This window comes from Homarus americanus, unplaced genomic scaffold, assembly GCF_018991925.1.
Source record: "Homarus americanus isolate GMGI-L3 unplaced genomic scaffold, GMGI_Hamer_2.0 scaffold48220, whole genome shotgun sequence".
Taxonomy (NCBI): Eukaryota; Metazoa; Arthropoda; class Malacostraca; order Decapoda; family Nephropidae; genus Homarus; species Homarus americanus.
The window spans coordinates 978,577-1,036,155 of NW_024755060.1; the positions used below are offsets into that span (position 1 = coordinate 978,577).

Sequence of the window (57,579 nt, forward strand, 5' to 3'; positions counted from 1 at the left end):
TTGAAGGTATACAAAGATAAACCAGTCAGACTGTTTTATTAAGGCTCTCTCACATAAGTGTTTTAATACAGTACTACTGACACTAAATACAGGAACATAATATTCTTCAAGTATAGAAATGACTTAATTGTTATTTACTGAACATATTTTTTGTCTATCTCTTTTATATCTTCATCTATATATATATATATATATATATATATATATATATATATATATATATATATATATATATATATATATATATATATATATATATATATAATGTGTACCTTCACCTTTTGTAATAAGTATGGTATATTATCACCTATGTAATATAACTCTGTATTGTCATGGAACTATATAGGCCAGTCAGAAATGGAGTACTTACTTATCACTGTCATGCTTCATTTTGGGGTAGACCCACTATCTTATTTGATGTTTCTTGTCGCTCATACTTGGGATAGAGTGTCGCCTTCACACTAGGACTACCTGGTCTCACACTATGACTACCTGGTCACCGTCATACTAGGACTACCTGGTCACTGTCACACTAGGACTACCTGGTCACTGTCACACTATGACTACACCCTTGCCGTCACACTAGGACTACCTGGTTACCGTCATACTTGTAGTAGGCCTCGTCGGGACACTTGGAACAGGTCATATTACACGCGCGTCCACCGGCGGCCTGACATGACAAGGCAGTGTTGCAGCTGAGGTTCTCTATGTACTCCATGTATACCTGCCGGGGGAAGTGTCTTGTTAGTATCACACACACACGCACACACACAACACACACACACACACACGAAATATAAACACCTGGGCACACCTGACTTACGCACTATTTTTCTCTTAATTATTTACGTTCGTTTTGTATTCTTTCATTGCCTCTGTCTTGGTCTCAAATGCTTGTGTCTCCTCATTCAACATAGGACAGGACAAACTCTCAGCCTCGTCGTCCAATCTCGTGGTTATTTAGTCGTTAAATTTTGGCAAATCACCCAGTCACTTCATCCTATCTCTGCTTGTTGATTTCTACCATCACCCAAACCATCTTTGTATGTTAGTATCCACGCCATCTATGTTAGTATCCACACCATCTATGTTAGTATCCACACCATTTATGTTAGTATCCACACCATCTATGTTAGTATCCACACCATTTATGTTAGTATCTACACCAACTATGTTAGCATCCACACCAACTATATTAGTATCCACACCAATCACGTTAGTATCCACAACAATTATGTTAGTATCCACACCACCTTTGTTAATACCCACTCCACCTATATTAATATCCACACCACCTACACCACTTTCACCATCACCCACACACCTGTACCATCACACCACACCACCTGCACCATCATCCATACCACCTACACCATCACCCCACACCAACACTCACCATTGGGCCGGCTCGTACACCATCACTATCAACACAGAAGGCATATTTCCCTCTGGGTTGGATTGGCTCATAAGTGCCTGTGTTGACTTTACACTTGATCTCCAGTTGTATTTTGTTCTCTAAGTACAACTGCCTGTCCCGAGCACACCCTGTAACACACACACACACCGATATGTCTGTGTTAGTAGAGAGTAGATAACATGCTGGCTTATACTGTAGTTATGTGGGGCTTAGAATTGGTTTACTGTAGTTATGTGGGGCTTAGAATTGGTTTACTGTAGTTATGTGGGGCTTAGAATTGGTTTACATTTTTTTTTCTCGTTGAGATGTGGTTCAGGTAGTTACTAAGAAGTGTGGGTAGTAAATGAATGGTTTGGTTAATAAACACAGATATTCTTAGTATGGATAAGGTTGTTAGTACACAAAGAAAGTTGTTAGTACACATAAGAAATTAACATGTTGAAAATTAACCTTCTGAGTTATGAAAGGAGTTTAACATAGAGTTGTGGAGGTTGTGAGAAAACAGTGCAAGAGGTTGTAATAGTGAAGATTCTGAGCTAAAATTCCATATTAATTGTGCATTTTGTGATAAAAGCACCAACTTTGGTGGATAAGTTTGGGAGGCATTTGAAATTATGTTTCTGGTTACAATATTATTTTTAAAGGGTTAAAGTTGTCAACATCATACTGGCAATTACGCACCTTTAAACCTTTGCTATATAATATTTCACTTAACTGTCAGTGAATGAGTCGTCTCTCGGTCATTAATATTACCTAATTTTATGCTAAGTGTATGGATGAAATCCTTGTTTCATAGAATCCAACTACGTATCAAGGCAGATGAAGGTGCTGTAGGTATCACTGGTATCCAAGTGCCCACATCGGTGGAGGATCTCTGGTCCAGAGATTGCTTGGTTGGTTACTGGGTTCGAGGAATACCAGCCACAGTACAGTACACAAGAACACCAACGTCTTTATGACCAGAATGCATTTACAAAGGATGTACCGTATCCTACAGTGACCATTGAGGAACTTGGCAATCCTTTTCTAGAGGAGCGTACAATACAGACCTGCTGGTGCTGGTCACTAAGGGGATGAATCGCTGACCAATCTGCTGTGAAAACGGTGCAGGAGGCACATATTACTGGTAGTGTATATGCCAAAAACAGTTGAGGTCTTCACGAAGGAATGTTTTATTGAAACAAGTAATCTATCGATGATAGAATCTCGCGGAACAAGCTGCCATTGATTGTTACGTCCACTTCTAAGGTGTCGGCAGCAGGCACGCAGCATCATTGAAAGTAGTCCTGGAGCTCTAATTATTTATGTACATTGCATATCAGATGCAGGATGAATGGCTTGATGAATTTTTCTGCTACGATAATCAAGCATGGCCACCATCTTTGTCACAGTCTGGAGCACTGTACCTGGGTACTAAGAGTTATCTGATAGACTATTTTGAAGGCCTAACTGGGGCACACCCCTATGCACCTGATGTGAGCTGCATAGTCATTGATGGAGTTGTTGCAATGCAGATGTTGAAACCACCAACTGCAAAAACATTTGATGAGTATGCTCAGCAAGTGTTCATTCCCAACACCAAGGCACAATTTCAGAATGTGGAATGCTTTAACCTTGTACGGGACAGGTACAGTATGTCTGACACCCTTAAGGGTACTGCTAGGGCTAAACATAGGAAAGGAATCCCCAGGCTTGTGACTGGCTCTATATCCTTACTTAGAAAATGGCAGATTTTCCTGTCAAGATTAGTCGTCAATGCACGGGATGAGGAAGTCATAGTCACAGATAGGGAACAGCCCATGCTACACATGCATCCCAAAGCCAGCACCAGAAGTTACTGTAGACACAGATGTAGTGGTCCTTGCGTGTGTGCTAACATGAACATTCTCCCATTACTATCGCATGAATCAATTATCAAAAGTCAGCTCATCCTCGTGTTTATACTTTTACTTTTATCCTCTTCGCCACTGATCGGCTTGTTAGCCGCTTGGGCGATCGGTCACGTCTCTACTTTTCCTTTTCATTTATCTTTTTTACCAAAAGATCGGCTCTCTAGCCGCCTGAGCGATCGGTCACGTCTCTGTCACACACTGTTGGCAAATACTGGGCAGGCACCGGCTCCTGAATGTACCTGAACCCGCTCCAATGTTGGTCAAGTCTTTTCTCGAAAGAGCTCACACTCGGTGCCGCCACAACACACACTGGTAGATTGTTCCAAGAGCTTGCAACCCTCACTCCGAAAGAGTTTGCCCTCACGGTTTTCTGGACTTGCGGCTTCTTCAAGTTTAACTCATTCTGAGTGTAGGCTGTACGACTCAGTATCACAGACACTCATAGTACCAAAATATGTGACAGTATTATAGTTTTGTGTTCGTTTGTTGCCTTTTTAAAGATTCTACAGTAGTTTCCATAATTTTCCAGGGATTCTCTTGTACAATACTTTGTTGGAATGTTTGTGTTATCTTGTGTGACTGATGATAATACAAAGTCATTAAAGGTGATTTTAACAAAATTTTTATCCTCAACTGCCCATCCCCACATGTGAGGGAATTCTATGTGCCTCCTATCTCAAAAGAACTACCCTAATTTGTAGTTAATATTTGCCAAGGTTGGTACTTTTATCACCAGATGGTTAGCTGCTTCACTATAAGAAGTTAAAAGGTTGTAAGAAGTTGTGAGAATCCTGGAGGTTGTAAGAATTTATGGCAATACAGTACAGGAGGTTGTGTAGCACAGTACTCACTACAGCCGTCTCCTGAGGGGTAGGAGAGAGCTTGGTCCATGTACTTATCATAGCACCGACACCTGAAACATTATCACACTGTTACTTGTGTTGTTTTTACATCTTGTTCATTATTATTCAGTCATTTGTGTCATTATTATTACTTATTCATTATTATTACTTATTAGATCTCTACTACTACAACAAACTATTCAGTAATACTGTACTTTTGTTAGCCAAAATCCCTCTTAACCGGAACTCTCCAATAACCAGAAAATTTTCCCAGTATGTACTTAGAAAATTCTTGAAAATTCTGGGGATGGGGGATTTTTTCTGGCTTTGAGAAATGAAATAATGCGTCATTCTTGAAACTCCGAAAAAATCCGGGAATGGGGAATTTTTTTCCGGCTTTGAGAGAGTTCTCTCCTTTTCTTTTTTGGCCTCTAACCTCTCCTTACAGGCAAACCTTCTCCACACATTTTATCACGTAACTATCCTAACAAAAATATCTATCCTAGGTGAATTAATTAAGCCACACGTCCATGCAGCACCCTGTGAACGACGTCTTGTAGTCCATGTCTGTGACTGTTGTTTGTTTAGGGACTGAGGATCAGGTTAGGGTAAGTGGTACTCAAGTCAAGATCAGTGGCACCGAGTCATTGTCACTCAAGATCACCTACAGTATTACTGAACGTCACTTGCACTTACATTTGGGTATCACACTGTTTGCTATTGTAGGAGCCATCAGGGTCACACTTGAGGAGGGTACTCGGGCCTTGTACACCCTTGAAGGCCATGAGGTCTACCAGTTCAGCGTAGGCCTCGTATTGGCTCTCACAGCGTCTCAGGTACTTCTCGCCCATTTCTGTCTTGTTGTCTGTGGAGGTTAGGTTAGGTGTGAAGGATAGGTTAGGTGTGAGGGTTAGGTTAGATTTGGTGGTTAGGTTTGGTGTGAGTATGTGAAATGCTCTGGTAACATAAATATCTTCTAAGAGAACATGAAAATGATGAACAAGTTCAGCGACGTAAACGCCTCTTTGCTGTGTGACGTCGGACAGTGTGGTGGCCAAAAAGGGTGAGGATGTTACTGATTTTTTTAAATTTTGTTCTCTTTATGGTATTTATCCTACCAGAGTGTTTCACGAGCTAATTTTTATTTCCCTAAGTGCGAAAATTATCAGAGATCATCGTAGAAAAGTTATAATCCCTTAAAATATCACAATTTAAATACAATAGAATAAATAGTAACAAACTGTAGTAAATATTCACGTGTCCGTCCACCAGCCAATCAGCTGCCTTATTAAAAACTGACCGTAGGACTCACAGTTTTAAAGGTCGAGTAAACAGAATAAAGATGTTGAGATATTATATTACTTATTATATTACTTTATGGTGAGGTATATTATTTTATGGTTATTTATTTTTTACTTGATGGTCAGATGTATTTCTTATGGTGAAATATATACATGTACAGAACTATGTTACTTTTACCATAACAGAAGAGAGGAAACACTTACAACAAGGCAAAAGGCGAGTAGCTTTTTCAGGTAGCCGAGAGCCATAAGGTTGGGCAGTGTCGGGGTCCATACAGTAACACCATTCGTCCTCACACTGCAAGGGCTCGTAGTTACCGTTTTCCTGACAGTGTAGAGTTACCGACGTCACTCCTTGCTGCTGTAACTCCCACACTCTCCTGGAACACACTTTTATCCCCCCACGAGTGCCCCCATGTCATTACACTTGTCTCAATGTTATAAGTACTGATTATTAGTAATATTTTTTCAGTATGTAGATATGTCTGAATTTGAGAGACAGACAGACATAGAGAGAGATATTCGACGAAAACCTTAATGAATTTGCATGATTACACTTAGGCGTCTGGGTCTGGTCCAATATACTCACTACAGTTCATTGACTTGAAAAGATCCATCTGCAAGGGGAAGGCCGCCCCATACAGTGAGTTACCATCAGGGTCCACACACACACACCTGTTAGGGGCGGGGAGAGACACACACACATAGTACTTTGCACGACAGGTAAAAAATTTTGACCGTGTTAGTAGGGATTATAACATTCACTTGTTCTATGGGTAACTTCCACAATGCCTCACCTTTGCTCTCCAATGGGTCCCTTACACTGCTTGGGCGCAAAATCACCTTCAACAGTACACTGAGGTCGCCAGCGGTAGTCGTCTCGGAAATGTACATATGTCTCCCCGTTGATGCCTGCCACCGCCTCGTCGTACAACATCTGGGTGTTGAGGCAGGATGATTTTTCCCAATCTGTTGAGGGGTTAGTTTGTTAACTCCTGATAAGCCAAGATGATGAGCAAAATATGAATTCCTGTTTGTGAGTTTGTGAGGTGTTTGTTTTGATGTAGATGGGATGGAAGTTTGCAGTAGTTGAGATAATGAAAAGATGGATGGATAAGTTAGGTGAGGTTAGATGGGATGGAGTATGTAGATGAAGGTGAGGTGAGACGAGAGGTGATATGGATTAAGTTCCCAATTTTAAAAGCAGCTGTAGAGAAAATGAACAAGGGTTTAAAAGGCTAGTGAGGTTGATTAGCTTTGAGCAGAATTTCCAAAATGTGTGTCTGAATCTTTTAAAGTTAATACCTAGACAGCCGGGAGTTTCTGTGTTGGACTACTGTACAGTATATGACGCCACGGACGAAGGATTTTGATAACCCTACCTAGACAACAGGAGTCGCTGTTTTCATTTTGAAATTCACCGAACCTCTCCGTGAAGATAATTTGTGGATAGCTTCATAAAACATGCATGTAAAATTTTATTAAGCACCATTTTAATAGAATTGTGAGAGAGAGAGAGAGAGAGAGAGAGAGAGAGAGAGAGAGAGAGAGAGAGAGATCTTACCCAGCTGACACATGTTGGACTTGCAGTAGAGGTGGTAGTTACACCAGGAGGAAGCCACCACATTTCTGTCTGAGGGCTTCGTTATACTGCCACCCACGTCGTTGGTATATCCTCCGCCGTACTCTGGGTCGATGCTGCCTGTACACTTTTCACCTATCTCTGTGTGGTTGTAGGGGGGGCAGGACAGGTATTGGGTGATTTACAAAGCTTGTGTTAGCGTGGAGGAACATAGAGCTGTGAGGGCCGGGCCTATAGTTAAATGACCCCAGTACATAATTCAGATATATACCTGTGCTGTCTAGTGCTGAGTGGATGATGTGTTAAAACTTAAACCCATATAGTTTATACCTAACCTAACCTAGTTAAACTAAGTCCTGATTTAACCTATCATTTCCTTACCTATTGTACCCTATCTATTTAACTAAAGCTAACACTTCTTACCTAACCTAACCATTTTAACCGTTCATTTTAGTCGACCTTCTCTCAGACACTACCTGCCCCCTCACACACACTTACGTCTGAACTGGACACAGGCTCCACAACAGCCAAATTGGGCGACACCTTCCATATAAATTGTATCTTCAGGACAGTCATCAGCATGCAGTGGCTCCTGGCAGCTGATGTAGAGGCACAGCTGTTGGTCATACACGTCTATATGTATTTAAATATAACATCGATATATATGGATTCTATGCAAATTTATAAACAAGAATTTAGCTATACAAAAAGATATACGGTTTGTGTTTGTAGAGGCCCTTGATGTTGGTGTTTATGGAGTCCCTTGGTGTTTGTGTTTACAGAGTCCCTTGGTGTTTGTGTTTACGGAGTCTCTTGATGTTGGTGTTTATGGAGTCCCTTGGTGTTTGTGTTTGCAGAGTTCCTTAATGTTTGTGTTTACGGAGTCTCTTGATGTTTGTGTTTATGGAGTCCCTTGGTGTTTGTGTTTACGGAGTCTCTTGATGTTTGTGTTTACGGAGTCTCTTGATGTTTGTGTTTATAGAGTTCCTTAATGTTTGTGTTTATGGAGTCACTTGGTGTTTGTGTTTACAGAGTCTCTTGATATTCGTGTTTACTTACCGACTGATCGTCTCTACGGATTAATTCGTTGAGTTTGGCAATACCAAAGTCCACTGGTGCTGAAACCGTTCTGACGTCCGCCATCCCCAGAAGTCCAACCACTTGCATCACTATCAGCGCCATTACCACACTGGATTGCTGTTTAGCCATTGTGCATTTCTTTACTATGGTCGTTTTTATTTGCGCTTTTCACTTCACTATTTTCTGTCTCAAATAATGTATCTTTTTGTGTTGTTTCTTCTTTTATTTTTCTTTCTATGCTTTTATTTCTTATAATATTTTTCCTTTTATGATTTGGTCTTTTAATATTTTTCTCTCTATGCCTTTATTTCTCTTATTTATTTTTGCCGTCTTTTGCCACCTACTTCTTCCCCTCTCCTCAGTATTTTGGATTTTTCCGCTTTTCCTGTTCTTGAGGTTTGTTTTCCCGCACTTTTACCGTTTCCTGCGCTTTTCTGCTTTGAGGTTCTATTTCCTGCGTTTGTTGTTCGGAGGTTTTATTTCCCGTCCTGTCTCCCGCGTTCTTCCAACATCTGTTCCTTAATGCGAAAGTTTCCCTCCTGTACCCCCACACTCAACCTTAAATTGTACCCACATTACCTTAAGTTGTACATTACCTTAAGTTGTACCCACATTACCTTAAGTTGTATCCACATTACTTTAAGTTCTACCCACATAATAGGTAACTTAAATCTGATGTAATGAGGTAAAAACAGTGCTAAAGGTATTTGTGTTATCAGTGCATTATCAAAGGTGTTAATGATAAGTTATCTTGTGGATAACTCGCGTGACGTTATCGTTAAGTAACTAAGAATCTTGATAAAAACTATATTGACTTAGAAAAACAACAACATTGCTCCAAGAATTGATAGCTATGGTGTATCTTAAGTTAGCGAATCTGCCAATCAGAGGCCTTCTTTATTGTTGTTCATACCACTTGTGTTTATGTATGGCAACAAGGGAACCAGATCTAGGGGAGTTTTATGTATATAGACATTATCAAGTTTATGTAGTTGATTTTTTGTAATCGGATTTTTAGCGAGTCAGAGGAATTACTGTACTTGTCATCGTGTTTTATCACCACCACTACTTCCACCACCACTACCACTACTTCCACCACTGTTTCACCACTACAACTACTATTACTACTAGCATCACCACTATTTCATTACTACTACTATTACTACCACCGTCGTGTTTCATTACTGCAACATAGTACTACAACAAACTACTACTGTGCTACTTTTTTCATATACTGTATATGGCCTCCAACCTCCCTTTATAGGCACACCTTCACCATTTTCTTACCCAACTCTCCTAATACAAAGGTGCTGTATCTACCCTAGCTGAGTTAGTTAAGCTGCAGATCTATGTGGCATTTGGTGACTGTTGCCTCATAGTCCATATTTGCGACTGTTGTTGGCTTAGGGGCCGAAGATCTTGTTTCTCTGTGTCTGTTTGTCTGGTGAAAATTATAATATGGGTCAGTTTTCCTCTTTTTTTCCCACATTAATTAGTGTCTCAATAATGGAGTGAGTATTGCATGGAAAATGATGCCATGAGGATAACTTTTGTCTTCTTCCTGAACTGACTTACCCTGACCTGAACTGACCTACCCTTACCTGCCTTAACCTACTCTGACCTACCTTGACCTGAGCTACCCTGCCCTGACCTTGTTACACTGGCACTGCGTTAAAGGGATCACGTGCAGTACACTCCTCGGGGTTTTCACCTGTACTGAGCTCCTCAAGGGGTGTTGGTGGGTGCTGGATTCCTGTGTGTTAATCCTTCCTGTGTTATCTGGTGTCTGCTGATAAACCCTCGCTCGCTGCCTTGGGTGTTACTGTGTCAACTATGTCAACCTTATCTTGTCTGTCAGTCGTGTGTGTGTGTGTGTGTGTCTGTCTGTCTGTCTGTAAAGTATCCAGCCATTTACTATTAAAAAAATATTACTTACCTAGGACAATGGCGCCTTAGTCCCCTTCAAAGTACTCCCCTTGGGACCTCACACACTTCTCCCAGCATCCCTTCCACTTATCAAAACAGTCTGCAAAGTCCTCTTTCGGGATCTTCATCAGCTGCCTCGTCGCATTCTCCTTAATCTCGTCCACGGTCTGAAATTTCCTCCCTTTCAACGGCGATTTTAGCTTTGAGAAAAGCCTGAAGTCGCAGGGAGCCAAATCTGGGCTGTAGGGGTGCTGAAAGACCTGGGTGATGCGGTGTTTTGCCAAAAAACCCTGCATGAGACGTGAAGAATGGGCAGGCGCGTTGTCATGATGAAACTGCCAGTCACCACTTGCCCACAGCTGCGGTCGTTTTCTTCTTACCGCTTCCCTCAGTCGGCGAAAAACTTCGATGTAGTACTCTTTCGTTATTGTTTGGCCAGGACGAGATTAAGGAAAATGCGACGAGGCAGCTGATGAAGATCCCGAAAGAGGACTTGGCAGACTGTTTTGATAAGGCGCCATTGTCCTAGGTAAGCAATATTTTTTTAAATAGTAAATGGCTGGATACTTTCCGGACAGACCTCGTATATCTGTGTCATATTTGTGTCAATTGGTGGTAAGGGCAAATAAAAAAATAATATTAATTTTAATGTTTTATATACAAACATACATAACTTTTAATAATCATACTTTAGTTGTTTACTGTACTACAAAATTACACGAGAAATACCTAATATAAAACAATATATATAGTAGATAATATTGTATAGTACAGTAGTGAGGATAGTAAGGTAAGGTAAGGTAAGGTAAGGTAAGGTAAGGTTTGGTTTGGTTAGGTTCGTGTGTGTGTGACGTGTTGGAGGATTAGCTACAGTGCCATCCTTCAAGTGCCTCCTCTCGTTAGTAAGGTCGTTCAGGCACTCTGAGGCAAAGTTGGGGTGTAACCAACGTACATATCATCACTACACTCATGACAGGTCTTGTTACAGTCGCTGCGGTTCCCATTCTGGCAGCTCATCCCTGCGGTACAGTTCAACTTGTCTCTGTATTGGCTGTAAACCTGTGGGTACATGAGTCTTGTATTACAGGACTGAGATATAGTTATTTAAGAGTCATGTGCACCTGTAATATACCTGAATACAGATAATTACAGTCATTACTACACCTGTACCTAGGCTCAATATACATGTACAGTCAGCCAAAGACACACCGACCCCACCCTCGCAATTTTACCTGTTAATACTTGGTAAAGGAAGGCTGTATGTAAAGGTGATTGTGATTGGTGGATCTGTTTTTGGCTGTATCACTGTCAGGATAATAATTAAACAAACCAAGGGTAGAATTTATATAATAATAAACTATTCATTGTTATTTAAGGTCATGAGAAGTTTCCAAATATTCGTATATTTGTTTAAATAATGAAGAAAATTTGATGTGAGAATCTTGTGGCATTTGTGGTTGTAGAGTTGTGGTTGTGTTTTCCCATGCAGCTCCCCCACACCCATGACCCCCACACCCATGACTCCCCACACCCATGGACACCACACCCATGACCCACCCATGCATCCCCACACCCATGACTCCCCACACCCATGACTCCCCACACCCATGACTCCCCCACACCCATGCATCCCCCCACCCATCCCCCCACACCCACTGACTCACCATTGGTCCAGCTCTCACACCATCAGGGTCAACACAATAGGCAGTGCCGCCAAAGACCTGGATCTCGTAGTACTGCCCAGCGACTGCCTGGTCTGGGGTGGCGCATTTCAGTGTTGTAAATAAGTGTGCCTCGGTGAACAGGATCTTGTCCCTCGCACAGTCTGGGGGTAAAGGGGAGGTGGGTGAGTGTCTGTCTGTCTGTGTTGTGTTTTTCATTTATAATGTGTGTGTGTGTGTGTGTGTGTGTGTGTGTGTGTGTGTGTGTGTGTGTGTGTGTGTGTGTGTGTGTGTGTGTGTGTGTGTGTGTGTGTTTTTTACCTGAACCCAGAATACAGAGAGGTATTACATAAACTCGTCAACTCATTTCGTATGTTACAAAACAATCATTAACGACCTCACTTGTTACATAACCAAGATACATACACGCGTTATATAAGATACATAAACAAAGTACACATACACGCGTTATATAAGATACATAAACAAAGTACACATACACTCGGTACAAAAGATACATAAAGTACACATACACTCGTTATATAAGATACATAAACTGATTAAATACAAAAGACGCCACGAAAAAGTCATCAAGATACACAGAGAACACGTGAACACTATACATAAAATACAGGGAATGTGTTAATACACAAAGGCGATACATAATACAGCTACTCACTACAGTCTCGTACGGCAGGTTGGGCAATCATCTCGTCGTATTGATCGTAGCAGCGAGCCCTGTAGATAGATACAGTGGGTGAAGATGGGTTAGTTGTAAAGTGTATCAGTCAGCTCTATGAATGCTGATCTTGAATGACTTGATACATGTAGGAAAATACATTGCTGGGGGGGGAGTGGGCGGCTATAATGTCTGGATTATCACGCACATACAGGTATACATGCATGTACACAGACACAACTCACAGGCCATCCAAGTCATGCTGTAACCCGCCAAAGGACCCGTCATCATCACAGTTAAGGAGAGTGGAGGGTGGGTAGACGCCTTTTCTCTGTATGTGTGTGGCCAGGAGGTGCTCTGCGTGGTACTGACTCTCACACCGCCTCAGATACTGTTCCCCCGTGACCGTCTTGTTGTCTGGGGGAGGTAAATATATGCTTTGAGGTAACTAATATGTTGCAGTTTGTTTAGCCATTTGGAATACCTGAGGATAAGCTCCCCTTCCTCCCCTCCTCTTTCAGTTTATTTGACCTTAATTTAGTCCAACTTAACCTGATGAATACCCAAAGCTTATTCCACCTCAACCTAACCTGAAGATTAGTCCCAAAGCTTATTTCACCTTATATGAACTAAGCTTAATCTAACCTAACCTAAAGATTAGTCCCAGAGCTTATTTCACCTTAACCAAATTAAGTTTAGTCTAATCTAACTTAAGATTGGTCCCAGAGCTTATTTCACCTCAACCCAACGTAACCAATTCTAACCTAATGTGAAGATTACCCGCAGCTTATTTCACTATGATTGACCATCCTAGCCTAAAATTACCTTCACACAGGTGGCATTTGGGAATTTAATCATCAGGTGAAATAAGGTGATGGGTGGCTAATGGTTAGGTTAGGTTAGAATAGAATAGGTAATGGTAGGTTATGGTAGAATTGAATAGATGAGGATAGGATAGAATAATTTAGCTTAGGTTAGGTTAGGTTATCAGGAAATATGTACACATTATTAAGTACACACCAGGGAGAAAGTACACAGCAGTACTCACAACAAGGCAGATGTTCCTTCATAGCATCAGGGAAGGAAGAGCCATAAGGTAGGGCAGTGTCGGGGTCCATACAGTAACACCAGTCGTCCTCACACTGCAAGGGCTCGTAGTTACCGTTCTCTTGACAGTGTAGAGTTACCGACGTCACTCCTTCCTGCTGTAACTCCCACACTCTCCTGGAACACACTTTACCACCCACGAGTACCCCCATGTCATTACTCTTGTCTCTATGTTATAAATACTGATTATTATTATTATTATTTTATTACTGTATTATTATTATTATTATTATTATTATTATTTTTATTATTATTATTACATACATATCATACATACATACATACATACATCCACATGGCAGCCATCCAACGTCTTAACAGATAAAGAATTAGATTGAAGATAAACTTATTCTTTTCCCTATCCACCTTCTGCATTGGTAGATACACTAAGGGATAGACCAACACTCCTATCCATCGTACTGAAGGGATTAAGTCATCATACTCAAGGGGTTAAGTCATCATACTCAAGGGTTATGTCATCATACTCAAGGGTTAAGTCATCGTACTCAAGGGTTAAGTCATCATACTCAAGGGGTTAAGTCATCATACTCAAGGGTTATGTCATCATACTCAAGGGTTGTCATCATACTCAAGGGGGTTGTCATCATACTCAAAGTGGTAATTCATGGTACTCAAGGGTTAAGTCATCGTACTCGAGGTGTTAAGTCGTCGTACTCAAGAGCTTAAGATACGTACTGCAGTTCATGTTGTCATACAAGTCCCTCTGCCAGGAAAAGGCTTTACCATATATACTGGTTCCGTAGGCGTCCACACACACACACCTGTTGGAGAGAGGTGGTGAGGGAGAGTGGTGGTGTGAGGGAGAGTGGTGATGGTGAGGGAGAGTGGTGGTGTGAGGGAAGGTGGTGATGGTGAGGGAGAGTGGTGGTGTGAGGGAGAGTGGTGGTGGGAGTGTGGGAAGGTGGTGATGGTGAGGGAGAGTGCTGGTGGGAGGGGAGAGTGGTGGTGGTGAGGGAAGGTGGTGATGGTGTGAGGGAAGGTGGTGGTGTGAGGGAGTGGGTGTGAGGGAAGGTGGTGATGGGAGGGAGAGGCTGGTGAAGGGATGATAATGAGGGAATTTGATGGTGGTGGGGACACACACACACACACACACACACACACACACACACACACACACACCAAATGCCCCATGACCTGACCCAGCCCCACCCCCTTGTGACCTGACCTCTTATTGCTGTAGGGTCCCTTGCACTGCTTCTCTGTGTATAGTCCTTCAGGAGTACAGGAAGGTCGCCAGCGGAAGTCAACTTTGTAAAAGGGGAACTCGTCCAGGTCTGAGTCATACTGGTCTTGAACGTAGCGACAACCATGGTCTGAATTGTCTGATAGATAGATAGATAGATATTCAATAAATTTTTCCTACAAATTGATGTAGCATTGATATAGACAGTGCAAGTACACAAACAATATACCAAGACAGTGCATGTAGACAGGCAGTGGTAAACAGTAAGACCATTATACCAAGGATAGCCATCAAAACCAACCAGTAGGTCAGGTTAGAGGCACTGTGGGGCAGGAGGGGTCAATCTGGCACTGATGACCTTGATTACATTCTTACACCATCACAAGAACTCCTGGCACTGTAGCTCATAAACCATAGTAAGTAATAGGTAAGGGTGGCACTGTCCTGGCACTTACCTGGCTGGCATACCCCCTCCTCAGTGCAATTCAAGAAGAAGTCACACCAGGAGGAGACAAGGGTGTTATTGACCGGGTCACTGGAGGCCTCGGGGTCAAGCAGGTCAGGGGTCATGGAGCTGTACCCACCGCCGAATTTTGGGTCAATACTGCCAGTACATTCAGTGTCATTTTTTTCTACATGGAAGAAATAAAGTTGATGAAAAGTGTCGTACTGTTTTATTGGTTTATTATTATTATTATTAGTATTACATTATTATTATTACAGTATTATTAAAAAGCAACTTAGAGGTATTATTAGTGACACATATTCCCAAGGTGACATAGCACAATAATACACAATAAATCTACACTTGTTTAACTCACGCTTAAACCTGACACAAGCGCCACAACACCCAAACTGTGCCACCCGTTGCTGGTAGAAGGTTCCTATCGGGCAGTCAGCGGCCTTCACGGGCTCCTGGCACTTGATGTACTGGCACAGCTAACGAGAGATGACCAGCTCATGATGGTAACTTTATTATATAGTGGTAAAGTGTTGTATCCCAAGGTGACTGTCTCCCTCTGTTGTACCCCAAGGTGACTGTCTCCCTCTGTTGTACTCCAAGGTGACTGTCTCCCTCTGTTGTACCCCAAGGTGACTGTCTCCCTCTGTTGTACCCCAAGGTGACTGTCTCCCTCTGTTGTACCCCAAGGTGACTGTCTCCCTCTGTTGTATCCCAAGGTGACTGTCTCCCTCTGTTGTACCCCTAGGTGACTGTCTCCCTCTGTTGTATCCCAAGGTGACTGTCTCCCTCTGTTGTACCCCAAGGTGACTGTCTCCCTCTGTTGTACTCCAAGGTGACTGTCTGTTGTATCCCAAGGTGACTGTCTCCCTCTGTTGTATCCAGGTGACTGTCTCCTCTGTTGTACCCCTGGTGACTGTCTCCTCTGTTGTATCCCAAGGTGACTGTCTCCCTCTGTTTGTACCCCCAAGGTGACTGTCTCCTCTGTTGTACCCCAAGGTGACTGTCTCCCTCTGTTGTACCCCCAAGGTGACTGTCTCCCTCTGTTGGCCACTCAAGGTGGCTGTCTCCTCTGTTGTACCCCTGGTGACTGTCTCCTCTGTTGTACTCAAGGTGACTGTCTCCTTTGTTGCCCCTGGTGACTATCTCCCTCTGTTGTACTCAAGGTGACTGTCTCCCTCTGTTGTACCCCCTGGTATTTGTCTCCCTCTGTTGTACCCCAAGGTGACTGTCTCCCTCTGTTGTACTCCCAGGTGACTGTCTCCTCTGTTGTGCCCCTAGGTGACTGTCTCCCTCTGTTGTGGCCTTGCCCCAAGGTGACTGTCTCCTTTGTTGTACCCCTAGGTGACTGTCTCCTCTCTGTTGTACTCCCAAGGTGACTGTCTCCCTCTGTTGGCAGCACCCCTAGGTGACTGTCTCCCTCTGTTGTACCCCCAGGTGACTGTCTCCCTCTGTTGTACCCCTAGGTGACTGTCTTCCTCATTGTACCCCTGGGTGACTGTCTCCCTCTGTTGTACCCCTAGGTGACTGTATCTCCTCTGTTGTACCCCCAAGGTGACTGTCTCCTCTGTTATCCCCAGTGACTGTCTCCCTCTGTTGTACCCCAAGGTGACTGTCTCCTCTGTTCATACCCCAGGTGACTGTCTCCCTCTGTTGTATCCCAAGGTGACTGTCTCCCTCTGTTGTACCCCAAGGTGACTGTCTCCCTCTGTTGTACCCCAAGGTGACTGTCTCCCTCTGTTGTACCCCAAGGTGACTGTCTCCCTCTGTTGTACCCCAAGGTGACTGTCTCCAACTCCCCAAGGTGACTGTGACATATAATACCTGTACAATTATTATAATACTATTTCTATCCAAGATGCAAATTTATATGAGTACTGTATTTTTTTTAATCAATTTTTTTCACAACAAAGTATCATATATTTACCATCAAGCATATTTATAAGAGGATACTCACTGTTGTCGTGGTATTGTTAAGAATCTCGTTGAGTTGATCAATGCCAGGGGTGGACTGGTCATCTGTCGTCGCCTCCGTCACCACGACCAATGTTACCAACCAGACCCATTTCATGTCTAGAGGTGATGAGCAGCCTGTAGAGATGTTGAGAGCCTGTAGAGGTTTTGGTTAACTAGCCGTAGAGGTAATTAGAGGCTGTGGAGGTATTTGTTGACTGGCTGTAGAGGTAAGGAGAGGCTGTAGAGGTGTTTGTTGAGAGGCTTTAGAGTGTCTGTTGAGAGCCTGTAGAGACATTGGGGGAGTGAATGAATGAAAGTGAATGTTGTTCTGGTGAGGAAAGTTGAAAGATGTGTCACCTGAGGATTAACCTTCCCCCAAATTATTTCAGTTAAACTCCCCCGATGTTACCTGGGGGGTTATGGTTAAGTTAGGTTAATTTTGCATCAACTTAGGTTAGGGCTACTTTTGGTTTGTGTTAGGTTGGCATTAGCTTAGGTAACAGTTATTTTTTGGTTAGCGTTAGGTTAAGTTACCGACTCAACTCACGTTTCTGTGTTGGGATTTTCAGGTAATAAATACAGGTTAATCCTTAGTCCCCCGACGGTCGTTTCTTGAGTGCACTGAGAGAAAAGATGTGATGAGCCTGTAATTAATATACGCACGACACTGAGAATATATGTCATATCTCCTGTGTGACCAATCGATGCTAATAATCAATGATAACACTCGATTGTCATGTGATAAGACATGTATTCACATATTGGGGATAATTTATAATACTGGAAGAAACTTTATTAATTGATGGGCGGGCGGGGGAGCTGGAGCATGGTGACAGGTTAAGTGAGTTGTGTGTGTGAGGTAAGGTCTTGGTGTTAAGGTGTTGTTGTTATGGTGAAAGTTTGTTATGGTGAAAGGTGTTATCCAGTGTTATCAGTTCTGGGTGTGTTATCATCTTATCTGGCGACTTGTGATAGTGTTTTGTGTGGGTCTTGTCTCTCTGCCTTATGCATGTATACTGTACTTGACACACACACACACACACACACACACACACACACACACACACACACACACACACACACACACACACACACACACACACACACACACACACACACACACACACACACACACACACACACACACACACACACACACACACACACACACACACACACACACACACACACACACACACACACACACACACACACACACACACACACACACACACACACACACACACACACACACACACACACACACACACACACACACACACACACACACACACACACACACACACACACACACACACACACACACACACACACACACACACACACACACACACACACACACACACACACACACACACACACACACACACACACACACACACACACACACACACACACACACACACACACACACACACACACACACACACACACACACACACACACACACACACACACACACACACACACACACACACACACACACACACACACACACACACACACACACACACACACACACACACACACACACACACACACACACACACACACACACACACACACACACACACACACACACACACACACACACACACACACACACACACACACACACACACACACACACACACACACACACACACACACACACACACACACACACACACACACACACACACACACACACACACACACACACACACACACACACACACACACACACACACACACACACACACACACACACACACACACACACACACACACACACACACACACACACACACACACACACACACACACACACACATATATATGTTCGTTTGATACACACATGTTCCTCCCATATGGGATACACATTTTCGTGACATGTATACTGTACATGCATTCATATACTGTACTGTACATACATGCAAGTGACGCATCCTTATAGATATACACGTGTGTGTTTGTGTACGTATGTTAGTATACCTGACGTACATACTGTACTGTAGATGCAATGCATGACAAACAAAAATACCTGAAGATAAATAAACATATTTAGTGGATACACATGGAATTTTGTGATATATATAGACATGATGCCAATGTACACTGTAAAAAAACTACCATACAGGTGGGGTCCAATGCTTTTCCAACTGAACATTCCCGTTGTCTCGTGAGGGTTGGTAGTCCGGAATGTGAGATATTTCATATTTAAATTGGTAGGCTGAAATAAGCTATTTCATTGACAATATTGAATTACTTTGTGACAATATGATTGGAGAATGTCAGTATATCTAGATAAGTTAAACTGTATGTTATATTAGGCTGCTACAACACCGCTCACAATGTATATTCCACATGGAGAAATGAGGCATAGAGTTACGATCAAGTTTCAAATTGTGTTAGTGTGGCAGCACTAACTCTGACTCGTTTCAGAGTGCCTATCACTTTTTTCGAGCACGTGTGGCCGAACCCATACACGTGTTAGGCTACCAATGCGAGGAATGCCTCAAGGGCCTTTTTGAAATACATCGTTTGTCATGTTAGTTTCTTTCGCACAGGAATTGTAACGGTAGTTTTTTACCAAGTGTACACACAGATATACATGACATGTGCACAATTGACACATGAGCTGTGGTGGCTAATCTTGAGGTGAACTAAGTTGGGGCTAATCTTCAGGGTTTAAGTACAGGTAGACACACAGGTAAAATTGTACACATTACTAAATGCAGATGATGTTACAAGTACAGTATGATGACAGATAAACATACAGGTATAAGAACAAGCACAGGTACAGGCAGATACACAACACATAGAAGAAACAAACACAGTACAGTAATAGTAAAGGTACACAAATCTCAATGTGATAACAACCAGCTTAATGGGACAAGAATTTCACAGTAAATTTTTATCATGAAGTCCCATAGCATGTCATAGTCTTGCAGCCTTACTGATAAATGTATACTGGACTTTTTAATTAGTGTTGAGGAAGGCATAGTCCTTTGTGATAATGTCTTGATAAGGGTAGGAGAGAGGGTTTATGTGTGTGTTTTGATCAGGGTAGGAAAAAAAGTGTGTGGGTGTGTGTTAAGGACAGTAAGACATTGATAATTCTCATATATTTCTTTCTCGTATTTCTCTCTTATTATTGCTATTATTATTATTATTATTATTATTATTATTATTATTATTATTATTATTATTATTATTATTATTATTATTATTATTATATTCGCTGTTCTTGGGAGTTGTAGGCCTCACAAAAGTAAGCTGTACAGGTCAGCATACCTCCTTCCTTCCTTCCTTCCACATTCAAACTAGGGAATTCTCTCTTCTGTAATGCATTTGAAGTCCATCTTACAAACTGTCTTCCTCTGGTCTTTGTGAACTTACCTCTGTTCCTTCCCAACAAGGCAGTTACGTATTTGGTTTGCCTGTATTGTATCATATTCATCTCACTTAAGCTTACTGAGAAACCTGATTGTAACCATCTTGAGAGAGTTATTACTGTACACGGTGATTCTAAACTCCCTGACCACCTGCTTTGATTAACGATGCAGTTATTCCATGTTATATCTACCTTGTTATATATTTTGTTCTACTCAGAGTAACGATTGCAAATGTTCTTCATGTACTTAGAGATATGATACTATTTTTATTATCTACTGTAGGTATAACAAGGTAAATAACTATTAGATTTATGGTTAATGTGTAGGAGCAAAATTATCCATCTTTGGCACTACTGAAGACACCTTGAGCAGAGATTCTTTGACCTCAGAGTCTACCTTCTGGTTCTTAATTGTAGGCAGCTACCAAACAGGGAGGTACTGCCACCTGGGAAGATATTGGAAGCATAATGAGTTGTCTAATGGTAGACCCTGCTGCCATATGGCACCACAAAAATTGTGACCAAATCCCAGGTTGCTGATCCGACTTTCTGCCTCATTTACACACAATTGCAGGGTTAATGACCATTCTTAGCTCACATGAACCCTAAATTTCATCCTTCATTGAATTTTAACCCCTGGAGGACACAACCCACACCACCAGCAATATGGCTGGTCACACTTCTGGATATACATTAACCCACGACTGTTTTAATATATTTCTCGTGGGCCCAGTATAAATTCCCCATATATAATGAGTGATACGAGTGTTAAGTTATGTTTTAGGTTGTTCCTAAACTGTATTATATGTGTAGGTAAAGGTTAAGAATAGATATGTTTAGTTTTTTTTAATTCTGTATTTTGTTTACTCACAGTTATAGAAATCATATTTATTTTGACTTTGTTAAGACCAATAAATTATATAATCTTAAGGTAAAACAGGTTCTGTGGTGTAAAGGCTATGTATAGTACAAAGAGATAAGAAAGCACCAACAGGAATATCAGAGTATTTATATTATCTAAGAATTCCACAGAAAAACACATTAAGTCCACAATCAACCTGTAAAATAAAACTTATCAAGGAGAAGTACACAGAACAGAATATGGGAAGAGCTTTGTTCAACCTCTGGTCAACGGTTTTAACTGCTGAGTTGAATGAGATAGTCACAAAGCATACAGATGAAATAGAAAACAATATCGTATTTACCCACTAGAAATACATCCTGTAACATACCTGCTCAAGGAAGGAAATAATATGCTATCAGAGTGTTTTGTTTTGCATGTGTGTATACAGTACGTACTGTACAGCTGTCTGCTACACACCATCCACACAATCATTCTATTGAGATTATGAACACAAATGGCAAAATATCAATACAGCATTCTTTTGTCATCTACTACAGTACTAAAAAAATGTTTGTTCCACTATACTGTATATACTGTACTATACTATGAATATCTCAGAAATACAGAGGCACAATCATGTACTGTATAGCTAAAACTTATTTGATAGAGTACATATTGAATAAAAAAATATATAGTCAGTTTCAGATGTTGTGATCTATAGGAAAAACAACGTACCGTAACACACGATTACTGACACTTTCTTTTTAAGCCTTCGGTACCTGATGAAATTTATAACTTGACAAAGGGGACAAAGTTGGTACTCTTTTGTGTTTTAAGTAGAACAAGTGTTGACAACATCTAAACGATTACCATCAGGAAATTTTAACAAAACTTTATAGCACCATGAGAAATTCTTATACTCGTGACACTCCATCATATATAAAGTAAACACAGTACGTATTGTGATGTTTCATATGTACCCAAGACCAATGTACTCAAGACCAATGTACTCGAGACCAATATACTCAAGACCAAGGTAATTTGGGGAGGTAAACCAAGACCATGAAACTGGCGATGGATATTTAAGTAATGGATGGACTATGAGCGTGTTCTGAACCACCTTTAAGTCAGTATTGATTCTATGTACATTTCTGTGTGCTAGACTGATCAAGTGCAAAGCATTCAAGACTACTAAAGCAACATCATAATAGGTAGAAACCACTTATTAAAAATGACATGCCACATGCACCAATACCTCAATTATCTAAGTGGTTACTTAGCTTAAGTCTTCTAAAATACTGACAAATTTATGTACTGTATAGAAAGATTTGCATTAAGCCTGAAAACTACTTCAGTCATCAAGCTGAGACACAGGACAGTCTCCTTGTTGTCTCAGTCTTATGTTAATGGCAAGAGAGACCTTGATACTGTACAAGTGTCACTATATAGTTCTCCTCCTTGCGAGTGTGACGGTAGAGTTCTGCTGAATCCTGGTTCAGTACAGGTGTTGAGAGGAGCATGAGGAAGTACTTTACTGTACATTAACCCGTTTCTTGGATTAGTGATTAACATTACCATAAGGCCACCTAACTTACACGCACACTGAGGCTATAACTGTACCATTAGAATATATAAAATAAAATTTGATATTGTTTCATATGATTTTTTCTGTCATTCTGAAGTTAATATAAGACAAATAAAACATCTGGAACGTTGGGAGACTTAGGATGATGAATTTAATAGATATTTACGCATTCTAACAGAGGTCATCACTTTACCCATTCACAATTTTTTTTCCAAGTCAGGGAGTGCTAAAGCTATCCTGACAGCATGTTACATACAGTATAACAACTTCATCTAATGCCAGGATGAATTTCATTTTATATTTTCCCTGTGATATCTTATACATGGAGAATACTGTACTGCTTAACTTTACAATAAATAATACAAATTACATTTATAATTAACATATTTGCTTAGCAAACAGTTGTGGTATCATTGTGTGCAGCTCGTAACTCATGTGGGAGTCTCAGGCCCACCATTACAGTGCAAGCTGTTGCCAACGTCCAAATGTTGAGGCGTTGGACTGACGCGGGCATCTCTTGATTCACGTAAAGGCTCCATGCCAGAAAACCATCCATAAATGGTTGTTTCGTGAACCGAGGGACGCCCGTACTGTCGTTGTTGTGACGTGAGATTGCCGGTACTTAAGAATACATCGTGTTCTCAACCCATTCCTCTAGTGTAAAGGTGGCACTTAAGGTCTTGTCTGGGTCCCTCTCCTGGAATATCTCTGTAACAAGGAAGTCAACTGTTAGCTTGTGGGGTTTAATTTCATCTCGACTGGTTACAGTGCAGTAAAATATTTTAGCTTAGGTAGATATTTATTGATGTGTTATGTGAGTGATGTACATTTAGACACTGAACACTTTTTAACTGAAAACTGCCAACTATGAAAACTTCAAAAAAAATTTTGTACAACGAAAAAATAAAAATAAAAATTGATGTTAAGAATCAAATCAGTGAAGTTAATTATAATAGTCACTCCATTACATATTTCTCATTACAATTATGGTAAGTCTAATAAGCACTACAGGTGACAAAATACCATAACTAATTCATGGTACAGTACTGTACTGACAGGCTTAGTGACATATCAACCATGCTTCATTAGCAACTGGTGTCTCTTGTCTGATATCCTTATGGTGTGATTTAATTTTGTTTATTCATGCAAAAAGTTTAGGAAAATACAAAAGTATCCAAAATTTTCATTACAAGTTAATATGTTATATTTTCAGTCTTGGTGGCCCCTTAGGTTGACCGTGAATAATAATAATAATCTATAATGACGTCTACAGATAATAATATACAGTATTAGTATAATAATTAGCATCAAAATATACAGTATTTCTACTTTCATGCCTTTGTGTTATTGGTGTTACCACAATGCCTACATAGTGCAGCTCAGTAACACAGTGTTCAGTACACCATCAGGGGTTTGGTAAGTAGTACAGTAGTGTGTTAATAAGCATGAAATGGGAAGACAATTTCAAGTATAAGGATGCAGTGTTAGAGAGAAAGTGAGTGAGTGAGAAAGTTAAAACACACACAGGTTAGTGGATCATAACACATTCTTGCAGAACTATTAACTAAATATTAAATAAGTCCAAAAAGAAGCTGTGGAATAAACCCGCCATTCGACCAACAGCTGCTAAATAGCCATAACCTGTAAATGTATAAACTGTAAAGAGGACATTAGTCAGGTGCTTGTGTGTACGGCAACTGTGATGCAGAGAGAAGCGGCAGACACCACCACCAGAATAAACACAAACAATGCTAAGCCCAGGCATTAAGAGGCATCCGGTATGTAAATTTAAAATGGTAGAATAATTTAACCAGGACTCGATAAATTAAGTCACGTTAGAATTGTATTTATATTAAAGGCTGCCTCTTAATCATGACTTCATTGCATGTTAATTTAATATATTTTTACATGATCCATTTAGGCTTTTAGTGGTGGTAAATATTTCTTGTACTTTTTATTCCTTATTCCTCATCTTGTTCTTGTTCTTCCTCCTGCCCCTCCTGGTTCATCTCATGTTCATTCATTAGTTGTTCATAGAGTTCCTGTAGTTTCTCTGGGTCATCTTCACAGCCTGTGGGTGGTGGTAAGTACATACTGGGTCAGGGTGAAGTGTTATGTTATACACTAGGTGGTCAGGGTGAGGTGTTAAGTTATACACTAGGTGGTCAGGGTGAGGTGTTATGTTATACACTAGGTGGTCAGGGTGAGGTGTTATGTTACACACTAGGTCAGGGTGAAGTGTTATGTTATACACTAGGTGGTAAGGGTGTGGTGTTATGTTATACACTAGGTGGTCAGGGTGTGGTGTTATGTTATACACTAGGTGGTCAGGGTGAGGTGTTTTGTTATTCACTAGGTGGTCAGGGTGTGGTGTTATGTTATACACTAGGTGGTAGGTGGTCATGTTATACACTAGGTGGTCAAGTGTTAGGTGGTCAGGGTGAGGTGTTTTGTTATTCACTAGGTGGTCAGGGTGAGGTGTTTTGTTATACACTAGGTGGTCAGGGTGTGGTGTTATGTTATACACTAGGTGGTCAGGGTGAGGTGTTTTGTTATTCACTAGGTGGTCAGGGTGTGGTGTTATGTTATACACTAGGTGGTCAGGGTGTGGTGTTATGTTACACTAGGTGGTCAGGGTGAAGTGTTATTTTACACACCAGGTGGTCAGGGTGAGGTGTTATGTTATGCAGTAGGTCAGGGTGAAGTGTTATGTTACACACTGGGTGGTCAGGGTGAGGTGTTATGTTACACTGGGTGGTCAAGGTGAGGTGTTATGTTACACACTAGGTAGTCAGGGTGAAGTGTTATGTTACACACTAGGTCAGGGTGAGGTGTTACACACTAGGTGGTCAGGGTGAGATCAACACTTCACACATTGGTTCAGGGAATGAGGGTATGACTAGTGCTTCAGTGCCTTTCAGTGCAGAAGAAAAAGCCATCAGGTATTTCACACAGACTGGAACACTACGAGCATGAATAAATACTTAAGATACATCACAAAATAACATTAGAAATACACCTAGAATAAAATAATCACTATTGACTCCATGTCGACCAGGTGTTGTGACCACGTGAGGGCCATGAACACACTGGGTATGTAATGAATCCTGTGGGCCAATGCTCCCTCTCGACGCCACCCCACTTAAGAATGAGATGAGTCTTTACTACTTCCGAATATTAATTGCCTGTGAAACGCAAATCCCCATTACACTCACTGTGATAATTGAGCGTTAAGATGTTCAGTGTGGTGTGAGAACTAATGGTGCTGTGAGTAATGGGAGGTGTGGTGTTGTGAGAACTAATGGTGCTGTGAGTAATGGGAGGTGTGGTGGTGTGAGTAATGGTTGGAGAGAGAATTTGAGGACTGCATCAAGGGAGAGTTACGTTGCCTGAGTTATAAAAGTACAGTGCAATATGGGTAACTGAAATGAACCCAAGACAGTATAGAGTGAAAGTTGCCAAGGATGAAAGAAGAGTGCGAAAGAATGGCAGTAATGGGTGAAGAATTTATACAGTACAGTGAAACTTCCATTTAACAGATCATATGGAGAGGAAAATCCGTTATATCGAGGGCCTGTTATATGTGAAACCTCCATCTAATGAACTATATAGAAATAAAAGTCTGTTATATCAAGGATTCGTTAGATATGAAACCTCCATATAACGGATTATATGGAGAGAAGTTTCACTATTCAGGAAAGATCAAGGTAATGGTTTTAGGATGAAAATGATGATCAAATGTTACGTCATTGTGAATGGAAGTGGGATAAAAATTGTGAATGAATTTTAAATATTTTGGAGCAATGTTCTGGAAGATGGGGAATCTGTAAGCTGAATTTAACAACAGTACATTGAAAAGAAGAAGAAAAAAGTGGTGTTCTGAGAGTATTGATAAATGGGAAGAGTGTGAGTGTGTGTTTGTGTATGTAAAGTGTATGATATGAAACTGAAGTGATGTGGGTTGATGGTATGTGAGTGGGAGGAAGGTGTTGAGGTGTCACGTTAGATAATTAATGTACAAAGAATGATCGTGGGTTGTAGAGAAAGTCACTTCATATGTGATAATTGTAACATTAACTTATGGTACCTAACAACTCAAAACATTGTATACATTCTATATTGTTATGAAGTGTTGCAAATATTAACTCCTGTAGTATATTCTGATAATAAAATATAGGATCAAATTAATTACTTCCTAACACAAAGAATAAGGACAATATTTGAAGTTATTATCAGACAGAACAGTTACTTAAAATTATCAGTAATTGCCTGATGCTTAAGGCAAATTTACCTTCATTGTCATAGTTGATGCTTTTACAGTACTCCTTGTGGTCATATGCATTCAACACACACACACACCCCCCCAAGTAATGCAAAGGTTCAGTTTAAAACAACATCTTTTGCTTGTTCCATGAGTGTGTCTAATTGTGGTAAGGAAGACTTCAACTCGGCTAAATACTTGCTTCTATTTAACTCATTTATGAATGTTGTTAATTTCAAAACCCAAGAAACACAGAAGAAAAGGTACAGTAGTAAGTAAAGCATGTTGAAGAGTTTGTGTGAGAGGTAATGACTGAGGGAAGTGTGTGTGTACTGTACCTACAAACAGTGTGTAGGTGGGTGGAGAAAGTGTGTGTCTACTGTACACTGTGTGGGTGGAGGGAGAAAGTGTCTCTCTACCGTACACTGTGTGGGTGGAGGGAGAAAGTGTCTCTCTACCGTACACTGTGTGGGTGGAGGGAGGAAGTGTCTTTCTACTGTACACTGTTTGGGTGGAGGGAGGAAGTAAAGATAAATTAACCTTCATTGTATTAATGGGGTCATGTCACCTGATGATAAAGATCTTTTACACAAAAACAATCATTTAATAAATAACTAGTATGCTCATGTTGTGTACCATGTGTACACCTTTAGACTTCCAAAAGCATTTTATAGTAAAGACTGTACAGTACATTACAACTTAATTTTTTATATCAAATACATGCATCACCATTACTGTAAAAGACAAGACTCCAATAAATGTTCCTTCAAGTTCTGTCAATATTTTTAGTAAATCAGTTACGTAAGACCAATTTGATCTGTATATCTGCAAATGGTTCTCCCCGTGGCATACTGTCTTAAATTTCAAAATGTCTAGGAAAAATTTAATTCATAAAAATGTACAGTGCACGTTACTATAAAATGCTTTTTCGAAGATGTTGCAATGGTGTGGGAACATACAAGGTAAAGCTAACAAAACACTTCAGTAATACAAGGACAGACATTAACACTCCGATAACGTCACCTACCCATCATAGTTTTGAGCTTGACGGAACACATGATGAAATCGTCGAATGAGATTCTTCCTTCCTTATCACCGTAGCGGAGCATGAGGGCGTTACAGATGTGGTTGTTGAGGCGATATCCTGCAGAGTTCAGGGCCTGGCGAAGCTCAAAGGAACATAGGTGGCCGGAGTTGTCCTTGTCGTACAGCTTGAAGGCATTCTGGGGAGGGGGAGTAAGTTTATTCTGGGGGTAGAGTTAGTTTATTCTGGGGGAGGTAGAGTTAGTTTATTCTGGGGGAGGTAGAGTTTAGTTTATTCTGGGGGAGGTAGAGTTTAGTTTATTCTGGGGGAGGGGAATAACCGATGTAACTACTTAAATAACTAACATTCTAACTGATGTGTGTGTCAACAACTCTCACAGCTTCTCTCACCTTCCACACCCTGATGTCAGTCCACAGTTGGAGGAATTCTTGTAGGCCGAGTTTTCCCGAACGGTCGACGTCCATCATGGCGATCATGCTGCGACACACGTCCTTGGTGAAGCCGTCGAAGTTGAACTCTGTGTCCGATGTCATAGAACAGCGTTAACGAGATGAGATAGTTGGGAGTTGATGGTATGTCAGAATGTTTATCCATAAGAAGAAAGAAATAAAAGAATAAAATAGAAGAGAAAAAAATAAATAAAATAAAAACAGTGAGAGTAGCTAATAAAAAACAATAAATATTACAATAGAGAAATATAAAAGATAAAAAAAAATAATGAAACAGAAATGCTGAAACAAAAGACTATAAAAAAAATGCAATAAGCCAGTTGGAGTGAATCTAGATAGAACTTATGGATATCTTCCTGAACTACCATCAAATTCAGCTATTTTTATTGTATTTCATAATTTTATTTACTTTTTTTTTTTAAGCTGGGAAAGAAAGTGTTTGGTCTTTAGGGAATTGGATCAAAATTATGGGAGATAACAGAACCTGCTACTACTTTAATGAAACAAAATTTGCCAAACACTATTACAGTTACTAATGTGTAGAGCATTATTTTGCCTAGGGTTCACTTAAAGAATATTTGTGGGGCTGTCAATAAAGTGGTTTCAATAGTACAATCAAACATACACCAATATTATGCAAATTATGAACTAAATAAGACATTAATTAAAAGTTTTATATTAATTAATTCAGTATTTATTGAACAGAGAAAAAATCTTTAAATGGTTACACGGAATGAAGTTAAAGGTCGTTAAACTGAGCCAATCACCTCACATTTAGACAAGATCATCTCAGGTTTTCTTTAATTATTTGGCAAGACTTAAGATTGCCGGGAACTTAATCACCAGTGAAGATAAACATAGTTATTAAATCAGGCCACAACATAACCAAGGCCTGATAAGGTATAATTAGGTTTGGTACGAGGTAGTGATGTAGTTAGTTAGGACCATCAACAAGACCAGGCGTAATTTTAGCCTTTATGGATCACTTAAAGATTATTCTTCCCCCCCTTTCCCTCACCTCCCTCCTATCCTTCACCTTCCTCCCCTCCCTCTAACCCCCTCCCCTCCTTCTAACCCCCTCCCCTCCTTCTAACCCCCCCTTCCCCCTACCAGATAAGTTTGGGGGTAGTTAAACTTGAGGTTGGTTAAACTGGGGGGTAAAATTTGGGGTTATCCTCAAAGGCTAAAAACTCGAAGGGTCTTGTTTATGGTCGCGGCTACATCATGGGTATGATGATATGAGGAGGATTAGGGATAAGGGAACGGGACATCTGCAAAGTGAAGAGAACTGGACGTGGGCCGAGTGAAAGTAGCGTTCGTTCTACGGTGAATGTCGCACCGATAATAAACAAATGAAATAAATATATTACAGTAGACACTAAGCATTCAGAACTATTCGGTGTTTACGTGTGTACACTCATAGTTTGACGACGGGACTATTCTAGTGGTTACAGTGCGCTCGTGTCTTCTGTGTATGACGTGAGAGAAACACAACTTTTGAGGGGATGTTAGACTACCAGATCCATACAACTAATAAGCTGTAATGTCTTGTAACATATCCAATACATAACTAGAGTTTCTCATTGAGGTTACATCAGATTATTGTAATGATATATACACTAAATTTTAACGAGATGTGTGACCAGCTGGCACCTTAAGCCGCTGTTAAGACAAGGCTGAGAAACTTGTGAGAGAAATTTTAAAGATTTAGGGATACTTTACTGTATCCATTTTGAGGAGAGAGAGATAATGATGATACTTTTAGAGATACTTGGTAGTCCTAACATGCTTGCTGTAATTTATGTTCTGGTAGAAGCCCAACACCTTCATGCCACAATGAGCAAGTGAGAAGTATCTCAAACTTTTAGTCCATCAATACTGTATAGTACAGTGCACAGTGTAAGTTAATTTAGTATGTTCTGTTTCCTTATTTATATCTCATGGGATTTAATGTTTATTGTAATTGTTAAGTTTCTTTTATTTATTGTACAGGATGTGTTCATCAGGGACTGGTATTACTCCCAGATTTACACTTACAAGTATAGATAAAATCAAATATGAAAATTCTTTATTATAAACTTTTCACTTGAGATTCTGATACTGTACACAGGTGATGAACACTTGGTACTGTACTGTATTGTGGAGACACTAAAAGTTTGATTCAGTATATAAGAGTTAAAGCATTTAACATGACAGTATTTCTCAACTTGCTCATATAACAAGTCAACCTCCACCATATAACATGCAAGCTGTGTACTGTGGTGTGTGCTGTCACCCCTTACCGAACACTGATGATCGATGCCACGACAACACATGAAACATAACATGTAAATTAGAACGTGTAGAGTATGTAAGGCTGAGAAGAACACTTGTTACTCGGTCAAAGACACAATTACTTTGATCACAACATGCCATAAATCAAGAACCTACTTGTATATTATTTCACTTTCATCAATTAACAAAGAAACTCCACTACTGACCTCAATAATATTTTTACCAAACTCTTAAATTGTTTGAGAATCTCTTATGATATCTGAAGTCATTCAAACCTACATGACCAAATACTAACACAGTAGTTATATAAAGAAGATATGAGTCAGTCTTTCTTCCTGAGGATTTTATCTTCATCTTTGTTGTGTTTTCCTCAACCACAGCATCAAAGTTTAGACCGTCTTTATTACAATCACTTTACATATGTTCCTCACCAGATCACACTCACTTAAAGGTCCCACAGTCTTGTTTTTACTAATGAGAAGGTTGTACAAATGGTGGGATTACCAGACAGGTCTCTTGAGATTTAAAAATTTGGAACCTATATTGAGTCTTCTTTATACAAGGGTCTTATTCTTGCCTTTATGATATATATATACGACAAATTATTTCATGTGATGTTATTGTAATTCAGTATCTCTTACAAAGGAAGACTATACTGTAACTATTATTGTACTTTGTACTATTAAACTACACCTGCTGTACCTGAGTGTTAACCATAACCCCTACAATACTTTACCACAAAACTCAACTATGTATTAATTAGCTAATAATACCTAAAACAGGAAAATATATCCTCTAATACTACTCACTACAAGACAGTATACCTAATATTTTATAACTCATGAAAATTAACTAGCGAAAGTTATATATAACATGCATATTACTGTATCTACTGGTACTGTACCCAAAATACTGCTTTATGCTGTATCAAGACTACTACACATGATGAGTTGATTATGTGTTCTGTTACTTTTCTCACTTTCAAAGTAGCTTGTTATACTCACAGTCAAAACAAAAGTATTTTACGGATGGGTCCGATGACGAGTTTGAAAATGATCACTGTGACTCCTGTTGTCTAGGTAGGGTTGTCAATATCCTTCGTCCATTGTGTCATATTGTCTCGCACAACATTTTAAGGATATTTTTTTGGGGAGTGAGTATCACATGTTAAGTGTTTCAGAATGTGTGTGATATTAGCCACTTGTAAGCCATGTGTTGGTTAATCTAAAATATGTATCAAACTTGTTCTTATAGAAATAGTTCTTGCATTTTTTTAACTATTGTATATAAAGTTTTGTCATTGGTACGTGTTTTGTCTTTGATGCATTAACATTTAACCAATATGTAAGGATTTCCCACTACTCCCTCCCCCCATATGCACATAAAAATTGAATGATATGATCTTGAAGCCTTCATAGATGATGACTGCCGTCCCAACAGCAAACGTCCACTGACGATGGCTGCTGTTTAAGGGTAAATTCATATTTGACTAGCATGTTGACTTTGGCCTTAGTAAAGCATCTGACACACATTGGAGAGTGAAAATGGGTCCTATAGGCATGGCCACCTATTGAGGACAACACTATAGTAAGCCTTCTGTTGGGAGCATCATGGCCAGTACTGTATTCGACCACTTTCACTTCCTTAATGGTAAAGTGAGGCGCTCATTTACAGCTGGGTGTATTGGGAGCGACCCGACATTAAACCAGCGACCTTTAGGATGATAGCTGAGTGAACCACCCAGCCGTCACACCCCAAGACACACATTACATCAACTAAACATGACCTCTCACAGGTATTATAACTGACCTCGTTTTAGAGCAAAGTCAAGAACACCCTGCAACTCCTTCCAGTCAATTTCCAGGTCCTCTCCAGCCACCTTCCTGAAGAACCCACGGATCCTCTCGTCTGCCTCCACCTCCTGGGCGTCATCTTCATCTGGCCGCACCTTCACAATAAAAACAATAATAAATAAAACTCGTCTACATTTTCCACATCACTTCTAAAGGAACACTAAATAAACTACAAAATTAGCTTATTATTGACATTTTGATGGAAGCTCTGAAAACTGTAATGAAATATTAATTACTTAAACTTTCTCCCTTAGCTGATGTGTTGAACTATGGAATACTTTTATTTATTCACCTCAAAGTGTAAGTAAAAAAGACTGACTGGATCACTAAGATATGTGAATATTTTTAATGTTGAAGTCAGTGATATATAATAATTTTCCTGAAGGTTATTTTGTTTATCCATGAAACATCTTAGGCTGAGTTCTGGCATTATTTTCTTTAGTGCCAAATACATGGTCAACGTATGAGGCCTTAAACCACATACGTTATAAGATTCAATAACAAAGACTTGAAATTAATTGCTGTTGTCATTTTCATCAACTTCCTCTCTGTGTTTGGCCCACCATTGTGTTGGACAGTGACCCATCCTCTTGATCTAGCATATAGGGGCCCAGTTGTTCATCTTGATCAAATATTTTATCCTACCCATCTCCATTCACCTCAATACACTGCCACAGTTAGAGTACAGTAGATGCTGGACACATTCTGTCAACATCCTCCATCTGCTTTGAACAGTTTTATAATTCATATCTTTATCGACCAAGAGCCACACCTTAGATAATGGGGACTTGCAATATACCACACTCAATAATACGTTCTGCTACACTACAGAATTAAGCTGTAGTATGTGTATATATTTGTACCATATACTGTACAGTAATATTATTAGTCTACAGCTGTTGTTTGGGCCTTAACTTGCCACACAAAATGATTCCTCGTCTGTGACATATTTAAGTGGCACTAGGTATCCACCATCATTTGTCATCAGAGGTTACCTAATGGTGATTCTCATTATTCTGTCAAGACAGCACTTACGGTATACAGTATTCTTGCATTTTAAAATTTAAAACAATAAATATTTAGTTGTTGTTTTTACACCAAAGTAAAATGTCTTACACTTTAGGATTTTTATTACTTGAATGGGAATTAGAGCCATTTGTTGAATTATATTATTACATCAGTGAAGACTTGAGTGATGATTGATTTAGTAAGAGGAACCGAGTTATGTTACTGAGAATATTAGGATGATACTTTAAGTTGTGGGTGACATATACTGCCAGTCAAACAGTCAAGCCATCAGTAAGTAAATAAATTGATCCCTTGAATTCATAAATACGATAATAATTTTAAATATCTTCTAATATAGGACTGTGTTTTTCTGTTTGTTTTGATCATTATTTACTTACTTTCAAGAACACAAATCTTTAGATTATTGTGTATTTAGTAAATGGTAAATTTAATTGTTGTTAACTACATGAATTAACTTAAGTTTAAATAAATGTACATTAGTTTGTAAAGGAAAAATTACAATCTTAATCCAAAAATGAGATTCTATAAGATATTTAATGCCCAGATTTGAATAAAAACAAAAGACTGATTATAGTAGTTACAGTAGTATTGTCATTTATGCCTAGTTTATCTTACCTTATGCAGCAGAATTAATTAATAAAGGTAAAACGGCACATGACAAAATAAAAACAAAACATAACACAAAAATCACGTCCCCAAAAATTATGTCCCAGCAATATCATGTCTCAATTTGTTTACAACACAATTTTGATTCACTTGCATAAAGGAAAATCATCGAGCTTTTAAATTCTAGGAGGTAAGCAGGCATTCATTACAGTAAACAGTACAGAACATAACATTTCTACCACACCATACCCAAAGTCAGAAGTCTCATGACATGAAAACAAAACCCAACAAAAAAAGAAAAATTAATACATGGTAAGAATAATTAAAATAAGAGTGGATTTGGGGATTACAGGTATCTCCCACATTATGGAAACTGAGGTTGGGGAAATTCGCCTCGACGGAATTTGTAAACGATGGCCACTAAATTTGGGACACTTCCTGTAAATTTGACCTTACGGAAAAATGGGGTAAATTTAAAAAAAAATCAACACCAAAATCGGGATAGGATTTATAATTTATTTGGTGTGATTTCTTGGTGTTTGTTACCACCAGCTGTGGGTGTGCAGTGTGCTCGTGCCTCAGCTTGTTTATATCTCCCAGTGTGTACGCTTGATCTCTCGACCCCAGCTCTTGAATTTAACACTTACATACATATCTTATTTAAGACTGCCCAGTGTATTACCCCAGTGTATACGCTTGATCTCTCGACCCCAGCTCTTGAATTTAACACTTACATACATATCTTATTTAAGACTGCCCAGTGTATTACCCCAGTGTATACGCTTGATCTCTCGACCCCAGCTCTTGAATTTAACACTTACATACATATCTTATTTAAGACTGCCCAGTGTATTACCCTTATTCAAGATGAGTGGAAAGAGGCCATCAAGTGAAAGCAGTAGTGCTAAAAAAGTCTGTAAAGGAATTATGTTGGATTATAAAACTTGATGTTTTATGGAGGTTTGATGGACGAGAAAAACTTAGCCAGATTGCAAAAACAAAATGGGCTGCTATGTCGCTCATTAACTCCCATTGTACCGCCTCACCTCACACAGCACTCAACATCGTCTGTGGCAAGGTAAATTAAAGTATTTTGTGTATTTATTTTCATATTACTGTATATCTTAAAATAATCGATGTACAGTATTAAATTTTTTTTACAGTATTTTCATTGCTTGTATTACTTCTTTTGCCGGAAAAAGTTTCTTTAAGAACGTGTCTTCAATTAGATAATGGAAGTCAATGGGAAAATGGGACTTGCGCGGTCAAATTTTCGAGGACGTTACCCTTCTATAATGCAGGGGATTACTGTATGTAAGATTAGACACCCTGGTTTGTTTTACCCTAATGCTGCCTCGAGGGTGTTAGGTTAGGGTGATATGAGCCAGGGTTCCTAATCTTCAAGTGATCTTAATTTTGTGTTTCGTGATAATATATGTAAAATAACAGCTTCCATACGTCATTTCCACAGGAGGTGATAAGATGTATTTCCTGCATAATCTCACGTAACGTTGATGGTGAGTTTAATTTATTATTTCGTGTTTGAATAATAGTTCTGTTTTGTCTTCCATTATCGTACAAGTTTATATTTAGAATAGAATAAGTGACCAACACCCATTATCCCTCCACACAGCTGGTTGACCGAATAGTCATTTTTAATTCATCATTTCACCATTTATCAGTTTACTAGCCATTTGGGAGGCTAGTCTGTTCTTTTAATACTTTCTTGTGAACTTTATTGTCCAGTGTTAGTACAGGAAAAAACCGAACTAGTGAGGGTCACACTGGATAACACCCTTCTCATGTGTGTCTGGGCCAGGACTCAAACCCATGACATATTAGTGAGAGATACTCATGTTGATGAGAGCTACGCATTGGCCCCAAGACAGCCAAGCTTGTGATGTCATAGAACAAAATGGAGGGTTCTCTTTTTAATATTAAACTTGACATATGATTGTGACAAATTATATGCCTCCTGTCCATCAGAATGTCTCAAATTAATCAATCTGAGGTTTATACGATAACCAAATCTGAGGTGTACACTAAAATGAAATCTAAGGAACATAATCAAGCAATACATATTTAAGTGTCCCTCATCCGTGCCGTGAAGTCATATGTGTCCGATTATATTCAGATCTCCCGAGAAATAGGGCTTCAGTGTGTCTAATGTCATGACTCCATCACATTGTCCAATACTGTACCTCAGTCCTGTACAGTATACACCTACAACTGAGACTGTTCACACTGTTATGTACTAAATAATATTCCTTTAATAAATGAATAATTCCGTGATATACTGTATTACAATAATGTCATTTAATATAGGGTATAATACATCACTAATATATCACACTATGATACAAGACAATGGCACTTTATATATGTTAAAATTGATCAAATTCTATTCTTGAGGTTAATGATGGAAATGACTGATATATATGTACAGTAAGTTCAATATTTACCCAGTAGATGTTTGGAAATATTGGCATGAAAATAAATTGAAAATATAATACTGAAAATAAATTGAAAATATAATACTGAAAATAAATTGAAGAAGTAAAGTTTGTTCATTTCAGTTTGTTATTGAACCATTATTCGGCACAAATGGACTTAAAAGGTCACACTGACAAAGACCAACACAAGTCAAGGACACAAGAATCAACATGAGTGCACCTGACACATAAAACGAACAATAATAACATAGTAAGCACATTTAAAAGCAAACCTGTCAGTTAATAACATGAACGAACACAAGTTTGGGCTAACATGCATGATGAAGGACGAGTATCACCTCGATGACTCCTCACAATCACTTACTTTACGCACTAAAGAACTTCGGAACTTTCCTCGACCACCTTGCTCATCCTGTACATGTGAGAAGCTGAAGTGAAATGTGCCAAGAGAGAAGAAGTTTTCCGATGAATAGCAATACCGTACTTGTTACTACAGAGACATTAGTAGTACTGTAGTGTTGATACAGCGGTCAGACATAATTGATACAGAAATTATGTATTTTTACTCTTGCTAATTGAATGCCAATATAGTTTTTTTTTAGTAAAGACTGATGTAGCATTTAAAATTTAATTAATTTGTGGAATATAAAGGGCAGGTGTGTGGTAACTGTCAGAAAATGTTAAAAATAATACAAATGCCAGGTAACATAAGTAAAGGTACAGAGGCTGTGTCACTCTTACTTATCAAGGTGATGGATGAAAATTGACGGAAAAAGCCAGAACTATGAAAACAGCTTATGGTGTCTGAAGGGGGATGGTAAGATGTCCGAAGATTTTATTTTTTTATTAATTATCACCTTTTATCAGCTTATCATACACCAGTTGTGAAGGTGGGGGGGTAATAAGGATATTATTTTCTGATGTTTCTATAATATTCATTTCTCAGTCTTTATTACTTTTCTAAATTTCTTATTTTACACACAAATGTGATATCAATTCTGTAACGAGATTTTAATTTTTTTTGATGTTTATAATTACTGTATCTAGTCTACATCAGGTACAGTACAGTGTAGTTATTCAGTAAATCTCATTTCTGTATCAACTATAATCAAAGCTATTATCAGACAGACAGACAGACACCTGCTAAACTAAACTTCAATAGAATTAGAGATTTTATCATAATATTACTCTTATGTGTTCATCTTTGACACACTTATGGAGAAGATAATTAATGACTCAGGTGTACCAATTAAGAAATTTTGATCACCTGAGGATTAGGCCCCCCCCCCCTCATGCTTAGTTCACCTGATGATAACCACCTTAATGCTACTTGTGAGGAGTTAGGTTAGTGCTATGGTGGTTTCTCCGTAGGTAAAATAAGCTAGGGGCTAATCTTCATGTGAGGCTAAAATTTATTATGTCTATGAGGAGGAACCACAAAATGTTAGTGTGCGTGTCGATCCTGCTTCAAAGTTCATAAAATGAGTGAAATTTTTTTTATTGAATTGATGCTGATATACTTCATATTACACCACATTTTACCAAGGATTTTACTTATCTTTATTTGCACTATTGTACCAGTCATGGGTGATTGTCATGACAGTACTGTATAACTCAGGGTACAGTCCCCTTCACTAGTGCGTTTACGGAGGCTCGTCATATAAGCATTCCACAAATCATTACATTGAGATATTTGTTTTAATATTGTATTACTTTGATTCCATAATATGTTTACTATTGCGAGTTTTCTTTCTGTCGAAAGTAAACAAACACAACGCTGCAACACCGCACAAAACCTGACGAGCCCCTGTAAACATACTAGTGAATGAGACTGTACATCAGCACCCACAATGACTTAAATTTTGTGGCAATTCCTCAACCATGCAACTTAATACTCGAAAAAAAAGTGCTTGAAAGACAGTGAAAAAATTGTCTTAATTCTATCTGTTATATCTCTAACTTCTCAAAGCTAAAAATATGGAACTTACACCAGACTGATAATGCATCTTTGTCATTATTATATTACACTAAGTCTATTTTCCACAATTACTGCACCTGATGACATGGTCTTTCATCTGCCATCAGGGAAATTTGAAGCAAGTTTTATGGCTGGCTGCCCTTCATATTACCAACCCACTTCCAAATGCCCGCTTACCTGTTGAGGCTGGGTCATTACCTCCCTTTTAACTCACACTTGACATGACAGCTGCACCCAGAGCTTGACCAACACACAGTACAACACTTTATCTTAGTCATACACTACAGGTACTAAAATTCTGACTTCATTCTGATATTACTTACAAATAATGGATTACTGTGAACTAATAAACCACTAAATGAACTTTAACATCTAGAGGTGATATAGATTCTCCATTAAACTCCCAACACCTCCAGTCACACTACTTCAGTATCTCACCCATAATAAACATAGGTAAATAATTAAACTAAATTGATAAATATCTTATTATCTCAACCATTGATAAAAAGATGATAATTGTGTGATAGTAAATAGTCTTTATATTAGTTCTCAGATGTTAACAGTCATGACTCTATGGGCACGTGAAGCTATTTACGTATCATATTTCATCACATTAACCCCTTCTGTTATCACCAACTAATGCCATGATGAGTACTGTACATATTACACCTAATGATGCTTTAACCCTTTGAGTACAATGACAAGCCCTCCAGTATGGTAATTTAACCCCTTGAGTATGGTGACTTAATCTCTTGAGTTTGTTGACTAGATGACTTAAGGGATTATGTTGTACTCAAGGGATTAAGTCTTTGTACTCAAGGGGTTAAATCAATGTACTCAAGGGGTTAATACCACAAGAGTCAGACCATACTAATGATTAGGTTCAATAAATATCTGTTATATAAGAGACACTTAACCTTAGTTATCTATTTAACTTCTAAAATAAAATAATATCTTGGCCATATAAAATTCCTCACTGTTTGGTTCCCCCAAAACTTGCACAGGTTACCATATTAAAAGCTCTTGTTTGTTAAGGGAAAACATTACACCAGCTAACAGCAGTCAGTCATCAGAGTTAAAGAGGCATCACAGTACTAAACAAGGAACACCAACTTTGATTAAGAAATAACTTTTGTAGAAGAAAAGCTTGCAAGACTTCTGTACATTAAGTCATAACTACTGTATATACAAGTACAACACACCACCATACATTACAAGATACAGTACACTGTATTAGCATTACACATCAGGCCTGTGCATTTGATTTAAAGCAAATTACTTTAAGAGTTTTTTATACATATAAGATGGCAAGTGCATTGTGAGACTTGGCGATTGTAAAATTAGTGAAAAAGACGAGCAGCTTCCACCTTCCATCTCGGGAGGGTCTAAGGCATGGCACCAACATATTCATCTTTGGTTTATTTTGAGATCTTGGAAAATTTCCCTCCACCACTCTCTTGCTCACCCAAGAACTAAATCTGAGGAGACCTGAAAAGTTCTGAGGTACAAGTCTGGGTCATCCCTGTTGTTTGGCACAGTAAATACAGAAGCCTGAGGTATGTAGTGTGCATCTGTGCACTACTCACTAAACTACTACAACTCCCCTACACAACACATGTACTACAGTACTCACCCTTTCATCAACTTGACCAAAACCAACATCTTCATCATTTTCCCTGGAAAAAAAATGATGATAATTAGAGCATGATATTTTGAAGAGAGTATTAACAAAGATGTACTAATAAGTACTGTACTCTCTGTCACCATCTTATCTAGTACAGTATGTCATCTATAAAACATTGAAATAACTTACTCCATTTCATTTGACTTCTCAGAGAACACCCTAAGGATGAACTCTCCATCCTCATTAGCTTCAAAGGTTGATGGAACGATACAGTAGGTGCCAGGGGGAAGCTTGAAACGGCACGACACCTCACGCATGTTGATGAAGGAAGGAGAGCGAGCCACTGAAGCGCTGTACTTGAAGAAGTTCAGGTCCAGGGGACGTGGAACACCATCTGGGTCACGCAACTGAGGACACACAACTATTGTACTATACGACAGTTTACTCTTCCCAGCTCAGAAAGGAAAGAGTTTTTTCAGGATCAATCCCTCAAATATTGCCTAAAGGAGACCACTAACTAGGTGGAATATTATTATAAATGATACAACTAAATTTAGGTTTCAATGTGCCTGTACTGTACTGACATTGTTTATAAATGAATATTTTTAATGTAAAGTGACTTTGTTATAATGTGATGTTAAGGTTGAGATGTTTTAATATGAAATTGTTGATGTACAGTTTTTTAAATGATTACCCTGAAGCCATGGAAGTGAAAAAGTGATCATTTCTTACATGATAAATAGCAAAGCCGATGGTAAGGCACTCCAGACCGAGCTTCCTCTGTGAGCGACGGTTCTTCTGCATGAGGGCGACAATTACTGTACACTTGTTGTCGTCATCGTCGTCATCCACCTCCGTCAGTGTGATCCTGTACTGGGGGTTGTGCCAGAACGTGTCTGTCAAATACAATATGTTTGAGTTATGACAGTGATCACCGGGGGATGTATTGATTGTTTAATTCGATAAATACCTTCTATTACACATTACAACAAATTTAATTAGTAATTACATCTTTATATTCTGTACACACTAGATAATTGAAAGTACGTAGTTGAGACAAAAAATATGTCTCAAAGCATTACAATATTATCAATACAGGTATCAGCCGTTTAGCGATCGTTCACTTAGCGATAATTCGGTTTAGTATTTAATTTTTTTTAACACTCTTGGTTATTTAATGATCTGCAATTGTTCGGTTAAGCGATCTTCCACTCGCTGGGAAAATTCAGGAGGGAATTATAAAAAATTGGGAATCTGTGATCCAAGTGGGCATATCTACTGGGTGGGCAATGAACATAAGAAAATAAGGAGTCTGCAATAGGCCGGTTGGCCTGTGCATGGCAGCTCCTGTCAAGAGTTACTACCCCACTCTATCATCCATGAATCTATCTAGCCTCCTTTTGAAACTTTCCAGAGTTCCTGCACTTACTACAAAGCTGCTAAGCTTGTTCCACTCGTCCACCACCCTATTTGTGAACCAGTTTCTTCCTATCTCCCTCCTAAACCTAAACTTATACAACTTGAATCCATTGCTACGAGTCCTATCCTGCTCGGATATTATTAGAACTTTGCATCCCTGTATACTGCACTGCTCTATCTATATAAGGTACATATATGATGAAGTATACAGTACAGTGTAAGGTAATATTTTATATTAATACAAGTCAAGGACCTTTTCTCCTAAAATCTAGGGGCCGACTACGTTTCGGTTTTCAGTTATTTTTAGAATTTTGGACAAAGAAACCTTGACCTGTGCGCAATTATTTGTGGAGGTGTTAATGTATCATCTTACCGAGGAAGTTTCTGCAGCCACCAGCCGTGGAGCCACGGATCCAAGCTCCCTCAAAGACACTCATCTCCCACTTGTGCTGAACTGATCCAGTTATGTCCTCATCATCCAGGGAGTCAGGATTCAAGTTGGTCATTTCCATCATTGTGAAGTTGGTTAAGAAGTCCTGCAAGAATTATAGATTATTTTTAATAATCTTCAAACATCAAACATTGACCAAGTATTTAAACCATTTCCATGCATCATGACTCAGTTTAAGGTTCATTATAATTGGTCTGGCTGTAGTGTCTTGTTAAAGAGTCCAAGGAATGGTGAATGAGCTGTTAACATTACAGCTGTTAACCCTAAAGGTGCTTGTGAGAAAAATGTTTTCCCGGCTCTTCCATGGTGCTAGTGGGAACAAATATTCCCAGCAGGAGTTATTAACAGCTCACTAGTTCTTGTTTGAGGAGGGAGATAAAGGCTGGAAGGTCAGTTGAATAAGGACCAGCATTTGGGTGAATATATTCTGCCTAAGAGCACAGTGTTAGCACATACAGTACAGCATTCTGCAGGCCACCATAGTCTGCCCAGTTGGCCCAGCACTTGGGAAAATCTTATACTAAATAAAATCCAGAAATTATTGGTTGCATACACTGACAGTTAAGCTGAAGAGGAAGATTTAGTCAGTATTAAAAGTACTGTATGTAAATAAATAAGCAAGAAAAACATTGTGGAATGAGTCCAGGACACGAAGTAATACCACATTGACCTTAGCCACCCAAGATTTTACACTGTGTATCTTGGGACCCAAGTGGCAAACACAAGTGAGTTTGTGATTTTTGTTATCCATGAAATTCTATTTACAACAGATTGGTAAAATAATTACACAATGAATATCCATCTAAAAAAAGATTTACCTCGGTACTTGGCAAGTGACTTGCACCTTAAATTGACAGAAGTGATGATGCCCTATAGCAGTATACAGTACATATTACTTTTAAAGTCCAACTCTGCAGCTTTAAATGAAGATTAATGAAACAAGAGAAAAACTGACCTTAAATGACATCCAGAACTCTCCATCATGCTCAAAGGTCAGACCAATCTCTTCCTTCTCTTCTGGAGGAATAAACTGCCACTCAGGGCTCTGATCACTCCAGGCTCCTTGCCACTCTGCCTCGTTACCCCAGGGATTACGAATACGGATGAGCGGAATCTTTCCAGTCACTCTGGGAGTATTGATCTCGCAGAACTTGATCCTCGTGACGGAGTAAGCGTGGCCACGGACGAGACCGCTGTCACACCGAGCCTCTACTACATTTGGGTCCGGCTGAGGGGTGAAGAAAATGTTAAACTTTATCATTAACAAAACAAATATAAATATAAACAGAAACAAAGGTTTGGTTAAATCCCGTGACCAGGCAGGGTTTATGAGTGAGTATTGTGCTGTTATTACTATGGCCAGGAGTTACCATTACACTGATCTTAATAAACTGTGTAAATCTGGGGTGGAGATTCTTCAGCTGATCCTTTTACTCTTATTGTAAATAGATTAGACGACCACAATCATACAATTATTGAATTGTACTGTACTGAATGTTATTACAGAAATGGATACAATATATTTATCTGTGTTATTTTGAAGACAACTTCGTAATTGCTTATTAAACTGTATTTCTAGATCATATGTTAATTAATATTAAAGAATGTACAGTTGTGGACAAAATTCCCTGAACACTTGGCAATATCTGGCATCTACTTGTGGGTCGTATATATGATTGGTTTATATATAATAATGCAGCTTGTTATCACATATGTCGGAACAACAAAATGGGGGGGAGGGGAGGCACTCCCTAATACAAAGAAAAACCTAAGAAATATGTTAAAATTCTAATCCCCTTCACCTATTGCTCCTCAAGTACTCACATGCCAGATACTGCCAAGTGTCCAGGCAATTTTATTGGTGCTTGTACATATGAGGCACTCTGTGTGTGGCTGACCCCCCTCCCAGGGAAATGGTCCCAAAATTGGGTATGACAGGTTCATCAATGATACACTGAGCTCCTCATATGACTACACTATATCAAATCATCAAAACTCTTCATCAGGTAAATACAGTAATATAATTTTGTATCAAGTTACATTACAGGAGGTACAGTATCACAGTTATGAAGGGGTTATGCTCCTGGTCCCTGTTCGTTAGGCGATTCATTTGTAACTCAGATCCACGTAATTTCCCCAATAAAATAAAAGTAAAACTCATCCATATCTGTAAAATCCTAACAATAGGAACCCATAACTAATAAATGATGTAAATAATGCACGGAAACCAAACAAAGTTGTGACACGTTCATACAGTATCAGCAAATGTTCCAAAGGCGTCAACTGCCATTTAAAGGTCAACAATATAGTACAGTGCAACTAACTACTGTACGAACACACCTCAATGGAGCACCCCATGAGGGATCCACGCTGGTAGGCCTTGAGCATGATGTTGAAGAGGTTGGGAGGTGCCTTAGTGAGGTCGTAGATCTCGGACACGCCTCCTGTGAAGTCTTCCATGGCCTCACAAGTGGTACCTCCCTTCAAGGCTTCATATGAGCCATGAAGCCTGAAGGAAGAGATTAGATTAGCACACAGTTATTACACTAAAGGCTGAGTCTGGTTAGTACTTGGATGGGTGACCGCCCGGGAATACCCTGTACCAGATGCTGTTGACCATACAGGAAATAAGCAACTCATGGTTTAATTGGCTGTTTGTGGTTAAAATGACTAAATATCAGTGATTACTATAGTATAGATGGATAGACAAAGAGGTTGACAGAAAAATTAATAGACAGGTTACAGATTGACAGACAATGAGACTGATAGAAAGATGGATAGACAGACATAGAAATTGATAGACAAGTCACAGACAAAGAGACTGATAGACAGATCACAGACAGACAGACAGATGAAATAAGTCTAGACTGATAAGACAGAAAGATGAATAGACAGATCACAGGCAGACAACTTGAGGGGATGGAGTTATAGGATATGTAACTCACTTAGCATAAGCCTTCTCCACAAGGGCAGACCAGAACTCATTCTTCTCTTCTGAGTGCATGAAGACCAGACGGCCATAGAATGTGGGCAGACGGTCGTCAATGACAACGTCAACCCAGCGCCCGTACTGCCAGAATCTATAAGTAAATGAGTTATGAGAAATTGTACATCACACATGATCATTACAGTACAGGTGTTTTTGTACATATTGACTGTCATCAGTAATTGTACACCTCTTGTGATTAGTAATTGTACACCTCTTTAGGACTAGTATTTCCATATCCTTCATGAAATTCACCCAGCTGTAAGTGGGTACCTAAGTTTACAATTTGGGAAGTGAAGGCGGTCGAGAGCAGAACCGGCCATGCTGCCTCCTTGTGTACCGAAGGCTTAGTATACAGTGTGCTGTATCCACACTGTCCCTAATGGGTAGTTATGGCTATAGGACTAACTTCCACTTTCTTCAAATTATCTTAGACATGGCTAAATTCGGTAACTGTTTTCCATTTTATCATGTATTTTGGCCATTTTGAAAGGTACATATATGTTTCTGAAGAACTTTTAGCCATATTGTAATTAATTTTTTCTGACATAGAGTACCGGGTGTCCTGGGAAACTTGTGACAATCTTCAGATGGTGTTTATTTGGCTTATTATCAGCAGGAAATAGTACATGAATTAATCTCTAAATCTCAATCATTATGAAGTTAAACATCGCTATTTAACACGCTTACTCCCCCAGTCTCTGCTAATGGACTCACCCCACCACCTGCTCCCACCATTTAACACACTTACTCCCCCAGTCTTTGCTAATGGACTCGCCCCACCACCTGCTCCCACCACTTGGGTAATTTCCATTTGAGATAAACATTTACCTGAAGTGGAAGATGCCAGCATAATTGTCTCCAAATCCTTGATCACTTGGTACAATCTGGTAAAAGAGTCGCTTGTTGAGGGTCAAGTTGGCCACAGCAGCCAAGAGCCAACAGTCGCCTGAAAATGATAAACAATATTAATGAAAGTCAAAATACGCCATAAACTATACTTTATCATGTTGAAAATACTGTACTGCTTCTCAGCTGATAGGCGAAATTAATGTACAGCCACTCCTCGACTTACGACGGGGTTAAGGACCCAAATCCAGGTCGAAAGTCGAATTGGTCGTAAGTCAAAAATGCGAAGATAATACTGTACATAGAAAATCTAAAATGGGTGTCTCTTTTTCTTCTCGGCACCACAAAACTCTCACAAAAGCATGCCAGCCATTTTAAAGGGAATTACAAACGAAAATATTGTCAGTACACAGCACAATCACTGACGTTGGGACTCGAAAATAAGCTTGTAACTTAAATTGTCGTTAATTTTGAAGTTGCCTGAAATATTTGATCTGGAGTGTTATGCAGAGGTTGAGGGAAATGGTGTAGCCAATACCATGAACAAGACCATTTGTAATTTTAGCTTTGATGGATCACCTGAAGTTTACACCCCCCCCCCACTCTTATAGCTTTGAGGGTGGTTAAAATTCAGGTTGTTTAGCTGGGGAGGGGTTGAGACTTCAGGTGAGGACATAGGGCGCAGGGGGGGGGGGGCTAATCTTCAGGTGCCCCATAGAGGTCTTAAATAGTGAATGGTCTCTTCACTCTTCATGGTCTTGGACTCCTATTGAAGTCATACATCACTGGCTTAGGGATGTTGTATAGGGACGTTGGTATGTTGTATCACTGGTTTAGGGATGCATGACAAGAGAAAACAGTGACAATACTCCTTAATGAACTATGATGAACAAGGACAATACGGTGAACTGTTTACGACTCACCAAGTTCTCCCTGTTTAACATCAAAGCGGGATGCTCCGTCGATGAACAGCTGGGGCTCATCCGTGATCTCCTGAATAATGAACAGAAAACAGAGTTAATCAATCACCAAAAAAAAAAAACACATCGATCAAACTTCTTCTCTTATTAATTCTTGTTATTAAATGCAGAAGATGTAATTTGATGCTGAGACTTGAAAATTCCTGTCATCATGCTGTTATTGTCAGACTTTAGGGGATGATGTGTGTTAGTGAGCATTATAGTAACTGTATTATATTATGACTTGTACTCTGTGTCATGAAGTTTATAATACAAGTACTTTCATTTTAATAAAGCCTATGAGTGGTTAACCAGGTTTGTTAGTACTTATGCCAGAGTACTTGGTTACTGTAGTCTTGTTCTGTAATGAGTGTTGATATTTTTTACACTCTGATAACATGATTTAACTGTACACTCGCTCCAAAAAGTATCTTTATGGATGAACACTGTGACTCCTGTTGTCTCGGTAGGGTTGTCAAAATCCTTCATCCATTGTGTCAAATTGTCTCGCGCGAAATCATATATAGATCGTCTTCGGAGCAAGTGTACGTTGTGTTCTATACAGGCTCCTTCGATTTAAGACGGACTGGTTTACGATTGGCTTACTTAAATACAAGGAAGCCTCTCTGTACAGGATATTTTTCTACGGTTCTCCAGTAAAAAAAACGTGAGATATGTATAGTGGGTTTTAATACTGGAAGAGATGAATTTTGTACACGGAGATTCCTACCTGCATACAGTGTGTCAGTGGGCGTGATATATAAACCATGTATGTGTGAGTACAGTACTTTATAAATGTTGTATACAGTATATGCACATGTGACAGTCTGTGTATATCTGTATAGAATATATGATACTCATTATTATTTTATATTACTGAAAGAGTTAATACTTAGTAGGGGGAAATAATGACTAAAATCACACACAGTTAATCCTCTCTGGCTAAACTTTATATTTAATCAATAAAAATAAAAGTTTCAGCTTCAAGATTTGTAATGAGTTAAGAATGAAAATAACAAGGGACAAACTGACAATAAACTCAAGGCAATGAAAACACAGCAGCAACACTAATGTAGACACGGTAAAACTAATCCTCGGACCTGAACCATAAACCGGACCCAAATTTACTATTATATACAGTACAGTACTAATATTGCAAGGTGGGTTAGGTTAGGGGTGGGTTAGGTCGGGATGGGTTAGGTCAGGTAGCTTATTAGGTTTGACTGGGTACTGGTTAAAGGCTGAGGTCCAAGGGTCAATTAGCCAAATGTAAACAAACATTTTAAAATACATCCAAATATCTACTCTAGAAAAAAGCAAAGGCTAATATACACTAAAATATAAAGTAACATCTGCAACATAACACCCGCTAAAAATAAAACATCTCCACTTCACTAATAAATAATCTACATAAACAGCCGCTACGGAGCACAATAACGACTAAATGATCGCTACAAATAATACATAATGATTATACATATGGCAGACATTAACTATTTGTGGAAGCATCGGTACATGAACAAAAACTCACTGGTTGGGGTTAAGCTAGAGTGTGGGGATGATCGTGGTACAGTGTGGGGGGTGATCGTGGTACAATGTGAGGGCGACCATGGTACAAGATGAACATATGAACAATGGGTTATAAAGATCTTAATGCTTTAATCTATACTGAACAAATCTAATGGGTAAACAAACACAATGATAGTGAACAGTATGAGGGTTTGATACAGCTACATGCAGTTCATTTTGCTATGGAGAATTTGTGAGGTTTACTGTTCTCGTGATTCAACTGATGCAGCGAACACAAAGACTAATGAACGTACATGCAAATACAGTACAGTTGTTTGGCCACTGGACAAATATGATGTGTTCATTATATATATTCTCTTCAGTGGGTGAAACATTCCGTGAGCGGTAAGTATTGTACTAGTGATGGCTAGACAACATAGCACATAAAATGGTCAATGTTAAAAAAGTACCAAATAGGAACCTTTAAGGATTTTGTAAATGAGATGAATTAATCCAATATAACCTAACATAATCAGTACTGTAATACTCTAAGGTAACTAGGTTAGGTTTGTGGTATGGTAATTGTGGGTCACTGGAAGATTATCCCTCCAGCTAATGATAAATAGCCTAATGCTACTTTGGAGGGGGGGGGGGTTAGCTGAGGTGGCTATATTAGATTAAATGATGTTATGTAAGATTAGGATAGGATGGATTAGATTAACTTGGGTTAGGAGAGGTTATGTTTGGTTAGGTTTAATCAGGTTTATTATGATGGTTAATCTTAGGATGAGATAACATGGGAATGGTAATCATCAGACGGCCCTCATTTGTTTTCCTGTCGCCATAGAGCCATCCTATTACAGATTAGTGGTTGTGTTTGTGATATGGTCCAGTACTTTAACAATACTAGCCATCCTATACACAACACAGGCTAGGGTACATGGCCTGAGGTACCGTACAGTCTCTCAAAAACTATCTGTACTCGGGGTGGTCGATGAATTCCAGAATGAACAATTGTGACTCCTGTTGTCTCGGTAGGGTTGTCAAAATCCTTCGTACATTGTGTCATATTTTTTCAACACAATTTTTTTATAGTTTTGAGAGTGACTGTACATAATGTAAGCACTAAAACCTCCATTTACAGAACATCAAACTAATGGAGGTTTCATGTCTAACGGACCTTAATATATAGGACTATTCTGCCACATATTCTGTTATATAGAGGTTTCACATGTCTTGAACCTCGATATAAGAGACTATAATCTCCCATGTACAGTACAGTAGTCTGTTAAATAGAGGAGGAAGACGAGGAGTAAACAGGACAAATGAAAGCCATGTGGGTCATGTCTGGTACAGGAGCATAATATCAAATAATGCTCAGTAAACTTATTCAGGCACAGGAGCATAGTATCAAATAATGCTCATAAAAATTACTCGGGTATGGAAGCATAATATCAAATAAAGCTCAGAAATTTTACTCGAAGATATGGATGCTAAATTGAAGACAGGAGTAATGATGGATCACTTGTGGACCAGCATTTAGAAAAGCCGATTAGCAACTTTCAATAAACGTGTAACTTGTCACGACTAATTTACATAACTTAGGTTGGGTTAGGAGGGACACTTACCAATATGGAAGATAAATTTGGTGGATATTATAACTTTAGATAATTGAAATAATGACATATTTTATTTACTATTGTTTAAAGTATTTGGAAATTTAGATACATGTATTTCATATGAGACTTTGTTGTTTAACTGCCGATCAATTGCAAAGAAATAAATGCCCTTTGTGATGTGTATAGAAGAGGTTATAGATGGAGATGTTAAGCTTGGTAGGCCTAAGGCTCATTACAGTATATATAGGCCTATGTTTAGCAAGCCAGATCTCTCAACTACATAAAATTAATTAGACAACACAAGTACCTTCAAAGCCATGATCTCCTAAGGAAAAGAAATTTAAAGATGAATTAGACAAACATCACAGACATATATGAGGACAGTACGCGGATAAAATACAACATACGTACAATAGACTCATTATTCTGCATTAGTCTTTATGGGATTATAACTCTAGATAAAAAACAAAATATAATCGAGTCAGTACTGTATTCTGTATTAGTCTTTATGGGATTACACTATAACTCTTTTTACTCTATGATAAAAAACAAAATACAATCGACTCATTATTCTGCTTTAATCTCTATGGGGTTTATAATCCTTTACTCTTTATGGTAGACTTTTACTACCTTGTGTGAGTTAGTGGAGAGTGGGTGTGTGACATGCCATGCTCATCACCCACCAGACCCACACACTCCCAAGTACCCGGATAACTCACCTCGCTCGTCAAGATAATGCAAAATGAGTTTCCGTGTGAATTAAATCCTCTCTGTCCTTAATACACAATGTGAATTATTATCTAAGTAAATCATATCTCTCAAATATTAATATGCAGTACAGTATTCTACCTTCTGAATGAACTTACAAAAATGCAGTATAATACATAAATAAAAATCTTGTAAGAGTGCAAAAAAATATATTATATTAAGTCTCTTATTTTAGGATAATATTAAGAACAGAAAAACAAGTGACTACAATGCATGGAAATACTGTATACGTAGTGACCAGTGCTTGTCACACACACACACACACAGTTCAAGATATTAAGTATTCAGTACCTAAAATTATCCAAAGATCAGTACAGGTATCCCGACACACACACACACACACACACACACACATACACACACACACACTAATATTAACAAAATTAATAACATGATTTAGTACTGTTTAACCTCCCTATACTTGTCTGAGGTGAATAATGAAAGACTTAAATAACTCCCTTTAGTCTGTATTATTCAGGTAATAAATGAATAAAACAAAATAATTTCCCAGTGATTCCAGTTTCCTCTTTTACTATTATGATGTAGGGAAATAATACAAGCCTTAAGTCCCCCTAAATACTGAAGGAAATTAATTATGATGTAGGGAAGAAATATAAACCTTAACTCCCCCTAAATACTGAAGGAAATTAATTATGATGTAGGGAAGAAATATAAACCTTAACTCCCCCTAAATACTGAAGGAAATTAATTATGATGTAGGGAAGAAATATAAACCTTAACCTTAACTCCCCCTAAATACTGAAGGAAATTAATTATGATGTGACTGAAGGAAATTAATTATATGTAGGAAGAAATATAAAAACCTCCTAAATACTGAAGAATTAATTATGTGTAGGAAGAAATATAAATCTTAACTCCCTAAATACTGAAGGAAATTAATTATGGTGTAGGGAAGAAATATAAACCTTAACTCCTAAATACTGAAGGAAATTAATTATGATGTAGGGAAGAAATATAAACCTTAACTCCCCCTAAATACTGAAGGAAAACACACATTATTGACCTCAGAGACTTGGCTGGGACACATCCACATAGTATATAAGTTTCATCAAAGTGTACAAATTCTTACTTAACCACTGAAACAAAATAAAAATAACACCTATTGTTTATAAGCACTTTCTGACGTTAACTAGACTCCCTAATATTTTTTTTTTTGGGGGGGGGGGGGTATTGGATTACTGTGTTTAGTTTTAAAAGTGACGCTAAAAATAGTCAGTCTTACTAATTTTTCATTTTTGTTCAACCTTTGAGACATAACACCAGTGTCATATAGTTTATCAGGAATGCACCAATTGTTCTCATTGATCTACATATGGAACAAAATATATACTTTTGTGTTTACGAGTATAGTTTGAAAGTTATAATGTTAAACTGTGGGTGCTAAGTTAACGTGGTGGTCGTGGTGATGTTGGTTAACATTGGAGTCATAACATTAACACAAGTAATGTCAATGTGGCTGAGAGTTAACGTGGTGGCTGTGGTGGTGGTGGTTAGCATTGGGGTGATAATGTTACTGTGGGTGCTAAGTTAACGTGGTGGTCGTGGTGATGTTGGTTAACATTGGAGTCATAACATTAACACAAGTAATGTCAATGTGGCTGAGAGTTAACGTGGTGGCTGTGGTGGTGGTGGTTAGCATTGGGGTGATAATGTTACTGTGGGTGCTAAGTTAACGTGGTGGTCGTGGTGATGTTGGTTAACGTTGGAGTCATAACATTAACACAAGTAATGTCAAACTGTGGCTGAGAGTTAACGTGGTTGCTGTAGCTGGTGGTAGTGGTGATAATGTTAGTCTCAGGAAATGACTATCGCGAACTCTTCTATAATTAACCACTATAATCAAGTCATATAATTATTATTCCACTAATGAGAATTTTTTTTTATTTCGTAATAATTGTTGCTGTAATGACGTAATTATCCTCACTTGTACCTGACGTAATGTTATTGGTGTAATTATAATATTTTCTATTAATTTCAAGCTTGTTTAATTTTTATTAATTTTGTATTTGTTGAAGAGTGATGTATTTACTGATCTTGGACACTCAGTTAAAGACCTTAGTTGTTAAAGCGCAGTCACACACACACCCACACCCACCCACCCACCTTTAATACATTTATAGAGTTGCCATTATTCTCTCACAGGCATCAGCTACCAAGGGCGGGGCGGTAAAGAGCTATTCCATTGCTTATATCTACCTAAGATGACAATTCTATGTTGATGAAGGAGGTTTGGTTACGTCTAGTCATTCACATTCATTTACTTCTGGTCATGCACATTCATACAGTGGCAAAATACACGTCAGGCATTGTTACCTTCTACAGCGTGACTCTGGCCTAAGGAACTCAAGACAAACATTTAAATACCGTGTCATATTAGATGTAAACATATGACGTCATGACATTCACGTGCTTGTGGTTTCATCCATACCAGACATGTAAACAGATGACGTCATGGCAGACTTGCTTGAAGATGCTTCCATTCAATACTTTTGTAAAAAAAAAAAAAACAGCATCACCTTCTCTGTAAACATATGACGTCACGACATGTGCGGGTGCTCTCATTCAGAACACATAACCCTCACCACCTCACATGTAAACAAATGACGTCATGGTAGACTTACGTGCGGGCGCTTCCACTCGAAAGGTTTGGGAGGGGAGCGAGAGAAGAAGATAGAAGCGTCCTCGGCGGGGAACTCCTGGTCCTCGAACAGTGTCCCCTCGTCTTGACATTGTTGACGGAGGCTGTAGAAGTCTTGAACTTGACCTCGGGGACGTAGACCTGACCCTCGCTCACCAAACTGTCGAGGGAGGGAGGAAAAATGGTTATAATATGGGAAAAGAATATGTTTTAGTCGATTAGAGAAAGAAAATGGCCGGTTGTAATCTATTGAGGGGTAAACAAAGGATTATTGTCACCGGAAAATAAGTGTATATATTCACAGCAGATCATTGTAGAGGGTGGAACAAGTATGTGTGTGTGTAGGTGGTGTGCAAGACAGGATGGAATCATGTGAGGATGTGTGGTGAAGGGGGGAGGGGGTATGTACAGGATACGGTCAGGGAGATAAAACGTGTTGAAAATGTCACAGGCACTGACGGGAATGAGTGTGTTGTGGGTGGCCTGGGGTGGTATAGAAGTCGTATAAATGGTATACAGTATTAATAAAAGCGATCACCTGAATATTAAGACACGTCTCATCTTATTTCACCTGGCGATTAACCTAACACACTCAGGTAGCGTCAGGTGGAACTAAGGTGACAAATCTTTAGGTGATCCCAAGTAAATTCTCCCACACCTTACAAACAAAAGCAACTTGGCCACGTTTGACCTTTTCAAGAAGTGTTATACTGTAGTTCTTGAAAACATCACGTGATTATTATAAGTTTCCCCTAAAAAATCCCATAGAAATCACGCTATCAAACAGGGAGGTACTACCGCCTGGGGAGATATTGGAAGCATAATGTGTTGTCTAATGGTGGACCCTGCTGCCATATGGCATCGCAAAAATTGTGGCCAAGTCCCAGGTTGCCGATCTGACTTTCTGCCTCATTTACACACAATTGCAGGGTCTCAATTGTTTCTCTTACTTGGACAACACAACATACGTAATGTGTATCGTTTCTCACTCTTGATTTATTTTTCGTTTTTGTATTTATTTATTACTATTATATTATTTTTATTGTTTTATTTTTTTGTTAATTTTTATTAATAATACTAATTATAATTATTATTATTATTATTATTATTATTATTATTATTATTATTATTATTATTATTATTATTATTATATTTTTTCCCCAGGCCCTGATGTGGGTCAGTGACCTGTGCCCGGGTGGGCTAATCTCCGTAAAAAAGGTGGAAAAAAATAACACCCCAACAAAAGCACTTGAAAACAGTCTTACACCCCAAGTAAAGATGTAACTTTTTCTCTTTTAGTTCCCCCCAAAAAAACTTTCACAGAAAATAATCATTATTGGCTCTTCACGATATAGTAATGGATATCCTACTTAATTATACTTGTATAAGAATGATGTTCAGATATCTAGATGGTTCGTCCCTCGTAACTATCTTCAAGAGTGAGGTGATTCCCCGTCTGGAGTAGTTTCTGTCATCCGTCTAGTCCCGGAGATATGCTAGAGACTGTCAGTTGATTGAGGGCCACCAGACACCTGGTGCCTGTACTATAACGGGACCTCAGTTACCCAGAGAGATTAGAACGCCTGCAGTTGCCTAGCTTATACTATAGGCGGGCAAGGGGTGACATAATGACTGGTGCACGTTCCGATACATTCAGGAGCCAGTACATGTCCAGTATTTGTCAACAGTATGTAACACGCGACCGACCGTCCAAGCGTCTAGCAAGGGGCGATGAGGATAAAGTAAAAGTATAAATAAATTCTATAAAACCACGCCAGTCAACTTCAACCCACCACTACCACTTAATTCCCCCCAAATATCATAAATTAAAGACATTCTCTCTACATCTCCTGAAAACAACTTAGATTTTCCTTCAAGACGTTCACTATTTGTCTTAATATAAGCCATCCATTGGTCCGTGCAGGATGGAACACTGTAGTACATTATATACCTTGTAGACTTCTGACGTCTCCTCACAACTGAACACTGAGCTCATACGGTGTCGCTTCCTTCCGTGGATGGTAATTTGGGGCGAGGGCGTCTGAGTCTTCCCAGGCGAGTCATTGTCGGACCACGAGCGAGCTTGGGTGTTAGTGCTGGTGTCAGGGAATGGGCGAGCTTGGGTGTTCGTGCGGGTGTCATGGAACGGGCGAGCTTGGGTGTTCGTGCGGGTGTCATGGAACGGGCGAGCTTGGGTGTTCGTGCGGGTGCCGGAGAACGGGTTAACCAGGGTGATAGTGCGTGAGTTTGGTGTCACGCTGGGACCACTAACTGATCGTGGGTCATTGTATTTGAAAGAGGTTGTGGTGGTGAAGGTGTTGTTGACTGCCGGAATGTTACGCTTGGTAGAAGTGATGGTGAAGTGTATGCTGGAACCCATTGTGTCTTTACCTCCTGTCACCACACAACACAACACTGTAACGCAACACAACACTGTAACAACACTAACACAACACTGTAACACCCTGTAAGAAACACACTATACCTTTCTGTGTATATCTACATTTGTGCCACACTACGTAGGGATAATTGCTATAGTGATTTGTTTATGCAGAATTCACTGATGTATATGAACTGTAGACGAACATTATACATATTGAATATAAATAGCATCTTCAGGCCTATTAAGCTAATTTTGATAAAAAAAATTCCCAAGTACAGTATAAACTAATTTCCATTGAGTTACTAAAGAAATAGTTATCCCCATTTGACAAACACATCAGGAGCGTTTTAAGGCTTAAATTAATGAGGCAATTATCGCTATATAATGTGACATAACGTGTGTGTGTGTTCAGTAGCTATCTATAATCGGTAACTTTTCCCCGTCATATAAGACCACTCAGATCGTTTCCCCCACAAGACGTACAAACACTCATTTCTTCACTACACAGAACTGCACGTCTCTTATGGGCTCAAACGTTCAATTCTGTAGTGTTTAATTTTTTAGTCACGTTTCATTATCTTCAAACTAGTAATATGGCTTATTATTATTTCACAAATATTATAAGATTATTTGACGTCACTTATCAGGGGTAAATATGTTACAAAGGGTAAATATGTTACAAAGAGTGAGCAGGGAGCCGCGGGTACAGGACGCTACAGAACACACTCACCGCCGATACTGTAGTGATAATTCTTTAAACACACTTCACTGGGGGGAGGACCCGGTCAGTTGCTCAGTCAGTATTTAAATTTACCAAAAAAAATGATACAAAATAATGTTTGGTTATTACAACATCAGTCAATATTATTAACTAATGATCAATGAAAGTTGTAAAATATAAACAAATATTGTACGTTCCTCTACTGGTAAATAAAGGTGTTTATACTCTTATTGTGGCAGTAATGGGCGCGCACACCAAGCTACTCTCCCTGTACATTATAACTAACCTAACCTAACATAACCTAACCAAATGCGTAAATAATAAAAAAAATATTAAAAACGAACATAACTTAAAAAATGTGCACTAACACCTTATGGAAACAAAGCCTAATTATGTCTTGTTAAGTCATTGGAAACTCCCCGTCAGTCAACGAAGTCATCACAGCCATCACCGGAAGTCAAGGTATAGATAACGTAACATAACAACGAACACAGTTAATGACTTGTTTTTAATGATTTGTTGTATTTATTTATGAATTTATTTGTAATTGTTTATTTATTTTTTCTATATTTTTTATTTATTTTAATTTATTGCAAGTGGTGTTAGTAGCCGGTATCTATGAAAATGTATTTTTTCTTCTGTTATTGGTGTAGATGTGTCCTTAAGTCACCATCACACACTACTACAACTTTGCTGTCACTCGGAATCGAGTATGACGATCATCCAGCTATGATACTATGATTTGAGTTAT

General features: G+C 39.0%; 3 protein-coding genes and 1 long non-coding RNA gene across 12 annotated transcripts; all 4 read right to left on the reverse strand.

The window, feature by feature from the left end:
- Positions 1 to 246: 246 nt before the first annotated feature.
- LOC121856343 lies at positions 247 to 8,387 on the reverse strand. Its single transcript, XM_042351836.1, has 10 exons — positions 8,094 to 8,387; positions 7,533 to 7,650; positions 7,017 to 7,175; positions 6,250 to 6,421; positions 6,042 to 6,127; positions 5,657 to 5,842; positions 4,848 to 5,016; positions 4,161 to 4,222; positions 1,397 to 1,545; positions 247 to 724 (listed from the first exon to the last, which is right to left on the reverse strand). The coding sequence occupies exons 1-10, from the start codon at positions 8,241 to 8,243 to the stop codon at positions 578 to 580; spliced, it is 1,398 nt and encodes a 465-aa protein (XP_042207770.1). The 5' UTR covers positions 8,244 to 8,387; the 3' UTR covers positions 247 to 577.
- A 172-nt stretch (positions 8,388 to 8,559) lies between these two features.
- On the reverse strand, positions 8,560 to 9,841 carry LOC121856344. The gene is made up of 2 exons (XR_006086953.1): positions 9,766 to 9,841; positions 8,560 to 8,653 (listed from the first exon to the last, which is right to left on the reverse strand). It is a non-coding gene; the product is annotated as an uncharacterized LOC121856344 (long non-coding RNA).
- Positions 9,842 to 10,679: 838 nt separating this feature from the next.
- Positions 10,680 to 17,791, reverse strand: LOC121856379. Of its 3 annotated transcripts, none has more exons than XM_042351913.1 (11): positions 17,655 to 17,789; positions 17,109 to 17,242; positions 15,513 to 15,630; positions 15,147 to 15,323; positions 14,674 to 14,830; positions 14,184 to 14,269; positions 13,429 to 13,614; positions 12,626 to 12,797; positions 12,381 to 12,439; positions 11,705 to 11,865; positions 10,680 to 11,099 (listed from the first exon to the last, which is right to left on the reverse strand). In XM_042351913.1, exons 2-11 carry the CDS (start codon positions 17,220 to 17,222, stop codon positions 10,953 to 10,955), a joined length of 1,377 nt encoding a protein of 458 aa, XP_042207847.1. In that variant the 5' UTR covers positions 17,223 to 17,242; positions 17,655 to 17,789; the 3' UTR covers positions 10,680 to 10,952. The 3 variants fall into 3 exon arrangements, with proteins under 3 accessions (XP_042207847.1, XP_042207846.1, XP_042207848.1); XM_042351912.1 differs by having other exon boundaries at positions 17,109 to 17,390; XM_042351914.1 differs by lacking the exons at positions 14,184 to 14,269; positions 14,674 to 14,830 and having other exon boundaries at positions 17,109 to 17,390; positions 17,655 to 17,791.
- Positions 17,792 to 21,339: 3,548 nt separating this feature from the next.
- Positions 21,340 to 53,884, reverse strand: LOC121856359 (calpain-A-like; the record flags this gene model as incomplete). Of its 7 annotated transcripts, none has more annotated exon segments than XR_006086955.1 (17): positions 21,340 to 23,641; positions 24,842 to 25,004; positions 28,222 to 28,417; positions 28,629 to 28,756; positions 30,971 to 30,976; positions 32,772 to 32,910; positions 40,515 to 40,557; positions 40,695 to 40,912; positions 41,238 to 41,401; positions 42,298 to 42,460; positions 43,331 to 43,603; positions 44,716 to 44,884; positions 45,321 to 45,455; positions 46,193 to 46,310; positions 47,134 to 47,203; positions 50,605 to 50,622; positions 53,708 to 53,884. XR_006086955.1 is itself a non-coding variant. In XM_042351869.1 (17 exon segments), coding segments are annotated over 16 exon segments (2,127 nt in total), but the record flags the coding sequence as incomplete, so codon positions are not given.
- Positions 53,885 to 57,579: the final 3,695 nt, after the last annotated feature.

Bases quoted from the DNA above. Each gene is read 5' to 3' on its own strand.
- LOC121856343 (XM_042351836.1), bottom strand. From the start codon at position 8,243: ATGGCTAAACAGCAATCCAGTGTGGTAATGGCGCTGATAGTGATGCAA. The intron at 5,843-6,041 runs GTGAGTATATTG...GGGGGATAAAAG, and splicing joins TTTCAAGTCAATGAACTGTA to TGTGTTCCAGGAGAGTGTGG. The intron at 725-1,396 runs GTGAGTGTTGGT...TTCCCCCGGCAG, and splicing joins GTGTACGAGCCGGCCCAATG to GTATACATGGAGTACATAGA.
- LOC121856379 (XM_042351913.1), bottom strand. From the start codon at position 17,222: ATGAAATGGGTCTGGTTGGTAACATTGGTCGTGGTGACGGAGGCGACG. The intron at 15,324-15,512 runs GTGAGTTAAACA...TCTTCCATGTAG, and splicing joins CGCTTGTGTCAGGTTTAAGC to AAAAAAATGACACTGAATGT. The intron at 13,615-14,183 runs GTACGTATCTTA...TGGGTGGTAAAG, and splicing joins GTATGACAACATGAACTGCA to TGTGTTCCAGGAGAGTGTGG.